Raw genomic sequence first — 72,089 nt, forward strand, 5'->3', positions numbered from 1 at the left:
TTCTTTTTTTAGGGCCTTTCTTGCAATGTTTTTATTCAAGAATGTTGCCATTATGCATAAAAAGCCATAGTAATAATTTAAGTTGTTTAGTTCTACTCTGGCTAAGAATCTTAATTAGCCACCTTTTCTAGGTATGCACCAAAATGATGTAAACCAAACCTGGTTCTGCCCTCTAAGAATATTCTAGTGAAGTTTCATACAAATAACTATAAGTTGATTTAGACAACCTGAGCATTCTGAAGTATAAGCAACCAGGTAATGAATATATTGAAAGAGAAGTGAAACTTCTAGGTCAAGGTGACAGGTGGATATACATGTTTACCTTCTTCCTCAAATCTCATTGAGATTACAGAATTCACGGAAGAGAATAAGTCTATAACATAGATGAGAAGGCAGGAGTGGGAATCAGCACAGAGATTTTGAAGATTTTTTTTGAAGATTGAAAGCACATGGGATTCTACTGATGGATAAACCAGAATGAAGGGACCATACTCTTTATTTATTTTTTTATAAATTTATTTATATTTTTGGCTGCGTTGGGTCTTCACTGCTGCGCGCAGGCTTTCTCTAGCTGTGGCGAGCGGGGGCTACTCTTTGTTGCAGCGCGCAGGCTTCTCATCGCGGTTGCTTCTCTTGTTGCAGAGCATGGGCTCTAGGCACATGGGCTTCAGTAGTTGTGGCACGCCGGCTCAGTAGTTGTGGCACACGGGCTTAGTTGCTCCGCGGCATGTGGGATCTTCCCGGACCAGGGCTTGAACCCGTGTCCCCTGCATTGGCCGGCGGATTCTTAACCACTACGCCACCAGGGAAGCCCAACAATACCCTTTAAAACATGTAGAAAAGAAGGTGGAATCAGAGGTAAGAGCCATTCTTCTTGGGGTGGGGAGGTCCCGCCCAGCACAAACAAGATGAATTTTTTAAATCCCCACCCCTAGAGACAAACTTGTGAAATTTAAAATCAAGGATAAAGAGTAGACTAAAACCTTCCAGAGAGGGAAAAACAGATTACCTACAAAGGAACAAGAATCCCCATGAGAGACCGCAGTCTTCTCATCAGCATCAGTGGATACTTGAAGTCTAATAGAGCAGGGGTCCCCAACCCCGGGTATCGGTCCGCAGCCTGTTAGGAACAGTGCCGCACAGCAGGAGGCGAGCGAGGCCTCAGCTGCTGCTCCCCGTCGCTCCCCATAGCTCGCATTACTGCCTGAACCATCCCCCACCACACCCAACCCCGTCCGTAGAAAAATTGTCTTCCACGAAACCAGTCCCTGGTCCCAAGATGTTGGGGACCGCTGTCATAGAGTAAAGCCTCCAAGTTCTGGGTGAGAATAATTTCGAAACTAGCATTTCTATGTAAGTCAAGCTACTAATGAAGTGTGAAGGCAAGATTCAGCCTTTCAGGGGTATACAGTTCAGAAGCCTCGTGAGACGGTCCTAAATAGGGTATTTTTTTTTTTCAATTAAACATGGCAGGTTGAACATATATTTACTTCCTTTACCTTCAAATAAAATTACAGTTAAAGGATTTTTTTTAAAGATAAAAAATATAATGATAAGGAGATTGAGAGAAAAAGGCTGAAAAGAGATGGTCACAAAATTTCAGGACCGGTAAAGCAGAAGATAGGAGAAAGCCAAATGTCTACAGGAGGGAATTTCAGCAGGCAAGGTCATTTACAGCACCCTGGAAAGGCTCAGGAACTTAAGGATCCAGATGCTTCCGTCAGTGGAATGGTTGACAGTTGGTATAAGAAACAGTCAGAGGCTTAGATGGCTCTGCAGCCAGGCAACAACTCTCTGCAGGGGGCTCCAGATCGGAAACACCGGCGACAACTGAGAACGGAGACTAAGTATCTATGCTGAATGGTGACCGCCCCTCCCCAGGTCCCTCGTCCACGTGCGCTGAGAAAACTACTCTCACCCGCTCAGAACAGTTTGCTAGATTCCTCTCTGAGGAAATAGATCATCCAAGAAAATGGCTGCAGGTACCAGCAGCTGCGATAGCCAAGTCCCTGTCCAATCACTACCTTGACCTGTGAGTGCCCATCAGTGCTCACAGAGCTTCCAACCAGCTTCTTCATACTCACTCATAAATAGAAATGGACAGCCCAGTTCAACCAAACATTTGAGGAAAACCATTGACAAAGCAAGAGGGAAACCAGAATTAAACAGAAACAAGCAACATAACAAAACTCAGGCAATAAACACTGCCAGGGTCAGAAGAGATGCAATGATATCAATCATGAAATAAGAACACAATATCCTAAAAAAGAACATTCAGAGAATTAAAAGCTCTTGTAAATTAAAAAGTTTGATAGTAGATATATGGTATGAAAACTTGGAAGGTAAAGTTTTGTGTCATTTTCCCCAGAAAGTAAATAAAAAAATTAAAGATACAGAAATTTGGAGACAAAAGATAGGAAATTAGAGGATCAGTCAAAGAGATCCAACATCTGAGTAATGGGAGTTCCAGAAAGAAAGTGCAAAAAGAAAAACCAGAAGGGAGAAAATAAGCAAAGAAATAACACGTTAAAATTTTTGAACTTAGCGCAGGGATTTCAGAAGTCACTGAGTGCCTGGCTCATTAGTTGAAAAAGAAAAGAAGACTCACAACAAAGCATGATACCATGAAATTCTAGATCACTGAATACATGGACGAATCTACAAGCTTCCAGAGAGGAAAAACAAAAAAAAGTAGGTGACATGAAAAGTCTCCGTAATCAGAATGGTATCAGACTACCTAAAGCAACATCTTGACACTGATGATGACAGAGCAATGCCTTTGAAATCCTGAGACAAAACGTTTTCCAAATGAAAATTCTATATCCAATAAAATTATTAATCAAATGTGAGGCTAGAAAAAGGATATTTTCAGACATGCATGATATAAACATTTTTCACTCTTTGCATATTTTCTCAGGAGGTATAGGATGAGATGCTCTAGATAAACGAGAGTTAAAACCAAGAGAGAGGATCCAGGAAACGGGGAATTCAAACCAGGAGAGAGATGACTGGGATGGCCAGAGCCAAGATAAGGGAGATGTAAGCTTGACAGCTGCGCAGCAAGCCTGGAGGGCAAGGAGTAGGAGGCCTGTCACCAAAACAAAACAACCAAAGGAAAAAAAAAAAAACAATGAAATTGGAAATTCCCTGGCGGTCCAGTGGTGAGGACGCAGCGCTCTCACTGCCGTGGCCCAGGGTTCGATCCCTGGTCGGGGAACTAAGATTCCTCAAGCTGCACAGCGTGGCCAGAAAAAAGAATGTCAATAGAATGACATATTTCAATGTATTCAGAGGTCTTCAAATTGGTCAGAGAGTTTGGAGATAAATAAGTGATGAGCACACACAGCTCAGGTGTAAAAACAGTTACAGAGTTATAATACAAACCCTGAATATTGGTTTAACCAAAAACCGATGCAAATACGCTGGAAGAACCGGGGAGAAGCATCTGTATGGGTGCAAGTTGTGTACTTATGGAGGGTGGAGGGGGAACGTGCAAGAGACCTAAAATGTCATCCTATATAGTGGGGGATCACTAATATAATACCTCACACTGAAAAATAACAAACAGCAGCATAAGCATATTTTAAGTAAGTATAAAAATCAGTACTCGAGAAAAGAGATGAGAATCGCCTTTAGGGAGCAGTGTAATAATATTATTCCTAATTTTACACTTCATGTAAATTGGAAAAGCCTTGCAGCCATTCACTGGAAACAACTCAGGGACTGAATATAAAAACTGACAATGGGCAGACCTTATAGGACAACTCCAAGCCACAACCTCTGCAGCAATGAGTTTAGAACACCGAACTAAATCCCCGCAGTTATCTACCCAGAATGGGTAGGACTTGGTCGATGATTGCCAACATCCCTATTTTTGGTCCCTACTTCCAACTCAGGACCAACCAGAGAAAGCCAAATATGTTCCCCCAAACAATCACATAAGATGCCCGCTGCTGGGCTTCCCTGGTGGCGCAGTGGTTAAGAATCCGTCTGCCAATGCAGGGGACACAGGTTCGAGCCCTGGTCCGGGAAGATCCCACATGCCACGGAGCAGCTAAGCCGGTGCACCAGTGCTACTGAGCCTGCGCTCTAGAGCCCACGAGCCACAACTACCGAAGCCAGCACGCCTGGAGCCCGTGCTCTGCAACAAGAGAAGCCACCGCAATGAGAAGCCAGCGAACCGCAACGAAGAGTAGCCCCCGCTTGCCGCAACTAGAGAAAGCCCGCGCGCAGCAGCGAAGACCCAATGCGGCCAAAAATTAAATGAATAAATTTATTTTAAAAAAAAAGGATGCCTGCTGCTAGTTGGCCAGCCTCAGCTTCCTCATGCCAACAATGTCCAATCAGAGAGCACCTGAAGCCTTATTTTTTCACTAGAAAGCTTTCCCACTATGAACGTCTGCCTGCACCTCTGCCAGACACAAGTGATGGTGGCTGACTCCCTTGCTATAGCAAGCGCTGAATAAACAGCCTGTTTGTTTTTCTCTTTTGAGTGGTCTTCGTTCATTTCCACAACAACAGCACAATGAATGGCTGTGATAGAATTATACATTACTGTATAGAAACGCAAATGAACAAGTACAGCTACGTACACAAACACGTTGAAAGAAAAAATGGCAAAGAATACAGAGTATTTCATTTAATTTCCTTAAATCAAACAGAAAGATATGCTCCCAGCATTGGCAGATTGGCTCTGAGTTGGGGCACTCGTTCAACGCCACCTACAACTCTGCCTCAGCCTCCACCTCCTGCACTTATGAAGCCTAAAGGTCACTGAGCGTACAGGCCTAGGGTACCCCCAGGTCTTTGCTGAGACCGCGTCTAGTCCTGGGCATGCGCCTGGCCTTCTTGATTCCCTGGTTTACTCCAGAGTCCTTCAAAGCCTTAACCCGCCATGTACCTTCCTCTCCAGGCTTTTCAGTCTGTCTGCTGTCCCTGACCCCAGGCAGACGTAGGTAATGTTTTTAAAGCCCTTAAGAGTTCAGAAGGGGCAAAACAAAGGCAATCCCTGAACTGAACCCTCAGGGAACTGCCAGACAGGTCAAAACACACCACCCATGATCCCGAGCACTGTATTGGCACTTGCCGAAGCATCAAGCCACAGCAAGAGCACAAGTCACTTGTGGCCTTAAGCCGGGTAAGCAAAAACACCAAAATCCTCCTACCAAAATTTAGTAGCCTCTTTCTTCATTAAGCGTGCCCCAGTTGTTTTAAGTTTTATTAGATTTGTTTCAAAAAGTTGATTCTAACAGTTTTTCTCAGCTTACTACTTGCCTCAGAAGAGGGATGGCTCTTTGCATCTCCCTACTCTGCCATTTGTCACTCTCTATGTAACCTTTTGAATTAAATCTTAGAAATGGAGGGCAGATTAGTGGTTGCCAGGGGTTGGAGGAATGATGGAGAGTTGAGTGGCAGCAGAAGGGCTCTTCGGTGTTGGAGTATCTTGCCTGTGGTAGACATACGCCCCTACACAAATGATAAGCTTTTTGGAATTAAATACACACATGGTACAAGACTGGGGAAATCTGGATAAAATTGGTGAATTATATCAATGGCAATATCCTGATGGTGATATACTATAGTTTTACAAATTGACATTGGGGTAAGCTGGAACAAGTGTACAAGGGACCTCTCTTATTATTTCTTACAACTATATATGAATCTATAGTTATCTCAACAAATTTCAATTTAAAAATTCAAAAGATTCAGATTAAAATGAGGAAGTACAAGGAATACAATTAATTACCCAATTTATTTTGCTTTTCTTTTTTATGCACCCACAAGTTATACGATAAAAATCTATGCTTACATAAATCTATAACAGCTTTTAATTAAAGTAAAATAAAATTCTAATTAAGAAAAAACCATATTATAGTATAACTGATAGTGATGTTTTTAGTGGCACATAAAATAACTAGGCATCTTACAGTTAATATCAACGTAGATTTGATGACTTAGGGTATGTTTGGAATGAGGTTGACCAACTGACTGGTCTGTTTTGGCTCATGCCGTCGGCTTTGGCACTAACCATCAAAATGTCTGCAATACACACGGTTACAGTAACTAGTGGTGTAACAGGACAGACCGAGTCAGGAAACATTATCCACATTTCTATTTATTATACGTATAGGACAACAACTTCAGGAACAATGAGAAAGTAATGTATAAAACTTTCATAAAGAAATACAGGTTACAAAATAATCATTTAACTTTTTAAGCAAATGCTTAAGCATTTTCATGCATTTGTTAAATAAAGCATACATAACTCAAAATGCTAAATAATTCTAGTTTTCGACTAAATCCTCTAAAGAATATGTTGGTGAAAACTCAAAACTGTCTAATAAGGTATGCATGATCTTGTTTATTTAGTATTTATCACAGTCGTCAAAATGATCATGGTTAAAGTGGCAGGTGTGGTGGTGGTGGGATGAACTGGGAGACTGGGACTGACATGCATACACTAATACATATAAAATGGATAACTAATGAGAACCTGCTGTATAAAAAAATAAATAAAATAAAATTTAAAAATTCAAAAAAAAATGATCATGGTTAAAATCCATTTAAGCATTTACAGAATACCATTTAGGCCCAATATTTATCTAACTAAATGAAAATATCAGAGAAATGGATATTTATGGCACCAGGTTATAAAGAAGCTTTATTTAAAACCATCTTTGTCAAAGTTTTAACACTAGAACAAAAATCCAATGTACCTAAATGAGACATAAGCTATTCTTAGTAGTAGTATAAACTCTGTCCTATGGGTATTACTATTTTCAAGTTTTTTCCTTTATATGAAAGTACCAAAAGAAAAATTTAAGTATAACTCACAGATTACTTTGTATATTTATCATTCTATAAGCAAATATCTTAGTAATTAATATTTTAAGGCCATAAATCAAATCATTACCCCTTATGTCAAAGGCCTATTCACTGATTTAGAAACTTCACTTTTATGTGTGTCATGGGGTTGAAATCAGCCCACAGACACAGAATAGGTTAACAGCAATATATTTTTTCTCTTACCAGGCTTTCACCTTTTTATTGGAACAGGGTTTGGAGGTAGGAGTTTTGAAAGCACTAGGGTTCAAAAAATTAATTTTTTTATCAGAGTGAAAAGATTCTTAAAGAATACAATGATGGTATATAATCTTGCTCTTACAGCACAAATCCTCATATTAAATGACTGTGCCGCAGAAAAATACTGTAATGCTTTAAACAAAATTTTAAGCTACATTAATGACCACGAAGTTTCACGCAAAATGCAGGAATCAAAATGTTTAACTGCCGTCTTATCGGGCTCCACAAACACACTCAGTCTTCATCGTCCGAGTATATCAGCTTCAGCTTCTTCATAGTCCTCCATCTGTCTTTCAACATGACGCTTGTTCGGTTGTTGAATTTATAATGTGATAGTATTTTAGACCAATTTCCCTCTCCGTATTTCTTCACGCCAGATCTCAGATTCTTGTCTTCTTCCCAAAGCCATGCCTTTTGATGAAAAGTAAGACAGTTATTCACAGAAACAATTATGTTTTTTTCAATTGAGGTATAAATGACAAATAACATTTTATTAGTTTCAGGTGTACAACATAATGATCCAGTATTCATATATATTGTGAAATGATCACCACAATAAGTCTAGTTAACATCCGTCAAAAGCAGATAAAACGTAGAACAGTTATTCACAGAAACAATTCCTTAAATAACATATCTACTATAAATACAACTTTTTTTATCAGTATCATGTTACAATTTCTTAACGGTGGAAGAAATTCTGTAAACATATCTTAGATTTCTGTAAGGTCTTATTGTGGTGATGTTGTCAAGGGTCCTGACTGTGTTACTGTTCATTTTATGTGAACACACTATGGCTCAGCTGCCCAAGATCAGACAGCTACAAAACGACGGGGCTAAACACAAACCCAATTCATCTGACTTTAAGCCCACACTGTCTCTTAAGATGCTTTTCTACAACTGTTAATAGATTAGAGATATGTAGGATTCACAAATACCGAGAACTTATGAATATTTAATTCTTCCCTAATGAACTCAGTGAAAAACCCTGTTCTGTCTATGTTGGGCAAAGTACACACACACATAAAACTCAAATCTTCTCTAAAACAGATTTTTGAGAACTAACACAAACTAGTTAAAAAAACACGATTTTGTTTTTGGAGGAAATGACTGAAGAATTTTAAAAGTCAGATTCATTATTATACACAGAAAAAGACTGCTGACACCTGGCATTTGCTATAGGTGACCAACTAGCCACCCCTTCTGCCGACACGCTGAGGAGCAACACGATCGCCTGAGTGATTATTTACTGTTTCTGAACGATGAATAATCTCCCCGGCTGACTCACGTCTGCTTTAAAAATCCACTCTTCATCAGTCACAAGGAGCCAAATACCGTAAGACCTCACTTGCCCGAGATACCTAGAGTAGTCAAATTCCCAGAAAGAGAAAGTAGAATGGTGGCTGCCAGGGAGTGGGAGGAAGGGGGAAATGTCTTCTGAGTGGAGTGTTTCAGTTTCGCAAGGTGAAAAAGTTCCAGAAGTTGTTGCACAACAACGTGAATGCATTTAATGCCAGTGAATCATACACTTAAAAATGATTAAGGTGATAAGTTTTATGCTACGTTTTACTACAAATAAATAAAATTTTTTAAATGAGCAAAGGACTTGAGTAGACAATTCTCCAAAACAGATATACAAATGGCCAATAAGCACTTGAAAAAAATGCTCAACGTCACTAATCATTAGGGAAGTGCAAATCCAAACCACCAGGAAATGTCACCTCAAACCCATTAGGATGTCCACCATCAAAAAAACTAGAAAATAATAGGTGGTGGCGAGGATGAGAAACTGGAACTCACGTGCTGTTAATGGGAATGAAAAACTGTGTGACTGCTAGGGAAAATACTATGGTGGTTCCTCAAAAATTAAAAGTACCACGTGACCCAATTCTACTTGTGGGTATATATCCAAAAGAACTGAAAGCAGAGACTTGAAGAGAAATTTGTACACCCTTGTTGATAGCAGTATTACATGTAATAGCCAAAAGGTGGAAGCAACCTAAGTGTCCACTGATGGAGAACTGCATAAGCAAAATGTGGTATATAAATACGAGACATTATTCAGCCTTAAAAAAGGAAGAAAACGCTGACACGTACTACAATGTAAATGAATCTTGAGGACATTATGCTAAGTGAAACAAGTCAAACACAAAAGAACAAATACTGTAGGATTCCACTTATATGAGGTACCTAAAACAGTCAAATTCAGAGACAGAAAGTAGAAAAGTTGGTTGCCAGAGGCTTGGGGGGAGGGGTGAAGGAGGAGTTATTGTTTAATGGGTACAGAGTTTTAGTTTTGCAAGATAAAAAGAGCTCTGTAGGGCTTCCCTCGTGGCGCAGTGGTTGAGAGTCCACCTGCCATGCAGGGGACACGGGTTCGTGCCCCGGTCCGGGAAGATCTCACATGCCGTGGAGTGGCTGGGCCCGTGAGCCATGGCCGCTGAGCCTGCACGTCCGGAGCCTGTGCTCCGCAGCGGGAGAGGCCACAACAGTGAGAGAGGCCCGCGTACCGCAAAAAAAAAAAAAAGAGCTCCGTGGATAGATGGTGGTAATGGTAGCACAAGATGTGTTTAATGATGCTGAACGATACATTTTAAAATGGCTAGGATGGCAAATTTTGTTTTGTGTATTTTATTACAATTAAAGAAAAAAAGAATCCAGCTCAGCTGTCTGATACACTATCAGAGAGAACCTCCAGATGCTTGTAGACAAACGTGAGATGAAAACTATCTTGTGTATGGCTCAGGGCCATAAGATTGGCAGTGTCCATCATTATACCTCTTGTGGGTCTGAGCCGCCACCTATCAGCAACTGTGCTGCCTACAAGGACACGGCTGATCAACCTCTAGACAAAGGCATTTTTTTGCGGTATGGAAAAAAAAAAAAAGATAATGTATTTCAGGACACAAGCAAAAACTGTGCCCTTAGTACTATTCTCTTTTGTCTTTTGCTTTACTTGAAAAATAAAAAATAAAGTCAATTAAGAGAATCATAACAACCCTAGCCATGCCCACAACTCAAGATACAAACAGCATACAACAAATTAAAATGCACCAATCTTTTCTTTCCGTAAGGTTAAAAAGTTTATATTACTTATACTTCAAAAATTGTGTATCATTTCCAGTGCCTTTTAGAGGAAAAAACAATGCTTCAATAATGCTTTAAAAATGGTATTTACTTACACCAATGGAATCCTTGGGTTTAGTGCTATGTCAGTAAATGGCAGAAGCATTTTACAGTTTCTGATCTGTTGAAATGTACACATTCCAGCCTAGTTTGGTCTATTTTTAAAGCCTGATTTGGTGTGAATAATCAAGTAGAAAATCTAAACTTGGATAATATGTAGTGAGCAACTACCTTTCACTGGTCCAGATAAATCATTTCAAAGACCTCTATTTAAAAAAAAAAAAAAAAAGACCTCTATTTTAGATCATAAATAGTAAAGTCTATACTTTTGTTTTTTAATTTTTGGCTGCACCCCACGGCATGTGGAACCTTAGTTCCCAACCAGGGATTGAACCTGTGCCCCCTGCATTGGAAGGCAGAGTCTTAACCACTGCACTGCCAGGGAAGTCCCAGTAAGTCTATACTTTGGAGAAGGAATTGTTTCTCACAAGGCCACCGGGTAAGCTCTATGCTTGCTCTACTGCTTTCGCCATCGATGACTTGGTGACTCAAAGGTGTGCCCCTACTTGCCCCCTTCACTTTCCTCAGATGACGGGGAGCCAGAGCTAAGGGCTCCTCGCTTTCCCATGATGCAAGACCTTCAGACTGGCTCCTTTGTTCAGGAATATGGAGATCTTAGCCTGTGATGCTGAGGAGGCTGCTGCAGGCCCAATGGTGCCAGAGACTGAAGTGTTCCAGAAACCAGGAACCATAGTGGTGCCCAAACAGAAAGAAACCCTGTGTGTGTCTCTGAGACTAGAACCCGCCAGTTTTCTAACATTTACTTTCTGCCTCAGAGGAAAGATATAGGAGGCAAACATAATCACATAAAATACTAATTTTAAAAAAGCAGCTGCATTTAGAGACCCGATTCCCAGTCTTCACTGTAAACCACATATTTCTGTGGGCTCATAACTGAATATTATATATTGGCACCATCCAACTCAGGACATTTCTTCCCACAGGCCAACTGGATTCTTTCCCCTAAACAAAAAGTTTTTATACTGAGCAGACGCTGTGTCACGACTGTGGTTGTGCAGTTCTTATATCCTCTAAACTTCACAGGTTCATAAAACAGGAAAAAGTAAACTACCAGTCTGAAAGCACAGCCCATTCTCCCCATTGTTTGCAGTAATGTGTGGAAGTTATTTTAAACAGTGTGCCCTTGTGTTGCTCAACTCTAGCTGGCCCACCAACCCAGGTTCCATGTTTAAACATCAACTGATTGTGAGAAGGGACTTTGGAAGAGCTTTATAAACTGAAATATCCTTCCATTTCATCACTCAGATTCCTGAACAGGAGTTGGGAACAATGCTTTTTCATCTTTCTTATCCTCTCTTTTTTCTCTTACTGTGAAAAATAACAGGCAACCTCAAGTCACACATTGGACCCACTGCCTGCTGAGACAGGATTGTGGGTTTCTTGGTCACACCTGTGTAGGTGCTCAATGTAGTGTAGACATGTTTTAAAATAAAACATGATGTATATTAAAAAATGATATCATTTGTAATTTAAAAATTACTGTATCGTGGGCTTCCCTGGTGGCGCAGTGGTTGAGAGTCCGCCTGCCGATGCAGGGAACACGGGTTTGTGCCCCGGTCCGGGAAGATCCCACATGCCGCGGAGCGGCTGGGCCCGTGAGCCATGGCCACTGAGCCTGCGCGTCCGGAGCCTGTGCTCCACAATGGGAGAGGCCACAACAGTGAGAGGCCCGCGTACCACAAAAAACAAACAAACAAACAAAATATTGTATCGTAATTCCCATTATATACCATCTACGGGAAAAACGTCTTTATTGTAGAAAGGCTCTTACTTTTCTTCTTGAATAAAGTTACAAAAGGAAGGCCTCTTTTCAAACTGTGATGAGCCAGGCAAAAATATCTTTGTCTGTTTAACATACAAATGCAGCGAGAAGAAACTGTCCAGGAAGAAACTGTGCAAGACTACTGCAATAAAAAATTTTAAAGAACCAAAATCTCAACACAAAGTAAGATAAAATCATTTACTCGTCTGAAACAAATTATCCCACCAAAAAGCCAACAGTGGAAAGCTAAAAATAAAACCAGACACAGAATTGTTTTTTGACATAGTAAATAGTGATAGATGATATCACCTGTATTCTATGTTATGTAGTTGATATTCCATATTTTGTTTCAAATACAAAAAAGACAGAACCTTTTCTTGATATATACCTATAAATAACACCTATAATCCCATTTAGAATTGTTGCCAGAAGAACAACAGGGAAAGATAAAATGTATGAGGCAGAGACTTCTGGATTTTAGACCAACCTGGAGAGCTTGGAAATATCACCCCAGTCGTCATAACAAGAAAAATGGTGAACAAACTGTAAAGTCAATAACTCTTCCTAGATCCATCAGAAAATTAATGTCACAGGGCAAACAGAAAGGTGGATACAGAGAATCATAGATTACTGGAAGCAGAAGGCCAGGAGAAGCAGCTCACAGCTGGGGCCAGTACTGGGAGGAACATTTAACTGTGATGGACAAATTGAGGGAGGCTCATTGTGAACAAGCTTGAGTTAAAAACTCCAGGGGCCCAATCTTAGGGGGCCCACAAACTTGTGAGTTTTCTCTCCAAAATCCCCACCAGGTTCTCATGGTGAAGATGACAGAATAATCTCCTCCTGCTTCGAGCAGGCAGAAGAGGAAAATACCCATTTCAAAATACATCCAGAGCATTCTGTTCTCATTAACAAAGCCTGCCCTTGGACTTACCTGGTGGCGCAGTGGTTAAGAATCCACCTGCCAACACAGGTTTGAGCCCTGGTCCGGAAAGATCCCACATGCCGCGGAGCAACTAAGCCCGTGTGCCACAGCTACTGAGCCTGCGCTCTAGAGCCCGCGAGCCACAACTACTGAAGCCTGCGTGCCTAGAGCTCGGCTCCGCAACAAGGGAAGTACCTGCAATGAGAAGGCCGCGCACTGCAATGAAGAGTAGCCCCCGCTCGCCACAACTAGAGAAAGCCCGCACGCAGCAACAAAGACCCAATGCAGCCAAAAATAAATAAATAAATTTATTAAAAAAACAAAACAGGTGCAGGAAGCTCAGAGAACACAAAGAAAGATAAATACCAAAAAATCTACATCTTGGCACATCATATTCAAAGTGGGAAAAAAATCAAAGACAAAAAATAAATATGACTTTTGGTTGCATATAGTAGCATAAGGTCAACCTTTCCTCATTCTCCTTTGGGAATTCACCCAACAGCAACAAGGAAAGAAATGAAATCCCAAACTCGTAAAATTAAGAGAACCCTTTGGCCTGAACCATAACATAGGTGAATGGGGTCCATTATTGGTGGAAACTGACAAAAGGTATGTGAAGAAGTGGGGCACAGCCACTCTACCTATAGATCACAGAAAGCCCGTGGCATACACTTTTCCAAAGTAAGGAACATATCCTGAGGTGTACACCTTAAATCCCTGGTCTGCAACAGCAGGAGCCTCTCTCAACCAGCATTACCTCCAAAAAGTAGAGGTGGTGGACCTAAATTAGGAATCATGCAGACAAGCAATAGTTGCAGGAAGCAAACCAAAAACTGGAGTTGACTGCTATGTTCCCTGCGGGAGAAGGCATGGTCAAAATAAACTTGAGTCACAGGAGATATCCCTAGTAACCTAGAACTTGACCCTAGCCTAGCACCTCAACAACGAACCATTTGCAAATAGCGTATCAAAAAAAAAAAAAAAGCATCTTAAATAAAGAAGAGTAAGAAGAAAAGTATAGGATGATCTTCCACTGCCAACATGATCAAACAAGGACCAGATTTACTCACCTGCTGTGAACAACTAGAAAACCAGATAAAATACAGTAAACAATGGTTTCAGAAACTGGACAGATGGCACAGGACTATAATCACTGAGAGGGCAAACAAATGAAATGAATCCTAAAAGGAACCCATTTTAGCTTTCTGAATAGAAAAATTCTTTACCAAATGATATTTTTTCTTTCTTTTTTTTTTTTTAAAGCACAGAAAAATCTTATTTAAATTGAATCTATGGAGGCTTCCCTGGGGGTGCAGTGGTTAAGAATCCACCTGCCAATGCAGGGGACATGGGTTCGAGCCCTGGTCCGGGAAGATCACACATGTTGTGGAGCAACTAAGCCCGTGCGCCACAACTACTGAGCCTGTGCTCTAGAGCCCATGAGCCACAACTACTGAACCCGTGCGCCTAGAGCCTGTGCTCCGCAACAAGAGAAGCCACCACAATAAGAAGCCTGTGCACCTCAACGAAGAGTAGCCCCTGCTCGCTGCAACTAGAGAAAGCCCGTGTGCAGCAACGAAGACCCAACACAGCCAAAAATAAATGAATTAAATAAGTAAATAAATAAATAGAATCTATGTTAGGAAGATACAAATATAAAAACTTATCAAGTAGATTTAAGTTCCACCCTACATCTGATGAACTGATTTTATGATGACAGTAATACAATAATTCTAAATAAATGTCACTAACATCCAGCTTAAGAAAATCTTTAAAATGTGGGTGAACTTTGAATAGGCAAATTGGTCAACAAATCTAAGATGGCAAAATTAAAGATGGCAAAGAGAAAACATTTTATCCTCCAGATTTTTTAGGGTTGAACAGAAATAATGTGAAATAATCACAATTATTCAAGTTATGACTTTAATATCCATTAAGTATTATTTAATTATAATAAACATACCTGTTTTTTTCTAGGTTGATGTTTTTCAGGAGTTAGACGCTGACTATTTAAAACACGTATTCTCTCGCTTTCAGTGGCTTGCCTACTCTTCTCTTTTTTCTTTCTTCCACCTAAAAGTAGAAATGCTGTCATCAAAAATTGTCTCACATTAAAAGAATTACATAATTTTTTTTTTTGGCCACACTGTGCAGCATGTGCGATCTTAGTTCCCTGACCAGGGATTGAACCCATGCCCCCTGCAGTGGAAGCATGGAGTCTTAACCACTGGACCACCAGGGAAGTCCCAGAAGAATATTTTTAAAGGTTACCATGAAATTCCTATCTACTGGTTAGCTATTTTTTTAAAAAAAGAACTCTGTGTAGTTTTTTTCCTTTGAATCTGGAAGCAGCGTGATATAGTGCAAAGATCAGTCTTTGAAAATCAGGGGTGTGTGTGTTTCCTTTCCAACCTGGACCTGGCAGAACCGTTCCTGCAAAGGGTGTCAAGAAGAAGGGCCATTCTAGGATAGAAAGCCCAGAGATAAACCCACGCACCTATGGTCAACTAATCTATGACAAAGGAGGCAAGGATACACAATGGAGAAAAAAGACAGTCTCTTCAATAAGTGGTGCAGGGAAAACTGGACAGCTACATGTAAAAGAATGAAATTAGAACACTCCCTAACACCATACACAAAAATAAACTCAGAATGGATTAGAGACCTACATGTAAGACCGGACACTATAAAACTCTTAGAGAAAAACACAGGAAGAACACTCTTTGACATAAATAACAGCAAGATCTTTTTTGATCCACTTCCTAGAGTAATGGAAATAAAAGCAAAAATAAACAAATGGGACCTAATGAAACTTAAAAGCTTTTGCAAAGCAAACTACAAACAAGACAAAAAGACAACCCTCAGAATGGGAGAAAATATTTGCAAACGAATCAATGGACAGAGGATTAATATCCAAAATATATAAACAGCTCATGCAGCACAATATTAAAAAAACAACCCAATCAAAAAATGGGCAGGGCTTCCCTGGTGGTGCAATGGTTGGGAATCCGCCTGCCGATGCAGGGGACACAGGTTCATGTCCCAGTCCGGGAAGATCCCACATGCCGCGGAGTGGCTGGGCCCGTGAGCCATGGCCACTGAGCCTGTGCATCTGGAGCCTGTGCTCCACAATGGGAGAGGCCGCAACAGTGAGAGGCCCGCGTACCGCAGGAAAAAAAAAAAAAAAATGGGCAGAGAGAATGGACTTGAGGACACGGGGAGGGGGAAGGGTAAGCTGGGATGAAGTGAGAGAGTGGCATGGACTTATGAATATTACCAAATGTAAAATAGATAGCTACTGGGAAGCAGCCGCATAGCACAGGGAGATCAGCTCGGTGCTTTGTGACCACCACCTAGAGGGGTGGGATAGGGAGGGTGGGAGGAAGACGCAAGAGGGAGGAGATATGGGGATATATGTATAGCTGATTCATTTTGTTATAAAGCAGAAACTAACACAACACACCCATTGTGAAGCAATTATACTCCAATAAAGATGTTAAAAAAATTAAATTAATTAACATAAAAAAGATGTACAATATTGTAAACCTTGACAATGTAAAAGTAGGGTATAGAGGACAGCAGTGAGAAGGCAGAAAACGTGCGTAGAAGAAAAGTGAGGTGAAGGAGTGGTAATTTCCTCCTTTCACATTATAGGGAGTCAGGAGGTATTATCTAAAATAAAATAAAATATAGCAGTATATTATTTCGAGTTATAAAGACAACCAATAGTAGATTTAAAACTAATAAAACTCTGGAAGTGAGTTTTAAAGTTCCTAGTTTAAGAGCAATTGTTGAAAGAAATGCAAATACAAACATATTATTTAGAATTTATAGTAGTACCAACCAGAAGTAAAAAATAAACTTTTAAAACAGTTATATCTGCTATAATAGGGCAACACAAGGTATCCTTGCGGTGATGCAACTGCTTTATATCTTGGTTGAATCAATGTGAATACACTACTTGTGATACTGTACTACAGAATTGCAAGGTGTTGCCCAGTTATACTCTTAATTCTACCAAAGACTCTACCAAGCTAATATATTTACTTTTTTTTCCCCCTTTCCTGAGGTATGAGTGACAAATAAAATCGTAAGATGTTTAAAGTGTAAAAGAAAAAAAAGGGCAGAAGACCCAAACAGACATTTCTCCAAAAAAGACATACAGATGGCCAAGAAGCACATGAAAAGATGCTCAACATCACTAATTATTAGAGAAATGCAAATCAAAACTACAATGAGGTATCACCACGTCACATCAGTTAGAATGGGCATCATCAGAAGAAAATCTACAAACAGCAAATGCTGGAGAGGGTGTGGAGAAAAGGAAACCCTCTTGCACTGTTGGTGGGAATGTAAACTGATACAGCCACTATGGAGAACAGTATGGAGGTTCCTTAAAAAACTAAAAATAGAACTACCATATGACCCAGCAATCCCACTACTGGACATATACCCAAAGAAAACCGTAATTCAAAAAAACACATGCACCCCAATGTTCACTGCAGCACTATTTACAATAGCCAGGTCATAGAAGCAACTTAAATGCCCATCGACAGACGAATGGATAAAGAAGATGTGGTACATATATACAATGGAATATTACTCAGCCATAAAAAGGAACGAAATTGGGTCATTTGTAGAGACGTGGATGGATCTAGAGACAGTCATACGGAGTGAAGTAAGTCAGAAAGAGAAAAACAAATATCGTATATTAACGCATATATGTGGAACCTAGAAAAATGGTACAGATGCGCCAGTTTGCAGGGCAGAAATTGAGACACAGATGTAGAGAACAAACATAGGGACACCAAGGGGGGAAAGTGGGGCAGGGGGTGGTGGGATGAATTGGGAGATAGGGATTGACATATATACACTAATATGTATAAAATAGATAACTAATAAGAAAAAAAAATATGTGTTTAACTAAACTGAAGTACAATTCTGACAAACTTTTTGACAGCAGCAGTAATTAGGTTCTGTAATAGGTCAGCTTAAATATAATTCCCAAGATCCTTAGTTAACTTTAAAATCTAGTATAAACGGTAAGTATAATTTTGGATATCTGGGTAATTTCTAAGTAAGACAGGATGCTCAAACATATCATGAGGTATAGTCTGTATCTAGCTTTGCTTCTTTTTTTTTTTTTTTTTTTTTTTTGCGGTACGCGGGCCTCTCACTGTTGTGGCCTCTCCCACCGCGGAGCGCAGGCTCAGCGGCCATGGCTCACGGGCCCAGCCGCTCCGCGGCATGTGGGATCTTCCCGGACCGGGGCACGAACCCGTGTCCCCTGCATCGGCAGGCGGACTCTCAACCACTGCACCACCAGGGAAGCCCTCTTGATTCTTTTATGCCTTTAAACGTCATCTCACCTCCTAGTGCCTGCCTTTTCATTATCTGTTTAAAAAAGGAATAATATTTACCTTATAGAATTGTTGTAATTTCTTAATATAATGTTTAAGGAGTATTTGACACAGTGTAAGAAGTAAACCCTTCCCTCTTTCCCTCTTATTCACAGTTTAGTAAGACAAGAAATAAATGTATATGCAACTCAAAAGAAACAGAATGGTAATTATTGAAAGAAAATTGTGTGTACAGTTGACCCTTGAATAACATGGGTTTGAACTATATGGGCCCACTTATACACGGATTTTTTTTTTCAATAAACATAGTACCTGTATTTTCATTTTACAGATCTTTAAGTGTGGGGAAGAGTTTATGTTCGATTAGCGATCACAATATGTGGAATCAAAAGAACTAGGGTTTGAGTTCTGATTCTGCTGTTTCAGCTTCCTGCCCTCAGGTGAATCACTTATCAATTCTTTTGTTTTTGAGGCAGAGATAGCAGGATGCATTGACTGCACAGGAGTCGGTGCCCCTGATCCCCATGCTGTTTAAGGGTCAACTGTATAGAAAACCTAAAAGAATATACACATAGAATTAAAAAGGGTTTAGCAAGGTGGTTGCATATAAGATCAATAAACAAAACTCAACAGTGTTTCTGTACATTAGCAACAGTTAAAATATTTAACTAAAATAGTCAAAAGATAATATTTACAATAGTAATAAAATATTTAACATTCTTAGGGATAAATCCAGCAAATACAGTCAAGATCTGTATGTAGTAAATTATAAGCTTTACTATATATATGCGTGTGTGCATGCACATATACAAGTTATAAGAATATATATATGTAAGACAATCTAAATAAATAAATATGCTTTTTGTTCATGTAGAGGAAGACAATATAATTGTGTCAGCTGTCTCCAAAATTGTCTACTAGGACTTCCCCAGTGGCGCAGTGGTTAAGAATCCGCCTGCCAATGCAGGTGACAGGGGTTTGAGCCCTGGTGCTGCAGAACAACTAAGCCCATGCGCCACAACTACTGAGCCTGCACTCTAGAGCCCACGAGCCACAACTACTGAGCCTGCATGCTTCAACTACTGAAGCCTGTGAACCTAGAGCCCACGCTCCGCAACAAGAGAAGCCACCGCAGTGAGAAGCCCGCGCACCGCAACGAAGAGTAGCCCCTGCTCGCCGCAACCAGAGAAAGCCTGTGCACGACAACGAAGACCCAACACAGCCAAAAATAAAACTAATTAATTTAAAAAAACAAAAAAAGAAAACTGTCTACTATTACAATGTAATTTTAAATCAAAATTTCAACAGGGTTCTTTGTAGAATTTAACAAGATTAATCTAAAATTATGTATTAGAAGAGTTAGTCCATCATGGGCCCTGAGCATCCCTTCAGTTCTTGCTGAATGTACAACAAGGCTTACTCATTCCCTGATACTAAACAGTTTCTACAGTTAGTCAGGAACCTAAATAGGTCAAGGGAACCACGGTCTGACCACCATGTAACTAACTCTCTCCAGGGGGAGGCAACTGGATTATTTGCTACGTTTTGCTTGCTGCTTACTCTAAAAGTGCCCTTGGCCCCAGGTTCCTCCTTGCAGTACAACCTACTGCCTGCAGAGCATCTACCTGGGCCCACTACACTGTCTTTGGGACCTGGCGAGGGGAACCAGCACAACTACGCTGATGCCATATGCTGTTGCTATCTGTTGTGCTGTAATAAACCGTCTTGTTCTGACCCAAGTCTTGTTGTCTACTTTTGGCACCTATGGAGTGGTAGCAGCTTCACTGCTTGCAATCTTCTATAAAGTGGTTTTCTTCCCCCTGACAATATGGAAGACCAAAACACCAAGAATACTCAAGATACTCCTAAAGAATAACAAAAAGATGAAAGAAATTGCCCTATCACACACTGAGTTATTACTAAACTACAGTAATTGAGACAATATGGTATCAGTGCAGGAACAGATCATATGTGTTGGTGAGGTTAATGGAAACCACACCAGTTATTTTGAACAGAGATTTTCATATTGGGAACTGTTCTAACAGGTGCTAGAGGACCAAAAAGGCAAAAATAAATTAACGGAGATTAATAATTAAGAGAAATTCATATATAGGTGGAGATTTCAATACTTCTCTCTCAGTAATTAGTGAAGACAAAAAATAAGCATGCATACAGAACACCTGAGAAGCACTATGAATCAATTTGATCTAATCGACATTTTATAACACTCCACTCAACAATAGCAAAATTCACATTCTTCTTAAGTGCACATCAACAGTCACCAAGACAGACCATATTCTGGGCCATAAAGCAAATCTTAAATTAAAAAAGAAAAAGAAAGAAATCCTCAAAGCATATTCTCAGGTTGGAACCGAATTAATTGGAAATCATTAATAGACAGGTATCTAGAATATCCTAAAATTTTTGGAAATTAAACAAAGAGCTGCTTCTTTTTTTTAAAAATAAATTTATTTATTTATTTTTATTTTTGGCTGCGTTGCATCTTTGTTGCTGCACGCGGGCTTTTCTCTAGCTGCGGCGAGAGGGGGCTACTCTTCGTCGCAGTGCACGGGCTTCTCATTAGGTGGCTTCTCTTGTTGCAGAGCACGGGCTCTAGGAGCACGGGCTTCAGTGGTTGTGGCACTCAGGCTCAGTAGTTGTGGCTCGTGGGCTCTAAACCGCAGGCTCAGTAGCTGTGGCGCACGGGCTTAGTTACTCCGCGGCATGTGGCATCTCCCCAGACCAGGGCTCGAACCTGTGTCCCCTGCATTGGCAGGCGGATTCTTAACCACTGTGCCACCAGGGAAGCCCAAATGAAGAGCTTCTTAATAGCCCGGAAGATCAAAGAAAAACGTCTCAAGGGAAATAAAAAAATATATTTTGATGAAAATGGAAATATAACATATAAAAATTTGTGGGATGCAACTAAGGCAGTAATTAAAGGAAAATTTATAGCATTAAATGCACATATTAGAAAAACTTGGGCAACTATGAAGAAAAAGCAACTCATATACAAAGGGGGAAAAAGTCAGGTTGATGTCAGATTGTCCACAGCAGCGCTCATAAAGTGAGAAAATAATGGAGCAAAATCTGCAAAGTTGTAAGGAAAAGTATTTCCAAAGAATACTACATTTAGCCAAAATTTTTGTGCTAATCTCACCCATTACAGCTGAAATCAATCAGTAGTCTAAAGTTGAAATTTAGTTATAGAGGCAAACTGACCCAACCTATCAAAGCAATTCATATTATTTATTCTTCATTTTGGAGGAATCATATGGCTTACTGATATATTTCTTACGAAACAGCATTTATGTGAAGTTCATTGAATCCTTCAGTTTCACCTTCAAAAAATTAAATGTAAATATATTTTAAAGTACATATGTAACCTCATCACATTTTTATAAATTTTTATTTGCTTTGATTCTATCTATTCTTCCATTGAGGCAGTCTATCTATCTCAGTATTTAAGGACATGGGCTCTGAAGTCAGAAATGTCTGATTTCAAATTCTGGCTCTGGTTCTGTTCATGACCTGTGTGACCAAGGGCTTTTTACACTTAACCTCTTTTTGTCTCAGCTTCCTCATCTGTAAAATGGGAGTGATTAAAAAAAAAAAAAGTACTGATCCAGATTGTTTTGAGGATTGAGTTTATAGATAAAAAGCTTTTAACTCAAATATTAATCATTTCACTGAATGCTGGTGAGACTTTTCTGCATAGAAAGCATTTAAGTGATTTTTTTTCAATTTTTCTGAATTACTTGATTTTTTAAAAGTACATAGCAATTTTACAAAACTGAAAAAAATTGTTTTTAAAAGATGTCTAAAAAAATTTTTTTTTAAATGTTTAGCATGAACGAAATAAATATCCTCTATTAGGAAAAAGAGGATACCTAGGTAACATTTAAGCAACTTGGACTTTTTTGGAAGGTATATGTATATATTACTAACATCTAACAGAAAGTCAAGAAATGTACTAAAACTCACAGGATCTTCTAGGTTCAATATCCATAGTCACTGTCAAGCCACTCTACAATGTGACAATGGTCTTCATTGGTACAATTACTGATCAGCTAGAGTGTAAAAAAGTGTATGCTTCCATTTCTTTGAACTTTGTATTATGAAATTAAAAGTCCAGGAAAATCCCCAAATTATTTTACTCTAGAATTATGATTCCTAGTCATTTTGCAGCTAGGAACTCCACCAACATGAAGCAAATATTTCTTTGAGTTTAACTTTACCATCTTTAAAGTGAGGACGATGATAATATCTACAGATGTAAATGTTTTAGAGCTGTAATTTACAAATACTAGCTAACAGTGGCCCTATCATCAGCCATCAGCTAAGAATAAATTTATTCAATTAATATTTACTTCAGGCATACTATGTACCTGGAATCAAGTTGGTACATCTATTATTTTTATACTGATCAGTAAGTATTTAGATTTGGATCAATAAAGTTTAAAAATCCTTGCATTAGAACATAGTACGGGTTCAATAAACATTTTTTGAATGAATATATACCAAGGAGGAACTTACAATTATATTATAATCGAAAATAATTACAGACTGCTTTTAAGATTTTTTTTTTTTGGTTATTGTTGCTTGTTTTTTAAATCTAGCAATGCCTTTTATAAGGATAATAAATTCTAAATGCAATGAGGAATAAATTCTAAATGCAATCTGCTAAGGTAGATAGCTAGGGGGAAGCAGCCGCAAGGCACAGGGATATTAGCTCGGTGCTTTGTGACAGCCTGGAGGGGTGGGATAGGGAGAGTGGGAGGGGGGGAGACGCAAGAGGGAAGACATATGGGAACATATGTATATGTATAACTGATTCACTTTGTTATAGGGCAGAAACTAACACACAATTGTGGAGCAATTATACCCCAATAAAGATGTTTAAAAAAATAAAAAAAATAAAAAAAAAATAAAAAAAAATAAAAAATAAAAAAATAAATGCAATCTGCAATGCCAGAGTCTATACATAGTCAATCCTCATTATATTCATGGATTCTGGTATTTGAAAATTCACCTACCTGCTGAAAGTTGTAACAAAAATCAAAACTTGCAGTGCTTTTGTGGACACTGGTGGACACGCACAGAGTGGCAAAATATTTGAGTTCATGTTCCCAGCTGAGGTTAAACAAGGTGAAGCTCTGCTTTCTTATTTTAGCTTCCAGGCTAGAAATAATTGTTCTTTTTACGGTCTATTTAGTGCCATATTTTTGTGCTTTTTTGGGGGTAATTCTGCTGTTTAAAATTTTCCCCAAGTGTATTGTGGAAGTGCTGTCTAGTGTTCTTGAGTGCAAGAAGGCTATGTATGATGTTCCTTACAGAGAAAAATATGTGGTTAGGTAAGCTTCATTCAGGCGTGAGTTACAGTGTTGTTGGCCTGGGTTCAATGTTAATGAATCAACAATGTATATTAAATAAGGTTTCTTTAAACAGAAACAGGGACTTCCGTGGCGGTCCAGTGGTTAAGACTCCGTGCTTCCACTGTGGGGGGCACGGGTTCCATTCCTGGTCGGGGAACTAAGATCCCGCATGCCACATGGTGCGGCCTAAATAAATAAACAGAAACACATAAAACAAGGTTATGTATTGAATAGTTGACCAAAATGTTGTAACCATAGGCTCAAAAGAACCTAACCCTGTATTCCCCTGTAATCATTCAGTATTCACTAAGTGTTCACAATGACCTTATAGAACATTACTGTAAATAACAAGAACCAACTTTAACTTTCTAAATTAAGCACCACCTCTAACTATCTCTTTGAAGTCATGACATTTAATCCCTTCGTGCTTTAGTTTTCTGATGTGTGTTTGTGTGTTGTGGGGTGTGGTCAAGGGCTGGATCGCTTTCAAGTATCGATTCTCCACTCTGAAAACTGTAATAAATGTACTTACTTTGAAGAGTTTCCGCTCTTTCCTCTTTCTTATCAACATCTTGTTGTCGGCTTCCATGTTTCAACTTAGATAAGAAGAGATTTTTGTGAGACCTAAATGAAACACAAAAGCTTGTGACTTGTTCTGCAAAGACTAGAAAAGCTATAGAAAAAGGTAGATGATTTGTCTCAATCTCTATCCAGGACCTGCCTCTACTTTGGTCTGTTTCCCTTTGGTGCTCTCCTTGCACTAATGCCCCATCTTTTTTTTTTTTTTTTGCGGTACGCGGGCCTCTCACTGCCGTGGCCTCTACCGTCACGGAGCACAGGCTCCGGACGCGCAGGCCCAGCGGCCACGGCCCACAGGCCCAGCCACTCCGCTGCACATGGGATCCTCCCGGACCGGGGCACGAACCCACGTTCCCTGCCTCGGCAGACGGACTCCCAACCACTGCGCCACCAGGGAAGTCCTAATGCCCCATCTTAATCTTTAGCCTCTTAAGATTTTTCTTCTTCAGACTTCCCTCTCTCCCATTTATTTTCTCCATCTCATCTACTCAGAAATCAAGATTCTTTTGGCATTCCAATTAGAGAAATTCCAAAATTCCTTTATACATGATGGTAGTTATCACTTATCTTCATAGATTCCAGAAAGGGCTTTCTGGAAAGGTAAGACTGTTTGGAAATACAGGATGTGACAGAATTTTTTGACAACCTGCAATGTTCGTATTATTCAAACTTACAAAGGAACAGACTAAAATGGAAAAAAAAAAGTTCAGCTAAGCTTAGGCAGCTATTTTATCACCACCTAAAATCTATACTTTGACCCCTGTAAGCGCTCTATGCAACCTACTAATGCTTTCCCGCCATCCCCAAACTTTCAACTGTGCTCTCTGGAATGCCAGTCTCAACTTCGTCGTCTGTCTAAAGTCTAGCTCTCCCCTGGGAACAATATTTCTCTCCTTTGTGGCCTCCTTAAGTAGAGATTAGCTTCATCTTCCGCAAACCACAGGCTCCGAGAGGTGGGTCTTTATACTTTCCATTTCCTAATGGATGCCACCTTCAGGATCCTGCTTCCACAGAAATCTTAGCCTTTGAGGATTCATGCCACTGAGGTGTATCGCTATCTACCATGCTCCATAATCTTTCACTATCCTTCCAAGCACCTCCCATGATTCGCAGATCTTTCTCTATCCCCGAGTGCCACCATCACCATGAATTATTTCCGTGTTTCCATGGATAACCCAGATAACAAACTGGCCCCTCAACTCCTCATCTCCAGTGACCTCCTCCACACCAAGTCAGCCACCCCCGCCCCACAGTTCCATTTAGCATCCCAACTGCTCTACACTATGAAATCATTCATGCAGACGTTCTGCTCTCTGAACATGTTACATTGTCTGTTATAGCATTTCTAATAGATTAAACAGCTTTTTAAGTAATTTCATAAAATCGCAATTTGGGGCATTCATCAGAAATGTAAGCTCCATCCCCTTCCTGCCCCAGCATCACACCCTTGTTTCTGACAGAATAAGAGTTTACTAATTATTTGCTTTAAGTCCAGGTACTCCCTCCACGTGCACTCCTTGTAGAAATAATGTGAAACAACCCAGGATCCCAAGACGCAGGTCTCCATAGTTTGGCTTTTCAAGACCCATCAGGGTCTTAAATATTTGTGGAGGTAAGTAGGACCCTGCGATAATTCTTCAAACCATACCATTTGCATGGCAGTTATTATAACCTACCTAGGTTTGCATGAATTGTTTCAAAGATTTTAAACACAGAGAAGAAAAATGTCAATTTACTTCACCTCAATAAGGATACTGTATCCCCTGAGGATTCAGTTACCGCAGACTGTTTGTCACTAACACTTTAAAAGAAGAAAACATTTGTAAGAATGTAAACAAGAGAAACTTTTCATCAGGACTGTACTTTCCACATAATCAAGCCATTTTTCAACTTATAAAACGTATCTCTGGAAAGAAACTCTGGTAAAATTAAGACCTTTACCGTCTATTACAACATGGATAATTTTTGCCCAGATGTGCTTACCAGAGACATTAAATCAATGTCTTCCCCAAACATAAGTTCAGCAGAATTGAACTGTAACTGAGCATTCACAATGTCACTCTTTCAAAAACTCTCTCATGGATCTTTATTTCTATGAATTCAAGTTTAATTTCTTATCCTCCCCAGCAGTCTCCAACCAGCCTTTTTAATAAAATTCCTCCCCTCTTCTATAGTTAAAATTAGCTCCGACAAACACAGCATGACCATCTACAGCTCGATGCCTTCACTGGAACTCTTCCTCTCTCCTGAAATGACATTTCTTCTTCCATCCACCTGTAAAAACCTTAACCATCCTTCAAGGTCTGGCTCCATGTTCACACTTTCTTGAAGCTGTCCCTCAAACTCCTTCAGCATTTAAGTCTATCTTTAAACTTTAACGACAAATTATGTAATGTCTGCTACTGTTTCTGTTTCAAGTCTGTAATTCTTATTGCCTCAAATAGTTTATAAGCTTTACCAGAACAAAATATTTCATCTAGTATTAACAGCACGAGGGTTTCATCTTTCCCGGCATTTGTCGGACCTTGAAATCACACTTCTGTTTCTATCCTTGCTTTACTTACGTCTTATTCATTCTTGCCTTGAAACTGGTGAATTTGACTCCCAGGATGGTTTTGATATTTGCTTGATTCTTATCTTTACCATGTCTCTAGTTTTTGGTTTTTCTCCCTGTGTCTAGTGCACTACAAGATGTAATGCATGCCTGGTAATGAACTACGCACCAAGGATTCAAAGCTATTTAAGAACCTCCAAAAAACTCTCCATCTAGTGAGATAGATAGGTAAACAGATATGTTATTCTCGAAGATAAGTCCTCCTATAGAGGTATGACTTGGTGCTGTGGGAGCACACAAGTGACAACTCTGCTCAGAGCTCAACAAGACTTCTTATAGGTGAAGTTTGAGCTAGAACTTGAATGGCAAATAAGAGCTTACCTTGAAGAGAAAGAAGGAAATCCAAAATTGAAGCAAGAGTCAAGGCATGAAAGAACTTGTAATATTTGAAGATCAAGTTGTATAGCTAGAAAGTGCCATGGATGTGGGCAGGGAGGGGCTAATGCTTAGGGGCAAGGTGTATATGAGGGGGAAAAAAAAAAAAACCACCCAGAAAGGGGCTATATACGGCTTTGAAAGCCATGCAATAAAATCTAATTCATCGGGCTTCCCTGGTGGTGCAGTGGTTGAGAGTCCGCCTGCCGATGCAGGGGACATGGGTTTGTGCCCCGGTCCGGGAAGATCCCACATGCCGCGGAGCGGCTGGGCCCGTGAGCCATGGCCACTGAGCCTGCGCTCCGCAACGGGAGAGGCCGCAACAGTGAGAGGCCTGCGTATCGCAAAAAAAAAAAAAAACCAAAATCTAATTCATCAAGTAGGAAACAGAAAGCCAACAGAGGTTATTAAGCTGGGAAGTGAGTTAAACAGATTTATTTTTATGGGAAGGTAACCCTGGAAGTCACATCAAGAATGGATTTGTGTGGCACAAAGCTAAGTAATAATCTAGGATATAAATGGCAAGAATGGATTAGAGGGGCATTTCTGATATGGAATTCGTAACACTTGGGGAGATAACCAACTGGATGTGTGAGGTAAAGGAGGAGAGTTAGGGTAGAGAGACAGATGAGAACATCTAGAGCTCTGTTTTACACACTGAACTGTGTTTGTGTCTAGGAAGGCATTTGAAATAAGTGGGTAGTACTACATTAGGAGAATACATAGGAAACATGTTCATTATATGCAAGAATCACGGTAAGTTCTAATCTTATTTTACTTTAAGGCAGTATTACAGTAGGCAGGAAGCCTGGGCCATAGAATGCATTGGGTCTTGGTACTACTAAACTTTGATTTCCTAAACAAAATGAAATAACTGAGCCAATAAAAATGAAATCCCTACTTCTCAAAATGGGTCTTAGGAAAAACCCAATGAGCAATAAGACTGCAATAGAGCCCTTGGGGAGATGAAGCAGTGAGGAACAGATCATGCTCTGATAGGCAGGGACAAAAAGAACTGTAAGACTGAGCTCAGTCCTGAAGTGTGACCAATGCCATGTCTATCCAACTCTGACTCCAATCCCCACCTCTCAATAAGTAGTTAAGATGGGGACTTACAGCGCTTACGTCATGGTCCCAAGAAAAGAGTAATATTACATCCACTGCCAAATACATCCATCCAGAGACCAGAAGGATTTGACTATTTGGCCTTGGTTTAAGGGTGGATGAAGAGGAGGAATGGACCACAGGTTCAGTAGAAAAGATCATTATAATGGTAGAGTTTATCTTCTTCAGTAGGGTTAGTTTCTAAAGCAAAAGGTAAAAGCCAATTCTGTAAAAATTACCCTTGAAAATCCCTAAAGAAGAAATAATTTTAGAAACTGAACTCTCGTCTCTCAACTTGTAGGACTGACACAGGTTTGTTTCCCTCCCGCGCTGGAGCAAATCACTGTTTCTGCACTTGCGCACCAGATGAAGCAGTTAGCCTACCCTTAGAGAAGATGAACAATATTTTAACATATTAGAATAACCCTCAGTACCACAGTCACATGAGGGCATGTAGGATTTGAGAACTAAGGGGCACAGATGACTCAGGCTTTCAACATCAACACTGTTCTAGAGCTCATGTTCCCTGAGAATGATAAATGATGTCACTCACACTAGCTACACAGTGCTATTTTCTCTCTACTTTTGCTTAGCATATGTAACAGAATATGCGTAAGCCCTAACTCTACAGCACTCCCAAACATCCAAATGTTAGCCATCAGTAACGCAATATACCCACTACTCGATAATCATTTTTATTAACAATGGTTCGCTAGCATCACTTTTACATAGATATTACATTCATAAGACAAAAAATATACTAATGAATTTACAAACCTTTCTCCTATATCCAAATTAGCTTCCGTTTCCAATTCAATATCATTACTATTAGGTTTATCTTGAGAAGCTGCTGTTCTTGCTCTTTTACTTTCCACTACTTTTGCTGCTGCCTTAAAAAGGGGGTTGCAGGAGACGAAGGGATGCATTAAGACATTTAAAACAAGTAACATTTAATTAAGCCTTCTTGTTCTTTGACAGTCATAACCCAAGTGTCTTGTCACAGGTCAATAAAGGGCAGTGCATTGTTATTTTCCTCAGTAACTATGATATCACCATCAGCAACCTGCTTGGTTAATAAGAATTATGGAGAAGGGCTTTCCTTGCAAAGGTACTTGATACAGACAATGCTCTCTAGTCAGTGTTAAGATAAAAGGTTACTCTAAAAAAATTTTTTTAAAGATTCTATGTATTTTAAAATAAAACTATCTCAAATTAATGCTCTCGTATAACATATTAAGTTAAAACTTTTTGAGGCTAACACAGGATAAGGTGTAAAAAGAAAAATTTTAATGACCCTTCTTCAGTCCAATTTGACTTTTCCCAAAAATATGCTAAAAATTTCATTTAAATTTAATTAAACTATTTATTTTCACTTATTTCTTAATTCATTTTGATAACTTTCCCCTCAACTTTCTATTTTGAAAAATTTCCCCAACTTTTACTTTGAAAAGTTGTAAAAATACTACAAAGATAACCAATAAACCCTTTAGATCCACTAATTATAACATTTCACCACATTCTTCTACAAAATCACTAAATAAAATTCTGATTAGTTTTGAAGAATTTCTATTTCAAGTATTCTCCTTTATTGTAACAATTACTCTTAAGTCTGTTTAGAATCTCTCTGAAATATGCATACCTTCATTAGAAAGGTTGACGATTTTTCATTTAGCACATAATTCACGTAACTCTTAATTTTCTCCATCATGTGGTTGTAGCTGAAGTGTTGAAAAATGGAATGGAATGTATCTTTCTGAGAGATTATCATAAGCAATTTCCTTTTTAAAGGCTAAAGAAAACAGAAGAAACTTACTAGCACATAAAGCACAAATAAAATACTAGAAATTTTGTCATATTATTTAATTGAAAAAAATCACTTTATAAACAAAAACTCAAGAGGTTTTAAAAATGCTCCCGTTTTAAATGCCCACCAAATATATTTTTTGACTTAAAAAAATTTAATATTTTACACATATGCAAAAGAATTAAAAAACCTTATGAACCTAAATATCCATTACCAAGTTTTATTTCTTAAGAAATAAATAATTATCTGTATAATAGAAGCCTTATTTACTACCATAATCTGATGGCACCCTCCCCCACCCTGGTCTTCCTCTTCTCAAGGTAACCATTATGCTGAATTTAGAACTTTAGCACATCCACGCATTCCTTTACACTTGCACTACATATGTATGCATCCATAAACAATATATATAGCATTGTTTAGCATGGTTTTAACTTCATACCAATGGTGTAAAGCCCTAAATGGTATTTTTGATAAAAGCCCTAAGTGGTATTTTTGATCAATGGAATACTGTACAACAGTGAAAGTAACTAGTAATTCTATAAATATCAAATCAACATGGATGTCAGAGAGTTGAGCAAAATATAGAAAGTTTCGGGCTTCCCTGGTGGCGCAGTGGTTGAGAGTTCGCCTGCCGATGCAGGGGACACGCGTTCGTGCCCCGGTCCGGGACGATCCCACATGCCGCGGAGCGGCTGGGCCCGTGAGCCATGGCCACTGAGCCTGCGCCACCAGAGCCTGTGTTCCGCAACGGGAGAGGCCACAACGGTGAGAGGGCCCCATACCGCAAAAAAAAACAAAAACAAAAACAAAAGCAAAAAAAAACATTTAGGGGCTTCCCTGGTGGCACAGTGGTTAAAAATCCGCCTGTCAGTCCAGGGGACACGGGTTCAAACCCTGGTCCGGGAAGATCCCACGTGCCGCGGAGCCACTAAGCCCGTGCGCCACAACTACTGAGCCTGCGCTCCAGAGCCCGCGAGCCACAACAACTGAGTCCGTGTGCCACAACTACTGAAGCCCACACGCCTAGAGCCCGGGATCCGCAACAGGAGAAGCCACCGCAATGAGAAGCCCGCGCACCGTGACAAAGAGTGCCCCCCCCACCCATCGCCGCAACTGGAGAGAGCCTGCGCACAGCAATGAAGACCCAACGCAGTCAAAAATAAATAAATAAATAAATAAAAGTAAAATTTAAAAAATATATACCATTTATTCACCTTTCTCTCCAGCCTGTTGAAAGCATGTAGGCTATTTTCTATTACCACAATGCTATTAAACATTTTCCTACATGTCTTCTTGGGCACAGTACAAGTTTTTCTTAGACAACAGTTCTTTCAATGCTGGTTGCACAATAAGGCTATAAAGCTTTAAAAAAATTCCACTTCTCAAGCTCTATCCCAGAACAATTGTCACAGTACAGCCTAGTTTTCTTTTTTCAGTTTTTATTTTTTTAATAAAGCTTCATGGTTTTAAAAGTATGCAGTGAAAGTAAAAACAGTTACTCTAGGGTATTTATCTAGAAGTGGCATTGCTGGAATGCATGCTTACTGATTTTGTTAAAATGCTCTCCAAAGCTTAAGTACCAATTTACCCTTCTGAGAGGAAGGTATGGCACTTTTATCATTTCTCCACATTTTGAGCCAACTGTTGGTATGCTAAGACATTTTTAATCATTGCCAATCAGAAGTATAGGAAATGCTATTTCAATATATTACTTGGTATTAACCTGATTATGAATATTAGTGAGGTTAACACTTTCTCTCTTAGGCTTACTGGCCATAAAGTTTCCTCTTCTGTGACGTACAAGTACAGTGGAATTTTCAGTAGTCTCACAGTACTAAGGCAAAAAAGTAAGGGCAGGGAACCCAATAAACATACCAGGCTTCCACTTGAAATCTCAGGAGGGTTACACTGTAGGAACAGGGGCAAATTAGAGATAGAATAAGCCTTACTAAAGGCTCAGTCCTTCAGTGAATTAAGGTGATTCCCTCTCCCCCAAACCACCATGTGAAAAGGTACTCAACTTCATTAATCATCAAAGAAACAGAAATTAAAACCCAATGTGATAGCACTACATATTTGCCTGAATGACTATAATGAAAACCACATATAAGGTCTGTGAAGCAACTGGAACTCTCCCACACTACTGCAGGAATTGATAATAACTACTTTGGAAAATTCTGGCAGTATCTACTAAAACTGAGTATGTGCATATCCTACAACTCACCAATTCTATTCCGAAGTATATACCCAATAGAAACACATATATTTTTTCTACAAAAGACATGTAAAGGAATGTAATGGACAAAATAAGGAAATAACTCAAATGTCCATCCACAGTAGAATGGATAAATTGTAGTATATTCCTACAGTGGAGCAATGAGAATGAACAAACGATTGTTATAAGCAACACCATGTATCTCTCTTACAAATATAAACTTGCTATATGATTCCGTTATATAAAGTTCAGAAATAAGAAAGACTAATCTTGGATGTTACAAGTCAGGATAGCGGTTACCCTTGAGAAGGTGGTTGGGATAGTGCCTGGAGGGTGCTGATGATGTTCTGTTTCTTGATCTAGGAGGTCACCACACAAGTGTGTTCCTTTTGTGAAAATACACCTACTTATACACTTATGATACATGTACTCTACTAAAGGTATGCTATTGTTCAATAAAGAATTCACTAAAAACTGTATAAAACTACATTTCTTTGAATAAGCTTAATTTGCTCTCATAACTTTGTTTTTAATACTGAAAAATTAACTTCTATTGACCTTAACATTACACATACACACAAAAACTAGTGATAACATAAGAAACCTCCAGAAAAATAAGCAAGTTATAATGCATTTCCCTACACCTGCACTGCTCAATATGGTAGCCACTAGCCACACAAGGCTACTCAGCCCTTGAAAGGCGTAAGCCTGAATTTAGCCTTAAGTATAAAATACACCCTAGATTTCAAAGACTTACTACAGTTGTACCTTGGTATCCACATGGGATTGGCTCCAGGACTCCCCTCGGGTACCAAAATCCAAGGATGCTCAAGTCCCTTATATAAAATGGTGTAGTATTTGCATATAACCTACACATTTCCTCACATATATTTTAAATCATATCTAGATAACCTATAATACCTAATACAATGTAAATGCTATGTAAATAGTTGCCAGTGTGTGACAAATTCAAGTTTTGCTTTTTGAAACTTTCTGGAATTTTTTCCCCCTTAATATTTTCAATCTGCAGTTGGTTGAATCCCCAGATATGGAACCCAGGATACAGAGGCTGACTGTACAAAAAAGGGAGTGCAAAATATCTCACCAATATTTTTTACATTGATTGTTAAAAAGAATAATGTTTTTGGATATACTGGGTTAAAATAAAGTGTTACTAAAATTAGTTTTACTTGTTTCTTTTTACTTTTTTAATGTGGCTACTAGGAATTTTTTTTTTTTTTTTTTTTTGCTGTACGCGGGCCTCTCACTGTTGTGGCCTCTCCCGTTGCGGAGCACAGGCTCTGGACGCGCAGGCTCAGCAGCCATGGCTCACGGACCCAGCCGCTCTGCGGCATGTGGGATCTTCCCGGACTGGGGCACGAACTCGCATCCCCTGCATCGGCAGGCGGACTCTCAACCACTGCGCCACCAGGGAAGCCAGGCTACTAGAAAATTTAAAATCACATATGGGACTGGCATTATATTTCTGTTGGACTATACTGTTTAAAAGAGAAAACGTTTCTTTTCTCCTCCAATGTTCTTTCAATTTTCCTTATTCCATATAAACGGCTCCAAACTTCTGATTCTAATTTAAATAATTACCGTATAAGAATTTGGGTCACCAAATATTCTTTCAAAGACTTCTTCTGCTTCCTTAAAATTTCCATTTTCCATGCAAACAGCTATAGCCTAAAAGACAGGATGACAAATACAAACCTTAGATTGCTTTTTAAAATATCTAATTGTTGTTTAATATTGAAATAACTCAGGTAAGTCTAAACTGCTTCATTTAAAATATTCTTATGTAGCTTAATAATTTTGATTTGATAAATGATATTAAAGGCAAGAATTAATAAATAAATCAGGAGCTACATTATATATATTGAGGACCCACCTAAACAGTCATTTTGAGCAAAAGGGAAGAGAGAGAAGGGGTAGATGGATGGTGTTTGTGATGATTAGGATATATAAAAGTTGCTACTTAGGACCCCAGGAAAATCTCTAACAGAAACTCAGGAAGCCAGATGCTTTTGAATAATCATTTTATAAACTGGCCTTTTTTGATACCATATGTGGTAAGATATAGTACCACCATTACCATCTGGGTAGGTTTGTAAACTTGGGAAAGCTATTTAACCTCTTGGCGCCTCCGTTTCTTTACACCAATGTAAAATGGTGAAAATAATAGTACCTATTTCACAGGGCAGTTGTGAGGATTAAAGAGTTATATATAAAAGTGCTTAGAACAGTATCTGGCAAACAGTAAGCAATATATTATTACACGTTTGCTATGTATTTTATGTAACCCGTTCAACTTTACTGGTATATTTAGCAAAGGCCTGCTTCCCCTAGAACTCCAAAAGATTGGGATAACATGACAAATCCCTTTGCCCTGGGTTGAAATTCTTAAAAGCAGCAGTCATTTTTCTGCCGATTCTCTTCAGGTCTTAATTCTAATTGCCAGTCACCACACCGTCAATAATTAATTCCTGAGAAGGTGGGACACCACCTGGATTTTCTCCTACCCAACCATGAAAACTTTTTTAAAAACTAGGAAAAGTTTATTTAACTATGAAATTCCTGAGCACATACTTTGCCTGTAAACAAAACATTTTCCCTGCTATTATATCTTTGAATGACTTTCTTTGGTTTCTCACTCTTTAATAGGCTACTCCTACTAACATTTTCTCTACATAGTTAAAATTTTACATTCTCTTAATTGCAAAAACCCATTCATTTCTTATTATTTGATAATCTTTAGGGACTTCTCTAGTGGTCCAGTGGTTAAGACTCTGCGTGTCCACTGCAGGGGGAGTGGGTTCAACCCCTGGTCACGGAACTAAGATCCCGCATGCCATGTGGTGTGGGCAAAAAAAATATTAAAAAAAAATATAATAAAAGGTAATCTTTAAATGGGAGAGCATAAACCACTGGTTTTTGAAAGTTGTTTAGTAATCTTTAAATAGATTTGGCATATTTTCCAACGTGGGGGCAATATGCACTTAGGTAGAAAACATTAAGTCCCAACAACTCTTAGTCCTCATGTCAAGACAATAAATCATAGGTCAAATTTCTAAAGAGAATGATTATATTATATTTTACTACAGGTTTACCATCCAACTTCTATTAGGTGGCTCTTAGTTTCTTTAGATGTTGTTTTTATTTTCTAGCAAAATAATAATAATAAACACAAAGTAACACTCATACCTGAATTTTAATTAAATTCTGTATTTCTTCATGAAGCTTGTCATGTTCCTTTTCAATTGACGCCCAAATCATCAGGGCTGATTCCAAGGGTGTAATCTGTTCATCACTTTCAAACTGTGCATCTTTTAAAACCAAAATAAAAATAAGTAACTTAGAAAGCCATGAAGAACTTTACTTTGTTAATTTTTTTATAAATTCATTTCTTTAAACATTGACTGAGTGTATACTATGTGCCAGGCACTGCTCTCGTATATACCAGTTTAGGGAAGATTTTTCAAGTTAATTTCCTCATTAAAATCAACTTAAAAAAAATAAAAAATAAAAAACAGAAAAGGCTATATATGAGTTCACAAAACATCTGAAGATTTTCTCTACTAAAATACTGATTTTAAGACCTGAAATAAATTATATTTTATATAAGGTGTCACAATAACAGAATTCTTAAATGGTTTGTAAGTCTAACTGCAGTATAACAAACTTCATTGAGATAGAGCATGAAATTAGTTTATTGTGAAATTTGATTTTCGCATATACTACTTTAAATCCTTGTTATATATTTTGTAGATATTTGAAACAGGATCAATCAAGAACTTATCTCTCTACCAACATTATTCCAATCACCAAAGCTTAAAAACCTAAGGAGTGACTTCCCTGGTGGCGCAGTGGTTAAGAATCCGCCTGCCAACGCAGGGGACACGGGTTCGAGCCCTGGTCTGGGAAGATCCCACATGCCGCGGAGCAACTAAGCCTGTGCACCACAACTACTGAGCCTGTGCTCTAGAGCCTGCAAGCCACAACTACTGAGCCCACATGCCACAACTACTGAGCCCGCGTGCCACAACTGAGCCTGCGTGCCACACTACTGAAGCCCACGCGCCTAGAGCCCAAGCCCAGCAATGAGAAGCCCACACGCCACAACGAAGAGTAGCCCCCGCTCGCCGCAACTAGAGAAAGCCCGCGCACAGCAACGAAGACCCAACACAGCCAAAATAAATAAATAAATTTATTTTAAAAAAACCTAAGGAGTCACCGTTTTACTCCTTCCTCTTTTTCATCACCATATACCATTTGTTGCGATACTGTATAGTGGTTTTTAAAACTTTGGAGTTTATTCCAGACTCTATCATGTACTACCTGTGTGGTGTTGAAAAAGTTATTTTGCCTTTCTAAGCCTCAGTTTCCTCACCTATAAAATGCTGTAAATGTGGGCTTCCCTGGTGGCGCAGTGGTTGAGAGTCCGCCTGCCGATGCAGGGGACACGGGTTCGTGCCCCAGTCTGGGAAGATCCCACGTGCCGCAGAGCGGCTGGGCCCGTGAGCCATGGCCACTGAGCCTGCGTCCGGAGCCTGTGCTCCGCAACGGGAGAGGCCACAACAGTGAGAGGCCCGCATACCGCAAACAAAACAAAACAAACAAAAAAATGCTGTAAATAAATACAATGTGAATACTTAATGAGATAATATTTGTACTACTGTTAAACTTTCTTAAAATAGAATTTATCAGCTTATTCTTATCAAAGACTCGCAGTGGCTGGTAACTACTTAGCAAATTACACACAAACATCTCCATTTGAAATTCAGGGTCACGTGTAGTTGAAAATCCAATACATAAACTAAAATTAAGTTTTAAATGCTGCCTCTCTTGAAATATAGTGATTCTTGATCACTGACCCCAGCCTATTATATCTAAGATGCACCCTGGTGAATTTCAAGATTAAACCATGGGGTCACACACAAAACAGGGATTTTTTTTGCACCCTTGTTTTGAGAGAAAAAGTTGTTGGAAGGGAAAATAAGAATATAATGAACAACTGCTATATGTGAAGCCCAGCCAGGCACTTCTAGAACATTCTGTCACATTTAATTTACCATACAGCTCTATGAACCATGTTAGCTTATGGTCTACATCGGCCCGTTTTCTTCCTCTGCCACCAGCCCAGCCAGCCTACCTACCTACCGTCTTCCGCACGTCTGCTTTGTCTCTAGCCCTAATCCACTGACTGTCCGGGTCCAACTCACCCCCACAACACAGCACACCACATGAGCCAGAGCTGGATGAGTGTGGGCTCCCAGAGCGGTCCTAATAGGGTGGGAATTCCTGCCACCCAGTCTGTTTATAAGTGAACAGTTCCGTGCGATTACGGCCCACCACTGGAGACTGCCAGGAAAGCATTTTGTAAATTGTAAAACCCAATATAAATATGGAATTATTTGCATCAAAAGGTCCTTTACAACCTGGAAGAAATGGACAAATTCTTAGAAATGCACAGCCTGCCAAGACTGAATAAGGAAGAAATAGAAAATATGAACAGACCAATCACAAGCACTGAAAGTGAAACTGTGATTAAAAATCTTCCAACAAACAAAAGCCCAGGACCAGATGGCTTCACAGGCGAATTCTATCAAACATTTAGAGAAGAGCTAACACCTATCCTTCTCAAACACTTCCAAAATATAGCAGGGGGAGGAAGACTCCCAAACTCATTCTACGAGGCCACCATCACCCTGATACCAAAACCAGACAAGGACATCACAAAGAAAGAAAACTACAGGCCAATATCACTGATGAACATAGATGCAAAAATCCTCAACAAAATACTAGCAAACAGAATCCAACAGCACATTAAAAGGATCATCACACACCATGATCAAGTGGGGTTTATTCCAGGAATGCAAGGATTCTTCAATATACGCAAATCAATCAACATGATACACCATATTAACAAACTGAAGGAGAAAAACCATACGATCATCTCAACAGCCGCAGAGAAAGCTTTAGACAAAATTCAACACCATTTATGATAAAAACCCTGCAGAAAGCAGGCATAGAGGGAACTTTCCTCAACATAATAAAGGCCATATATGACAAACCCACAGCCAACATCGTCCTCAATGGTGAAAAACTGAAAGCATTTCCACTAAGATCAGGAACAAGACAAGGTTGCCCACTCTCACCACTCTTATTCAACATAGTTTTGGAAGTTTTAGCCACAGCAATCATAGAAGAAAAGGAAATAAAAGGAATCCAAATCGGAAAAGAAGAAGTAAAGCTGTCACTGTTTGCAGATGACATGATACTATACATAGAGAATCCTAAAGATGCTACCAGAAAACTACTAGAGCTAATCAGTGAATTTGGTAAAGTAGCAGGATACAAAATTAATGCACAGAAATCTCTGGCATTCCTATACACTAATGATGAAAAATCCAAAAGTGAAATCAAGAAAACACTCCCATTTACCACTGCAGCAAAAAGAATAAAATATCTAGAAATAAACCTACCTAAGGAGACAAAAGACCTGTATGCAGAAAATTATAAGACACTGATGAAAGAAATTAAAGATGATACAAATAGATGGAGAGATATACCATGTTCTTGGATTGGAAGAATCAATATTGTGAAAATGACTCTACCACCCAAAGCAATCTACAGATTCAATGCAATCCCTATCAAACTACCACTGGCATTTTTCACAGAAGTAGAACAAAAAAGTTCACAATTTGTATGGAAACACAAAAGACCCCGAATAGCCAAAGCAATCTTGAGAACAAAAAACGGAGCTGGAGGAATCAGGCTCCCTGACTTCAGACTATACTACAAAGCTACAGTAATCAAGACAGTATGGTACTGGCACAAAAACAGAAAGACAGATCAATGGAACAGGATAGAAAGCCCAGAGATAAACCCACACACATATGGTCACCTTATCTTTGATAAAGGAGGCAGGAATGTACAGTGGAGAAAGGACAGCCTCTTCAATAAGTGGTGCTGGGAAAACTGGACAGGTACATGTAAAAGTATGAGATTAGATCACTCCCTAACACCATACACAAAAATAAGCTCAAAATGGATTAAAGACCTAAATGTAAGGCCAGAAACTATCAAACTCTTAGAGGAAAACATAGGCAGAACACTCTATGACATAAATCACAGCAAGATCCTTTTTGACCCACCTCCTAGAGAAATGGAAATAAAAACAAAAATAAACAAATGGGACCTAATGAAACTTCAAAGCTTTTACACAGCAAAGGAAACCATAAACAAGACCAAAAGACAACCCTCAGAATGGGAGAAAATATTTGCAAATGAAACAACTGACAAAGGATTAATCTCCAAAATTTATAAGCAGCTCATGCAGCTCAATAACAAAAAAACAAACAACCCAATCCAAAAATGGGCAGAAGACCTAAACAGACATTTCTCCAAAGAAGATATACAGACTGCCAACAAACACATGAAAGAATGCTCAACATCATTAATCATTAGAGAAATGCAAATCAAAACTACAATGAGATATCATCTCACACCAGTCAGAATGGCCATCAGCAAAAAATCTAGAAACAATAAATGCTGGAGAGGGTGTGGAGAAAAGGGAACACTCTTGCACTGCTGGTGGGAATGTGAATTGGTACAGCCACTATGGAGAACAGTATGGAGGTTCCTTAAAAACTACAAATAGAACTACCATATGACCCGGCAATCCCACTACGGGGCATATACCCTGAGAAAACCATAATTCAAAAAGAGTCATGTACCAAAATGTTCATTGCAGCTCTATTTACAATAGCCAGGAGACGGAAACAACCTAAGTGTCCATCATCAGATGAATGGATAAAGGAGATGTGGCACATATATATAATGGAATATTACTCAGCCATAAAAAGAAACGAAATTGAGCTATCTGTAATGAGATGGATGGACCTAGAGTCTGTCATACAGAGTGAAGTAAGTCAGAAAGAGAAAGACAAATACTGTATGCTAACACATATATATGGAATTTAAGAAAAAAAATGTCATGAAGAACCTAGGGGTAAGACAGGAATAAAGACACAGACCTACTAGAGAATGGACTTGAGGATATGGTGAGGGGGAAGGGTAAGCTGTGACAAAGTGAGAGAGTGGCATGGACATATATATACTACCAAATGTAAAACAGCTAGCTATTGGGAAGCAGCCGTATAGCACAGGGAGATCAGCTCAGTGCTTTGTGACCACCTAGAGGGGTGGGATAGGGAGGGTGGGAGGGAGGGAGACGCAAGAGGGAAGAGATATGGGAACATAGGTATACGTACAACTGATTCACTTTGTTATAAAGCAGAAACTAACACACCATTGTAAAGCAATTATACTCCAATAAAGATGTAAAAAAAAAAAAAAAGGTCCTTTAAATAACCATGCTGTAAATATTAGCCATTACTGATAAACTGAACCCAGCCTGGCCATTACAACCTAAAATAAACTATGAGGGGCTTCCCTAGTGGCGCAGTGGTTGAGAATCTGCCTGCCAATGCAGGGGACACGGGTTCGAGCCCCCGTCTGGGAAGATCCCACATGCCGCGGAGCAACTAGGCCCGTGAGCCACAATTACCGAGCCTGTGCATCTGGAGCCTGTGCTCCACAACAAGAGAGGCCGCAATAGTGAGAGGCCCGCACACCGCGATGAAGAGTGGCCCCCACTTGCCGCAACTAGAGAAAGCCCTGGCACAGAAATGAAGACACAACACAGACATAAATAAATAAAAGAAAAAAAAAAAGAATGATCCATGCTTTAAAAAATAAAAATAAATAAACTATGAGGACAAGGGAGAGAGAGAATTATAGTTATAAAATCATATTCCCTTATTAAGTAAGTGCTAAAATCAAGCTCAAATAAGAGGTTTCAAATATCATTGTTGCCAGTTAGAAAAAGAGTATGCATGATAGCAATAGGAGTCACCACAAAGTTACCATAGCCCCATTTAGTGACATCTTTAAGACAGAGTACACATGGGCTTCCCTGGTGGCGCAGTGGTTGAGAGTCCGCCTGCCAATGCAGGGGACACGGGTTCCTGCCCCGGTCTGGGAAGATACCACATGCCGCGGAGCGGCTGGGCCCGTGAGCCATGGCCGCTGGGCCTGCGCGTCCAGAGCCTGTGCTCCACAACGGGAGAGGCCACAATGGTGAGAGGCCCGCGTACCGCAAAAAAAAAAAGACAGAGTACACGGAGCATGGTCCCCCAACAGCAACATCAGAATCACCTGGGAACTTAATAGAAATGTAAACTCCAGGGCCCCTCACTCACCCTACTAAATCAGAAACTCACAATGGAGAAGGGGACTCACCATTCTGTTCCTTAACAAGTTCTCTAATAATTCGGAAGCAAGCTAAAATTTGAGAACCATCACTCTAAGAAGATAGGGATTATATTTCCTTTACTAGCTTTAAGTATGTCTGTGTACAGATGTACATGCCAAATACACGTGAGCAAACTCGCAAAAACAAAGGACTACTCCCATCTCTTTCTTCTCATTGTCTCCCCTTAGACATAGATTGAAATATGTCCAATATAAGATAAAAACATATTTACCAAGGGTTTTTCCAGCTGCAATTCTTGTCAAAAATTGACATATGTATATAGTTCTCAGTTGGTAAGCTGTTAGACTGGACAATCCATGAATAATAGCTGAAAGTGAAGAAAGTGAATCTTATTAAAACATCAAAACAAAACTCCAAACTTGACCCAGCAGTGCCTCTGCGTGGTTTGCGGAGAAATAAGTTACAAATATCACCCAAAGATTATCATAAATTTAGAGTGTATGCTTTATTTATAGACAATTTTTAGGAAATCAGAACAAAAAAGAATAACAATGAAGACTTTTCCTTCAAAATAAAACTGATGTTTCACAGGCAGAATAATAAATCTTGAAAACTACGTACTTTCACAGGTAGCAGTCTAAACTAAATGAAAAGGGAGATTTAGATCCAAACTGTAAAATGTGTCAAACCATTACCTGGAATCTTACTTTATACCTTAAAATGCCTAATATTATAGGAAATATATTATTTCTGTCAAGGTTTCAGTTAAGCGAGAGTCTGTTCAGTTTACGAAGCTTTATTTTAAAAACATTTATTAATGTTAATCTCCCCAATATTTGAACACCCACCCAGATGTTATGCTAGGTAGTAAGTATATACAACACTGAGTAAACCATAATCCTGGTTTTCACTGAATTTACCATGTAGCAATAAAAGACAAAGACTAAATTAACCAGCAAACAAAAGAACAGTCCTGCAGCTGCTAAGCAGATGAAACAAATAAATACATTTATTTGTATTTATTTCCTCAATTTTAATATGCCATAACCTTACGCTACACCAGAGATTATCTGGACCAAATATAGTCATAATATAATTAAATAGGATTCAAAAAGAGCACAAAATTTATATAAAATTTAAACACAACTTATTCAACATGGACTGAACATCTACTGCTGGCCAGTGGTAGGGACTGATGTCTGAATAATAAGATAGCCAGTCCCTGCTGCTCAGAAGGTTTTAGTCTGAGAAGGCAGGAATTAAACAAAAAATTATGCAAGAGACTAATTAAAATTTTAATGTGTCATAAAGGGTAAGTATGGTATAGGAGCAAAACAGAAGAAAGACCTATTCTAGGGAAGAAAGTCAGATTCTTTCTGTCTTCACTTCCCTCCATATTTAGTCTACGTATGCAATAACTACAGATACCCTACATACCACTGCCCTTCTGCTCTTTGTACCTGTTAGGCATAAAACAAAACAAAAACAATGAAAACCTACCCTGATTGAACCTGGCTATCTGCTTTTTCCTCACCTGTAACCAAACACTACATTAGGGAGGATCTAATGACCAGCAACAGTAACAACTATATTTAAGCACTTAACTATAATACCAGGCACTACTCTAAGCGCTTAGCAGTGGTTCTCAACTAGGGGTGATTTTGTCCCCTAGGAGACATTTGGCAATGTCTGGAGACAATGTTTTTTTTTTTTTTTTTTTGCGGTACGCGGGCCTCTCACCGTTGTGGCCTCTCCCGTTGCAGAGCACAGGCTCCGGACGCGCAGGCTCCGCGGCATGTGGGATCTTCCCGGACCGGGGCACGAACCCGTGTCCCCTGCATCGGCAGGCGGACTGCCAACCACTGCGCCACCAGGGAAGCCCCTGGAGCTATTTTTGATTGTCACGAGTGGGAGGGGTGCTACTGGCACCTAGTGGCTGAGGTCAAGGATCCTACAATGCACGGGAGAACCTCCACCTCATTCCCCCTCCACCCTCAAGCATACACAGAATAAAGAATCATGTGGTGCAAAATGTCAACAGGCTGAGGCTGGGGAACCTTGCTTTATACATATCAGTTCATCTGCTTCTCTCAACAGCCCTTTGAGGTAGATGCCATTATTACTACCATTTTACAGATGAGGAAATTGTAGTACCACGGGAACTGGTGATACCAAGTCATTGCTTCAAGTCTTATGGCTATAAACCAGCAGAGCCCGGAATCAAACTCAGACAATTTACTATGGAGCCCATGCTCTTAATTACAATTCTACACTGCTTCCCACGGTGGAGACAGGTTAGGAATATCAGTCTGGAAAAGGCATTATCTGAGATAAGTGAGGTGGGAGAATAATTCTGAGTTGGAATGAAAGAGCTAAGAATTTTCTAGGAAGCATCAGAGTTGTATATGTTTACAATCTTGAAAAGCGTAGTAAATGAAATTCTATAAGAGATAAAAGGGAGTCCTTTTAGTCAAAAATGGAATACTGAGACAATATTATGTTCACAGTTTGCATATCTGTTTTAGCAATGCAACCTGAAAAAGTTTACTCTTTCTGGGTTTCTGTGCCTTTAACCTTCAAATAATGGAGATGACCTAGATTACTCCTTGGGTCTTGGGCTAGAGCCTTACAAGGTCCTTTTTTTTTTTTTTTAAATAAACTTTACTTTTTAGAATGGTTTTAAATATACATAATGTAGTGAAGAAAGATAGTAAAGAGGTCCCATATACCCTCTACCCAGTTTACCCTGTTATTAGCATCTTGCATTAATTAGTATTCCATGTTACATTAATTAACCAATATTGATACATTAGTAACTAAAGTCCATGCTTTATTCAGATTTCCTTAGTGTTTACTTAATGTCCTTTTTCTGCTGCAAGACCCCAACCAGGGCACCACATAACATTTAGTCATCATGTCTCTTTGGGCATCTCTTGGCTATAACAGTTTCTCAGACGTTCCCTGGTTTTGATGACCTTGACAATTTTGAGGTATTTTGTACAATGTACCTCTCTATTGGGATTTGTCTGATATTCTTCTCATGATTAGACTAGAGTTATGGGGTTTGGGGAGGAGGGTCACAGAGGTAAAGTTCCATTTTCATCACACTGTATCTAGCGTACATGCTACTAGCTATCACTGCTGACGCTGACCTTGATTACCTAGGTGGGCCAGTGTCTGTCAGCTTTCTCTACTTTCTCCCCCTTTGTATTCTGTGCTCTTCGCAGCCCACACTTAAGGAGTGGGGAGTTACGCTCCACCTCGAGGACAGAGTAGCTACACGAATTACCTGGAATTCTTCTGCGTCGGAGATTTGTCTCTTCTTCCATTTGTATATTTATTCCACCATTTATTTACATCAGTATGAACTTTATGGATATTTATTTTATATGTTGGGTTATAATCCAACACTACAGTTGACCTTTGAACAATGCCAGGGTTAGGGGCGCTGACCCTCTGAGCAGTTGAAAAATCCCAGTGTCGGCTCTCTGTATTCCCAGTTTAACCAACCACAGATTGCGTAGTACTGTCTTATTTACTACTGAGAAAAAAACTGGCTTGTAAGTGGACAGGTGCAGTTCACACCTGTGTTGTTTAAGGGTCAACTGTATTTTCTTGCTCGAGTTATTTCCGCTTTGGCCATTGGGAGCCCTTGCGGTTGGCTCCCGTGTCCCTTTGTACTACTCCCATAATTGTGGGATTTTTTTTTGTTTCTTTGGGGGTTTTGTTTTGCTTTGTTTTTAGCACTTTTTTACTTTCTGTTACAAGATGCTCCAGGCTCAACTTGTATATTTCCTGTCCCAGTCCCAGAATCAGGCCATTTGTCTGGAGAATGGTATTGGAAACCAAGACGTGAGTGCTAAGTGTACCCCTTCCTGCTAGGGTTACATTGCTTCTACACCCTTTCATCTGACAGAACAAGGAAATATATGAGTATATGCTGCTAGGGTTACATTGCTTCTACACCCTTTCATCTGACAGAACAAGGAAATATATGAGTATATCCTAACCTGTGTCTATATATGTATAATATGCATTGATATTTCTATATGTTATGAACAGGAGCTCATACTGATATTTCCAATTCAAATTCATTAACACATAGATAATTTTAGCCTCCTCCCCAAAGAGGCCTTTATAATAATTCGAATTATTAAATGAACTGGCTTCATTCCAGGATTTAACTTCCTAATTAATGTTAATTAACCATGGCTCTAGTGTTATCTGTGACACGGAGGAAAGCTTCTTGAATTGGAAGATAAGGCATGCGTCTGGAACAACCCTTTAACCTATCAATGCTTTAGGTTGTTTTAACTAGTTCACTCCTCTATAAACTGAGATTACTTGCCTAACTCAACGGGATAACCGTGAAGCTGAAATGTACCAATACGGTTTTCTGAGGTATTTGATTTCCTACTAAATAGTATCTTGGGGTTGCGTTCGGCTGCAATAAGTTGACGGCCAACTCATATAAATACCAGAGCATCTTTCGGTTATCATTCAAAAAGCCAGCTAGCCTTCTCTAGGCGTCAAGGTCTCTGTCCATCGCTTACAGGCTGTCTTGCGTAGGCGGTCGATTTCATTGTCAGTTACTTTTATTCTGAAGCCTATACGGAGCCAGCGGGCTAAACCAGGTTTAGATAGCTCCCGAAGTAACAGAAAACACTGATGCCTAGGTCACAGTGACTTGTTAAATAAATGCCATTACAGGAGTATCTCTGCCGAAAAAAGCAAGAAACACAAGCGCCACAGGCGACAAAAGGAACTGGACACTGGATTCGGTGCAGTTTTGTTCATTTTAACTCACTTAACCCTCTTTCAACTCTAATGAATCTGAGCAAAACTGAGGAGCTGAGAGGAGGCGGATGCGGGACTGGAACCAACGATCAACTCTGAGCTGGGGGCCCTCCGCTCGGGCGCCGCAGCAGCCCGATCCCCGACCCCCTGGGGGACAGCGCCGCAAACCTGGCCTCGGCAGCCCGCCGCGGTCACCGCCCCCGGCCCGGGCGCGCCCCGCACTCACCCTCGGCGCTGTCGCGGGTGCGGTGGAAGTCGTCCGAGCGGCCGTCACGGAAGGCCCGGCAAAGAGACAGGCAGAGGAAATCGAGCATCCAGCCGGCAGCTACCGCCTCGGCCTCAGCCACCAGGCCCGCGTCCTCCTCCTCCTCAGGGGCCCCCAACTGCATCTGGCACTCGAGCAGTTCCTGGCACTCAAACTGCTCCTGACCATCTCTCGCCGTTTCCGCCATCCGCTCCTCCAGGGAACCTGCATCCTCCCCATCCGCAAGCCCTCGCGGGCTCGGAGCCGCTGAGGCGGTGTTCTCCGCCATATTACATCTCTCGCACTGCTTCTGTCTTTTCCTGCGCGGAGCGACGATTGGCTCGCGCCGCGCGGGGCGGAGCCTCGGAGGGTCTCTTCCGCCCGTGGGAAACCACCAATCACACACCACCGGGATGGGCGAGCGGCTCGAACCTGGCTTCTGATTGGCCGAAATCTGCTCCCGCCTCTGGATGTTGAATTCCCCGCCACCCAAGGGTGCAGTTTTGTTGGTAAACTAGACAAGTTCTGGCTGGATGCGGAGAGAGAACAGGAGGTCGGGGAGCGGGGGACTGCTTTATTCTCGTGCTAAAATGCAACACTGACTAGAACAACAACACGGTTAGTTAAAATGGAAAAACATTTTACCCTCAATGTGCTTCAAAAATGAGATAGGTGATTAAAACTTGTCACTATTTTCCGAGCGTAACACTTTAGATCCTGGTATTCACTTAACAGTTACTGTGCGATCACGAACCAAAACTCTTCCAACAGACTTAGATCCGTGCTTCTCCAACCTTAAGGGGCATCAGAATAAGCCCCTAGGCTTGTTAAAAACACGAATTGCCGGCCTCCACCCCCAGAGTTTTTGTTCTGTAGATCTGGCTTGGGATCCTTGAATTTGCAAGTGATAAGTTCGCAGGTCAGTGATACTGAGGCTGCTTGTCTGGGGACCAGATTTTCCGAATTATCGCTCTAGGAAGAGTATATTATTATGGGAATGAATTTTATTCAGGGCCTGAAATAGACTATAGCACTCAGCTTTACAACAATAAGTGAATACTTATTTTGAATTTTCAGACTTACCTTTGAGCACAAGAGGGCGTTGGGGGAAGGGGGTCTGGTTATGTTCTATTTCTCTATGCGGGTGATAGTTACATCAGTGTGGTCCTTTATGAAAATTCATTGAACATGATCTATGCACTTTTCAGTATGGGTTATAACTGAATAAAAAGTTTCTTTTAAAAACCTTCCTGTGGGCTTCCCTGGTGGCGCAGTGGTTGAGAGTCCGCCTGCCGATGCAGGGGATGCGAGTTCGTGTCCCAGTCCGAAAAGATCCCACATGCTGAGGAGCGGCTGGGCCCGTGAGCCATGGCCGCTGAGCCTGCGCGTCCGGAGCCTGTGCTCCGCAACGGGAGAGGCCAGAACAGTGAGAGGCCCGTGTACCGCAAAAAAAAAAAAAAAAACACCTTTCTGTTTATAGCACATCCAACATTATCAAAGCCTTTATGTTTTAATTTTACACATTTATTATTACCTTAAAGCCGGAGTTGAAACGTTGAGTCCTTAAAGCACCATATTATAGCCGTTAAGAATACCTAGGTTGGGGGACTTCCCTGGTGGCACAGTGGTTAAGGATCCACAGTGGTTAAAAAAAAAAGTAAGATTCATAAGGGAAGGCATTTTGTATCTCTTTTCTACTACTGTATTCCTAATGCCTAGAAAAGTGCCTGTCACATGGTAGACATTCAATCAATATTTATTGAATGAATGTATGTTACGCTTTTTAAGACATGCCTAGAGAAAAATTGATACTCAGAATAACAGGAAACTTTTTTTTTTTTTCAGGCAAGGCTTTATTGGGGCCCCTGCAGCAGCAGGGGGGAGAGATAACAGACAACAGGTTCCCTTGCTTGTGCGTTCCCTGAGGTGGGTGTCAAGCTTGTTCCTTAGATGGGGTGAGGGTAGAGGTGTGTCCAGGGGTCGGGCCACAGGGGTGGCTTAGGTGTTTTGTCCACCCTCTGGTGGTGTTGAGTTCAGGGGCTGTGCTCAGTACCCTGCTTTTGCTCTGGGCTCTTCAAAAGTGGCAGCTGGGTTTTCTGGTCTTTTTGTATCTTCTGCCCAGAATTTGCCCCAACTGGCCATGCACGCACTTATTTTTAGTCCCTTATAATTTCTTTGTATTTTGTTGTTCAAGGAGAGGTGCACTCAGCAGAGGGTCCCAGGTCCCAGCCTGTCTCATTCCCCCCGAGAGACTCTACACCCTTATTCTTAAGGGGTAAGGGGCTGAAGGTCTCTTCCCCTGAAGCTTCTTTCCTCTGGACAGGGGCCACAGACCCCAGCCTACCCTAGAGGCGTAGAAGTCCCTCGCTGACTGTTCTAAGGACCTGTAGGGACCTGGGCCACTTTCCGCTGGAATAGGCTGAATTTCTTGAGCCATCATGAGCCTTACTTCAAACTGTTGGGGCCTACATTCTTACCAGTAAAATTCTTTATAGAATTTGAAAACTTCAGCTATTAAGTACTAAATAGTACTTTAAGATTTGCTGTGTTGGGACTTCCCTGGTGGTGCAGTGGTTAAGGATCCGCCTGTCAACGGGGATATGGGTTCAAGCCCTGGTCCAGGAAGATCCCACATGCCGCGGAGCAACTAAGCCCGTGAGCCACAAATACTGAGGCTGCGTGCCACAACTACTGAAGCCCACGCGCCTAGAGCCCATGCTCTGCAACATGAGAAGCCCGCACACCACAACGAAGAGTAGCCCCTGCTTGCTGCAACTAGAGAAAGCCCGTGAGCAGCAACGAAGACGTAACACAGCCAAAAACAAATACATAAATTTAATTTTTTTAATGGTTTAAGATTTGCTGTGTTGATTCACAAAAACCAGATACCTCCATTTCTGTCTTTGCCCTCTTTCTCTATAGGAGGTCAGACCAAGTCCCTTTAGCCGGAAACTAATTATGATAATGATCATGATCATATCAACCACACTTAAAATTTATTGCATGTTTAATGGATGTCAAGAACTTTTCTACGTGCATTATATGAATTATTTCATTTAATCTTCACGGCTATTCTATTAGGTAGATACTATTATGATCCTATAGAGGATGAACCTGCAGCACAGAGAGGACTGTTAACTCACCCAAGACTGGTAAGTGAGTTAGCTAGTTAGTAAATTAGGGACCCAGGACCTGAAAGCAGGCACTCTGACTCTATACTATTCCCTCTTCTCCCTAGAAGCCCTCCCCAGGGGAGCAGACACCAGCCAGAGTTCATTTTCTTTGTAGTGGTTCCTGGATCCACAGAAGGTCCCCCTCCCCTTTCTTCTACTAAAGAATTAAAGCCCAGAGCTTCCATGCATATCAACTTTTACAAATAAGTGCATAGCCAGCTGTACGAAGGCAGTGCTGTGGGTCCTCCCATTTAATGACTGAGGTTATCACAGCACATTCAGTTATTCTCCCTCACAGCAAGATTATTTCAAGTGGAAAAGGATGATATATTACCTTGTTTTAGAGAAGGTTAGCGCCTTCTTTTTGGGAGGGAAGAGAAAAGCAAGGGTTTTATCATGCAGATATGCCTCTTCTTCCTCAGGGAGATTAGAGAGGGCCCACATGACAGATTAGTCATTGGGGTGGGCCAGAAAATTGTAGACTGGTTGATTAAGATTACATTTCTGGGGAAGGTCAAAACTGCAAGTCAGGTATTAAGCCTAGATTTGGCATCATGGGCTTTAGCACAAGTGGCATCATTTGGGGCCTGTGATTTTCTTTTTAACAGGTAAGTATGGTCAAATGTTAAGATTTGACAAGATTGAGTGGCAGGTATTTATTATATTATTTTCTATATTTCATAAGTTTGAAATATTTCACAAAATCTTTTTAAAAATAAAAATATTCAGAGTACAATTGGACCTTAATTCTAAATAACAGATTTGACCAGCACTGCCTTTCCAAATTAACCAATTCTTTGACCAAACAGACTGAATTGGCTACTTTTTTTTGTCAGCCCTGGTGATACATTTACTCTTCCCAGTAAAGGTCACTATGGAATGAAATCTTTGGTTAAACAATAGAATACATAGTATAATTCCCCTCATTCAATTAAAAAAAAGAAATCTATGAAATTCTTTCTTACTAGCTCACTTGTAAGCCCAATATGCAAAAAAGCCAAGCACAAGATGGGATGAGGGCCAGAGATCTAAGAAGCTGGTTTGAAAGCTACTGTACAAATACAAGTAACATGCATGAATGTGGCTTAGTGTGTTTGCTCTTTTGGCGTCAGGAATTTCTTCTGATTTCAAATCTAAGATTCTTCTCTCTGCTCTACACAGAGCACCAGTGTAGTACTTGCTGGGACTAAATCCATAAGAACCAGGAAGCCGAGGAGCCCCGTGCTGCTCAGTCAGAGGACGGTGTCTCCTCCAGAGCCTGTCTTCATGGCCTCTCTTGAGTAGGAGAGACTGGACTTCTTTCAATGACAGCTGTGCTTTAAAAGGGCAAAATCATGGGAATTCCCTGGCGCTTACACTGTTGTGGACCTGGGTTCAATCCCTGGTCGGGGAACTAAGATCCCGCAGGCTGTACGACCAAAAAAATAAATAAATAAAAATAAAAGAGCAAAAGCAAACGCTTTTAGGTCTCTGAAGGCCCAAGCCCAGACTAGCACAGTGTTACTTCTTCCATGCCCGTTCGGTCAAAGCAAGCCACAAGGCCATCCCAGATTCAGTAGTGGACAAGTAGACTTCACCTCTTGATTGGAGAAGGAAAATGCATGTACAGGGATGAGAGGAACTCACAGTTGAAGGCTATCTTTATGAACTATGTACCAGAGTGTTTGACTGCACGTGAATAAATGAGACACTGGGGTCAAAGGGTTAGTCCAGGCTGGTGGTTGCCCAAACAGGGTTGTATCTAATAGCCAAAATGACTCAATGTAATGATCTCAGAGAGGCAGCAGTAAGTGGTGGCATGGAGCGAGATCTTAATTCCCTGCCCAGGAACTGAACCTGGGTAGCCTGGATGAAAACCAGGAATCCTAGCCACCACAAAACCCCTGGCTCTCGCCTCCAGTGAAAAATGCATTTCTCAAGGAGGCAAAAACTGTAAAAACAGGTACAAAGTTTATTATTAGAGACACAGCACAAGTGGGAGAGCACACAGAGAAACAGTTTATTTAGTTAAGACAGAGGCAAGGCAGAGATGCACCCGGAGAGAAAGGGTGTGGTCGTCCTCCCTAATGAGGGGGGAGAGCAATAAAGAGATGGTGAAGTACAGTGCAGTTCTTCTGGGTCTTTGTTTACCTTTGCACAGTTATCTGGCTTCTTCTACACCTGACCTGCCCTAGGACCCTCCTCAATATGCGTGCGCAACTCTTTTTCCAAGATGGATTCCAGCCCAGAGGCCTATGGGGCAGCCTTAGCATCACATATTATGGGGTGGTGCCCTCTCCTTTTGACCCCCAAGGAGACTTTCTGCGCATGTGCAATGTTTCCCTTGCCCCAAGGATGGGAAATGTATGACCTCTTGATCTTTTAACAGGGTTTAGCCCCTCTCTGTCCCTGTCGTAAAAGTGTCCCATGTCCGGTTATCTACCCTATTCCTGTTGTTGTTTCTTATATCGAAGTGCAGATCTCGAAATACAGACTGGAGTCCCATCATAAATATGTAGTCCGGAGCCCATTTCTCTCTTGCCTCAGGAAATGTAAACAGGGGGCTGGTAATGAACGTCCGGCCTGGAGCCCATCTTCTTACCCCAGGAAGTGTGAACAGGAGGCCAGCTGTAAATGTGTAGCCTGGAGCCCATCTTTCTCCTGCCTCAGTAAGAGAGGGCAGCTATAGGTGGGGAGAATACAAAGGTTTCTGTCAAGTAGCAAATGAAGTAGAAAGAAACAACATAAGGACGGTGGCTGAGAGTATGTAGAATGCTCTGCATATGGCATTTTCCTGTTAGCTGGCTGTGAGATGCTCAGACAGGAACCCCCATGACCTTAGCAGCCAGGGGGAATGTTTAGCTGCTAAACGGAAAGCACCACGGGGAGCCTATGTGTCTCCCCCAAAGGTCTTTTGCCGTGAACAGACTAATGTAGAATTTATCCTCCCACTAAAAGGATGAGATCATAAAATACCCCTTCCATGACCACAACTTGGGCAGAACCCAGAAGCAGATGGCCAGACAATATGGAGGCTCTAATTAGGGAGAGAAAAGCTGCAGGGCCACCAAAATAGGAAACATTTTCCTCTGGTAGTAACTAAGCAGTTGTAGGCATTTTGCAGAGCGTTTTGGAGGAAAATAAAGGCTTATTTTTGTCTGAGTGTGCTATACAAGGTCCAGGTGAAATTCTACGGCTCCAAGTGCTCTTTTTTTTTTTTTTTTTTTTTTAAATTCCACAAGGGAGTATTTTTGGTTTTGATTTTTAAAGGCTTTGAACAACTTCTGGTATTCCGAACCCTGGAAGAACTGAAAGTGATAACCATTTCAGTTTTATGCATTTAATGTTCTGTGGTCCATACAGACTCTCTCTCCAACCCCAAGGGCTAGTGTTATTACGACAGCAGCAATGATAATAATAAGCAACTGACATTTAAGAGAGATGTTTCACCTTTTTTTAAAGGATGTTCACATTTATTATCTTGTTTTATCTCCCTAGTGGGTCTGGGTTTCCCATGGCTCATGGCACTCTAGATAGTCTGTAGGCATCAGAACCATGAAACAGAAAATGGTGCTCCTTTTGCATCCATTTCCTTTTAATTATTTGGGCATTTTATTATTTCCTTCTCCAGTTTGTAAGTTCATTATTTTTAGTGAAACGCAGAAAAGCATCATATTTGGAAGGCAACATTTAATTAGAACCTATAAATGCTAATTTTGTTCTTCCTCTAATGAGAGTCATTATTTTAGCAGTTCCTGTATGTGTCTCCATTAACACACAAAATGAAAAGTAGCAGTGTTATCGGCTGAGTGAGGCTTAACATTTAAAGTCTGTGTTCAGACATTAAGGTTTGTTCAGAGCTAATGAGTACAGCGCTCAGCAGTAGGTTGACTTAGAGGGAAGAGAAAAAGGATGGGTTAGCCCATTCCTAATTACTCCTCCCCCATAGGCCTGGGAGCTGCTGTGGGGTGTGGCTGAAAAGACCCCCCCAGCTATCCCCAGATTAAGGAATGTTCCTGTCCCATGAAATAAGCTCGGGGCAGAGCCAGATGGTGTAGGGCCTGAGGCTATTGCTCCTTCGAGGACTTGGAAAGGGCCTTGTAATGAGATGCTCTGAAGGTAGCACCTTACCTTTTCATAAGAATTGGTGGATCCTGCTGGGGCTGGAAGAGCTGTGAGGATTGGGCTCGGATGAGCAAAGAGAGGTGAATGGGAAGAAAGACTAGAGAGGACAGATGGGAGCCAATCTTCTAGGAAGATTGTTTTCCAAAATAAAGATGAATACTTTGTGTTTAATTTTCCAACTTTTAGTCATAGCACACGTCAGACGTTTAGAAAACAGCAATGTAGGCAACAATCGTAGGACACATTTCAAGCCTGGACACAAAACTAGAACAAAGTGAACAATGGCCTCTGGGTCTTTCTCTCTCTCTCTCTCTTTTTTTTTAAAAGCAGCACAGGGACTTCCCGGTGGCACAGTGGTTAAGACTCCGCGCTCCCAATGCAGGTGGACTGTATTCAATCCCTGGTCAGGGAACTAGATGCCACATGCATGCCGCAACTAAGAGTCTGCATACCGCAACTAAGAAGCCCACGTGCTGCCACTAAGGAGCCCATGAGCCACAACTAAGGAGCCCTCCTGTCTCAACTAAGACCCAGCACAACCAAGTAAATAAATAAATATTAAAGAATAAATAAATAAATAAAGCAACACACCAGGATTCTATTTATTTATTTATACATATTTATTTATTTGGCTGCGCTGGGTCTTAGTGGCGGCACGTGGGATCTAATTCCCTGACCAGGGACCGAACCCGGGCCCCTGCTTTGGGAGCATGGAGTCTTAACTTCTGGACCACCAGGGAAGTCTCTGGGTCTTTCTGGTACCTGAATTTTTTCTGCATATAATGTTGTTCTTTTTGAAAAAGAAACCGAAATCACAGTGAAATAGTATCAACTGAAATTTGACTCTATTCTGGACATTTTTTGTCTAAATTTAAAGGGAAAGAAATTGCAAACTCTAGATGAGGCAGAGTAAAAAATACAAAGCAGCACTCAGCCTCGTTGTCTTTTCTCAGCCTGAATCCAGCAGGGAAATTTCACAAGACTGTCCACAGCAGGAGGCCTCATGGAAGAGAGTGGGTTTGCTATTCAGGAAAGCAGTGACTCCTCAGGCCACCATGCTGCATGGGTTACAAGATGGTAGCTGGAGACAACGGTATAAATGACAACAAGCTCAAACGTCACATCCTCCAGAGACCTTCCCTGACCTTCCCAGGAACTGCTGAGTGCATATCCTCTGAACTCCCTGGTTCATATTTTTATTAGGCTACTCAAAACACTGCACTACTTATTCTTCCCTATCCCATGACTAGCTCGTTTAGCCTTTAATGTCATGAGGGATAAGGACTATGTTTTAAGCCCTCCTATCAACCTTCCTTCTCTTTTTTTAAAAATCCCTCAGGCCCTCACTTGCTAACCGGCTTATGGTAGACTTTAAACAACTTTATGGGGCTTCCCTGGTGGCGCAGTGGTCGAGAGTCCGCCTTCCGAAGCAGGGGACGCGGGTTCGTGCCCCGGTCCGGGAAGATCCCACATGCCGCGGAGCGGCTGGGCCCGTGAGTCATGGCCGCTGAGCCTGCGGGTCCGGACCCTGTGCTCCGCAACGGGAGAGGCCACAACAGTGAGAGGCCCGCAAAAAACTGTATGGAGGAATTATCATTTACACAAAATAAGATGCAGTCATTTTAAGGTACAGGTCCATGGATTTTTGATAAAAATGTATGTCTATGTAACCAATAATTGACTTTTCTTTTCAACATTTTAAATATTTCACTTCATTTTCTTCTTGCACATGTGATTTGTGATGAGAAGTCCACTCTAATTTTTATCCTTGTTCCTCTATAGGTAAGGTGATTTTATTCTGAGAGGTGATGCTTGCTTAGTAATGGGCAACACCTTTACTAACATAACAGTGTCAGACATTTTCATGTATAAGTTCTGTAGTGCTCACACAGCCCTATGAGGCAGGGTCTGTTATTAAATCTATAAAAAAAGGCAACAGAGAGGTTATGCAATTTGCTCAGTCACACAGCTGTAATGACCAGAAGCAGGGTTTGAACTAGGCACTCTGGATCCAGTCTCTGCCCACTAAATCAATGCACTCCAGTATCTGTTGCTTAGAGATGAACTCTGAAGAACCAGCCCAGATTAAAGGAAGACTTTCCCAGGGTTCATAGAATTGATGGTAACAAGCAAATTTTCTGTGTAATCATTGATATTTTTCTTCAAAATCACAGATGTTTAGAAGATACTTTAGAGATCACCCAAGCCAACCCTTTCATTTTTACAGACAAAGGAATTGAGAGCCAGAAAACCAAACACCCCAGAGTCAAATGTGGTAAGAACAAGTTTTCTTTTTGGAAATGACTCTTGACTCTCAGAGAAAATGAGTTTTAATTTCTCTTAAAGACTCAAAGTTAAACAAAAGAAGAAATTTCTTCATGTTCAGAGCTGTTAAGCATTGAATGGGGAATTCCCTGGCGGTCCAGTAATTAAGACTCAGCGCTTTCACTGCAGAGTTCCGGGTTCAATCCCTGGTCTGGGAACTAAAATCCTGCACACCAGTGAGGCACGGTCAAAAAAAAAAAAAAAAAAGAAAAGAAAAAAAGTATTGAATGGATAAAAGAAAAAAATTATGGAATCTCTTCAATTTCCCTAATAATAGGTTTATCCCTAATGACAGGTTAATCACCTAAAATAAAGGCAATTAACCTGGGATGGGTGGTCATTTGTTGTTTTCTTTGTCCAGTTTCCATTCACTCTTCCCTTTGGAATGATACCCTGATTTTTCTCAGGGAAACACACCCTCCCTCCCGCTCTGTCCATGTCCATACTTGGGTAGGGGTGTTTTTCCCCATCCTGGCTGACCTAGGCCAGGCCAATCAGAGCTTTGCCTTCCCTTGGGCACCATGGTTGGTTCATGGTTGGGCAGAGCATACAGGCAACCAGACTCCTCTCTGGGAATATTAAGGAGGCATGCATTCTCATTCAAGTTTCTGAGATAACATTGCTGATGGGAAGAGGCTGCCTGAGAATGAAGGCAACATAGAGAAGGCAGAGGAGACAAAAAGGTATCATTTAAGCCACTGGATCCAGCCCTGTCTAAATCCAGAAATCCCTGCATTTTTGGATGCTAGAGTCCATGTGATTGTAGTCACAGAGCGCATTTATGGAGTGCTTCTGAAGTGTCAGGCAATGCTGTAAGCATTATAGGTGAGTTATCGCATTTAGTTCTCATAACAGCCCTGTTAAACAGTTAATATTATTATTTCTATTATATAGACAGAAAACTGTGGTTTGGAAGCATTAAATTAGTTGCCTAAGGTACAAAGTTAATAAATGGTGGACAGGAATTTGAATTCAGGCCATTGAACTCTTGGATTTGAATTTTTAACCATTTACATTTTCATCAGAGTCTAAAAAACAGCTGTGACTCAAAAAAGATTAAAACCCACTACCATCCACTTCTAATGGAGAGGAAATAATTGCTCCAGATCGTTTTTACTTTTACAACTACAATTTTACATTGTGTTGCTTTTTTTTTTTTTTTTTGGTACGTGGGCCTCTCACTGTTGTGGCCTCTCCCGTTGCGGAGCACAGGCTCCGGACACGCAGGCTAAGCGGCCATGGCTCACGGGCCCAGCTGCTCCGCGGCATGTGGGATCTTCCCGGACCGGAGCACGAACCCGTGTCCCCTGTATTAGCAGGCGGACCCTCAACCACTGCGCCACCAGGGAAGCCCGCCAGTTTCTTTTATAGAACAGAGAGGGGGATGAGATGAGGAAGTAAAGTAAAAAGGCCGTAAGATTTGCAAATGTCCCTTGGAATGGCCAGCCTCGGGGAGGGGGTGTGTTAATTTCTTCTTTCTTGCAGCCATTCACAGGTGGACTGGGTCAGGATGTTTCCTTGAACAAAGGCACTTTGGTTTAACCTTCAGGCAGAGGAGCAGGGTTCCCTGAGGCCAGCAATTGTGTATAGAATCCTTTTAGCGAACAAAAGCAACAGGATGCAAAGGTTAAAGTAAAAGAAAGTGATCCCACAAGTCAGATTTGGCTCTTCACTGTTAGAAAGGGAAAATGAGCAGGGAAAGGTGAGGCGATGGATTTGGTACCTTCCGGTGCTGACTCTCAATTGGCTGTGCAGACTCCTAGCGCCTTCCTTTTTCCCACTCTGCCTGCTGAGAACTTTCTGCTCCCAGATGTGCCTCCAAAAGCACCTCCTGTGAACATTTTCTGGGACCTTGGATTTTTCTCTTAAACTTACTTGAAATTGCCCTGGGAATTTCCTAGATACTGAAGCACTCAAAGCAATTTCATAAAAACAGGCTAAAAATTCTTCTTTGTGCAAATGGAAAACTTTGCTCTTGCTGAACAAGTAATCAGCCATATTCTCCAAAGAGCCATTTCCTCTTTGTGAGAACAGAAGCCCATTTCAGAGACTTCATAAATGTAACTGTTTTACAAACCAGCCACCATCAGAAGGACCGCTCCACCATTAAAGATGGAAGTAGCAACCCAGGAAATAAGGGACTGGAAGTAGAGGGAATTCCTTTAACTCTGAGAAGTTTTCTACGCTGCCTTTTAGGCTGCAATATTTTTAAATGGGCCAAGCAATTCCAAAACCCAAAATATTATTAATCATTTAATCATCAACAGAAAAATCAGGCTGATTTAAATTTGTGAGGGAAAAGATTGCTTTAATAAGATCAAAGCACTCTTTTTTCAGATGAACCAGGATACAAAGAGTTAAAAGTCAGCCGTCATTTTTGCGAAATATAAAAGCAACACAGGGCTTCCCTGGTGGCGCAGTGGTTGAGAGTCCGCCTGCCAATGCAGGGGACACGGGTTCGTGCCCCGATCTGGGAAGATCCCACATGCTGCGGAGCAGCTGGGCCCATGAGCCATGGTCGCTGGTGCCTGTGCATCCGGAGCCTGCCCTCCGCAACGGGAGAGGCCACAACAGTGAGAGGCCCGCGTACAGCAAAAAGCAAAAAAAAAGATGGTTATTTTGAGGCGTTATTCTGCCATCTTCTCGGTCACAGGCTTTCCGAATAAAGTCGTCTTCCTTACCTAAACACCTCGTCTCTGATTTATTGGCCTGTCGTGTGGCAAGCAGAGCGAGCTTGTACTCGGTAACGCCTTCTTACTTTGTAAAGAAGCCTTATTCCCTGAGCCTTATTCTCCAACCCTGAGTCAGTGATAAGGAGCACGGTGGGCTGTGATCAGGATTAAAGAAAAGGGAGGGAAGATGAGCCCAGATGCTGCACTCCTACCTCCATTCCATGCATTTCTTAGTTTAGATTTCCTTTTATTCCTTTGCACTACAGCTGCAGGCTTTCCCGCTTTACTGAAACTTTTTCAACATTTTTTATTTGAAAAAAAAGTTACAAGCATGTGAAAAAAATCCAAATAGCACAAAAAATTTACAGCAAAAAGTACTACATCTCCTCCCCAGTCCAGCTCTCAATCACCCAGCCTCTTTCCCAGAGGCAACTATGGTTACCATTTTCTTTATTCAATTAGGAACTTGTCTTAAATTTTCTTTCTTTTTTTTAACAGCTTTATGGAACTCATTCTCTGTGCTGGGATTAGTGTAACCACCTGGGTATTAATGGTGCAGGGGAGGAAAGGCTTTCTCTCTACCCTCCTAGATTTGATAGCTGGGTGTATGAAATAAACTGACAACAGGCATAGGAGAAAATGTCTACACATTTATTAATTTTTAATATTACATGCACTGGGGCACCACAGGAAAAAAGAAAAAGTGAATATCCAAAAAAGCCATGAGATTTGAGTGCTTATATATCATTTTAATAGGGGAAGGGGAAGAGAGATATAGGTCTTTTAGGGGAGAATAAATGATTCTTAGGAACAATGGATGAATGGGCCCTAAAAAGGATAGATGGGAGGTATGACAGTTTGTGACAAAGTTTGTCTGGGTGTGGTGTCAATTTCTAATCTCCTCCCCTGTGATAAGAGTCAATCTCCCTTGGTTGATGAAGGGGGGAGCAGAGTGGAGGGAAGTGGGGGGAGGAGGGGTCTTACGACAGTTGAGTTCCTTTTGGAGAATCTGTCTTTAGGCAGATAAGGGGAGTTCAGAGAAAGGCTTACCCTGCATTTGCAATTCTTTAAGTGCCTTCAGCTAGAAATAAATGAATACACCAAAACAGCATATTTGGGGTGGCAAGTCCTGAGCTCCTTCAAAGGACATTTAGGTCTCTTCAGTGTTGCTCTTTTAAACTAGGCTGCAGTGAACTTCTTTGTACACATGTGTTTTTGCTCATATGGGAACATTTCTTTAAGATAAATTCCTAAAAGGATGCATTGCTAGGGCAAATAAGATGTTCATCTTTTAATAGATATTGCTAAATTTTCTTCCAAAGAATTTATACCAGTTAACACTCCCCCAGTGTATAAGAATGCCAGTTTCCTATGTTGACCTGAAACAAGACTGCCAGATATTTCTCCAGCAAAGATGGGTTTATTTGGGATCAGCAGAGAATTGCAGTTTGGGGTCTGCAACCATGGTCAACCACGGGCAAGTCCCCACAGGACAAGGGAAGGGGAAAGTTTTTATAGGGAGAACAAGGAACTTGGGAGGGCTAGAAAAACTAAAAGTCCCTGGCTTTTCATTGGCTGAGTCCTTGCCGGGAAAGGAGGGGAGTCTTTGTTCCTCCTGTTGGCCTCTGCTACCTCCACAGGGCATGAGAGCTCCCTCTGCTGGTCTCCCAACTGTGCTTGAGGTTTCTGTTTATTAATTTTTTAACACCTACATAATGGCCAAATACTTTGTATTGTTATTTAAAACAGGTCTTTCCTATTCTGATAGGAAAGAAAAATGATATCTAATTTTTGTTTTAATTTTCATTCCTTTTGAATGAGGTTGAGTACTTTCTAGGCATCCAAAAACCCTTCGGAGTTCTTTTTGTTGTTGTTAACTGCTTCTTTGGGGTCCTTTGCCCATTCTTCTATTGCACTGTTCTTTTTCTTACTGATTGGGAAGAGCTCTTTAGAAGTTAATTAGCTCTTTCATGGTTACGTGCAAATATATTTTTCCAGTTCTTTGTTTTCGTTCATGGTCTCTTTGCCATTTAAACATTTTTGTTGCCAGATTCATCAGCCTTTTTCTTATAGATTCTAGATTTTGTGGTCAGGAACCTCTGTTAATCCACAAATCCAATGAGCACTCCTCAGTCCCTATAGAGCATTTGACAGAGTTCACCATCTCTCCTCTTGCAAGTCCCTCCTTCCTCCTTCCTGGGTCTCTTTCTGACTCTTTTACTAATTGCAATTTCTTTTCTGCATCTTTCTGCTCTTTTCTTCTAATTGAATGTTCTCAGCTGCTCTCTTTGTTGGAAATCCCCACGAGCAGCCGGATCTGATCCTGGACATTTAAGCAAAAGTGCAGAGATGTTAGAAATCTACTTAAATGGGTCATTTCATATGCATGGGAAATAGAATTTGTTAATCTCAACTTTACCATTGTCCAATGACAAGGCTAAAACAGTTTAGTAATAGGTTTGATGTCCTTTATCTAGGGGAAAACAATCCATGGATTGGGGGACACAGTGCCTCACAAGCAGTGGAGCATTCTTCTTGAGGGATTTTGGGCAAGAACTTTATAAATGTTAGAAGAGGCAGATGGAAACAGGGCATGATTGGCTGGGATTTCTTTCTTTCTTTCTTTTTTTTTTTTTTGCGGTATGCGGGCCTCTCACTGTTGTGGCCTCTCCCGTTGTGGAGCACAGGCTCCGGACGCGCAGGCTCAGTGGCCATGGCTCACGGGCCCAGCTGCTCCGCGGCATGTGGGATCTTCCCAGACCGGGGCACAGACCCGCGTCCCCTGCATCGGCAGGCGGAATCTCAACCACTGCGCCACCAGGGAAGCCCGGGATTCCCATATTTATTAGTTATTTAGTTTATCGATTTATTTAAACCCTACCTGGTTCCAGAAAAGATTTCAGGCAAGAGGACAATTACATACAAATGTTGCTTAGTAAAATGAAACAGAAATACCCAAGAATAACGGGATAGTTAATTATTAATTAACCAGGAACGTAATCTTTATGAGTAATGTAGTGTTGGGGAAGAAAAATAATTTTCCCTTTATTCTTTTAGATTCTTAGCCGAGATTCCATTCCCCACCCTTACCCCATAATAAAGACAGATTCACAAGATAAAAACAAATGGAAGTTTAATAACGTATATACTTCCTGTATACATAGCAGATACTAGGAAAGCTAAGTAAAACTCCCCAAAGCAGCCCAAGCCACAATTTTGTTTTTTATTTTTAATTAATTAATTAATTTATTTATGGCTGCACCACATGGCATGCGGGATCTTAGTTCCTTCCATGGCCAGAGATCAAACCCGTGCCCCCTGCAGCGGCTCAGAGTCCTAACCACTGGATTGCCAGGGAATTTCCCCAAGCCACCACTTTATTTACTTATTTTTAAAATTAATTAATTTATTTATTTTTGGCTGCGTTGGGTCTTCGTTGCTGCGTGCGGGCTTTCTCTAGTTGGGTCGAGCGGGGGCTACTCTTTGTTGCGGTGCGCGGGCTTCTTATTGCGGTGGCTTCTCTTGTTGCGGAGCACGGGCTCTAGGTGCGCGGGCTTCAGTAGTTGTGGCATGCGGGCTTCAGTAGTTGTGGCATGCGGGCTTCAGTAGTTGTGGCTCGCGGACTCTAGAGCGCAGGCTCAGTAGTTGTGGCACATGGGCTTAGCTGCTCCGTGGCATGTGGGATATTCCCGGACCAGGGCTCGAACCCATATCCCCTGCATTGGCAGGCGGATTCTTAACCACTGCGCACCAGGGAAGCCCGTCACCACTTTAAAATACCGTCTTCAGCTAAAGACAAAGAAAGACGCTGGGGGATGGGGAGGCCAGTTATGGGAGGTTATCTACAAAAAAGCACAGCAAACAAGGGTAAGGTGGTTATTTTTCGGTTTCTAAGAGCTTCATCTTCTGTATCCCTGGTACAGAGAGGGAGACACCCTTACAAATGGAGATTTTCCTTATAAATATAAACCTCCCTTAAAGAAGGCAACTTCTAGTCGGTTTTCAGAGCTTCTCCTATGTTTGCTCTTTCTTAAAAATAATCAGCTCAAAATGATCTTTATGCTAAAGAGGCTTATTTTGGGGTGGCCTTACTGTCTGCCCTTCAGTAGTTGATTTAACTGATGGTTGATGGAATGTCAAGAAGAAAGCATTTAGTTGTAATCCCTGCCTGTTGAAAATCTTTCTGAAATATGTTAATTCCCTTGGTTAAGAATCTTGGTTAAGATTCTTCATACAGAGTGTTAAAAATAAGAGAACAGGACCAAAATGGAGCTGCTTATGCTAAACCCCCATCACCAAACTGAGACTCCCGGCTCTCCCAGAAATGGAATCTTCAACCAGTCAATCAGGAATCACCTGATCAGCACTAGTGAGGTCATCTGCCTGATAGACCTCGGCTGTCTGCCAAAGGAAAGTAACTTGGTAATCACCAACCCACTTTTTTTTTTTTTAAACCTAGTATACCTTCCTTGTTCCCACTCCCTTCTGCATATAAAAATCTTTCATTTTGTACAGCTCCTCGGAGCTCCTTTCTGCTAGATTGGATGCTGTCAGGTTCGAATGGAGTTTGCTCAGATAAACTCTTAAAATTTTTAACATGTCTTTTTATCTTTTAACAAGAGGAACATTATTTAAATTTTACCAAAGAAAGCAATTCGAGGTATAACAGAGATGCAGTGTCATCATTCAGAAGGGGAGCAGAAAAGGCCACCCCAAAACATGCCACTTTGGTACATGGACTACTTTAAGCTGAAGGTAATCAAGACCCAGCGAACTGAAGAAACACTTTTATGTCTCTCTTAACTGCCTAAAAGAATTTAGACAGGGGTCCTGGCCCAGAAAGAGAGCTGTTACCAGAGATAACTTCTTATCTGGAATACTTACCTGAATGGCAGGGCAGACATCTAATTACCAAACGTGTTTTTCTTATTGGCCTGTGAATTGCCCTTCTCCCACTTGAAGCCCCAGGTCCCATCCCACTCCTTAGCTCAGGATGGCATATAAGCCTCAGTTGCCTGACTGTCTTTGAAGTCTCATATTTTTATGGGGCTCCCATATGTACAAAATCAATTTTGTTTTCCTCCTGTTAATCTGTCTTATGTCAGTTTAATTATTAGACCAGCCAAAGAAGGGTAGAAGGAAAAATTTTCCTCCCTAATAGTTCTGAATCATACATATTATTGGTTGTTACTCTAGATAAGTTGTTCTCAACTATCTGGCAACATTTTTCTTTCCTTTTTTCTGAAGGGAGAATTGGCTTTATTAATTGATTCATGAATCAGGCAGCATCCCATCTAGCAAGTAGAACGACATTCAGAGGCATTGTACAAAACGGTAGGCATTTATAGGTAGGAATTCTGATGCACAGGAAGGCTATTAGCAAAAGAAAAGAAAGGATTGTTTCAGGACAGCTCATCTTCTTTTGGGGCAGAGAGAATGGCAGAAGTTTCATTGTACTGGAATCAGGAAATTCCAGACTGACTGGATTAAAATTGCACTCCTGAGAGAGGATGAAACTGCAGTTTGGTTAGGCATTAAGTCTAGGTGGGCCTTACCCACCTGGTGACTCCATTTTGGGTCAGTGTGTTTCTTTTTTAACAATTCTCCCCTTTTGATCAAACTTTCAATCTGAGAGATGTGATGCAAATGTGAGGCATTAGTGCCACCCTCAGCTACTGCTCTGTAGGCTCTGTAGTCTTCTCAGCTCTAGTGGTCTTCAGTGTGGTGTCCATCGGTCCTGGCATTTTTGCTTAATCCTTGTGACAGTCACAGTTTATGGTTCTAGGCTCACAGTCTTTAAGTCTGTCATTCTCTTTGTTCCCTTCTCGATGTTCTAGTTGCAGGGTGATCATTTGGTGGTCAGCAGCTTTGAAGAAACATTTAAAGCTTTTGAGAGAATACAACACATCAGGGAGATTATTATCATGACTGTAAGCAAGATAACTCCCAAGGTTTGAAGTGTACTTCAGAGCCACAGGCCACAAGACCCAAACCAAAGTTAGATAAGTCAGAGAAAGGCCTTGTTGAGGCAGTCACCTTTTTAAGCCAAGTGGTTTGCTCAGTGATCTTATGTAACTGAGTTCCAGCTTCTCCAGAAGTGTCAGTCCACGTACAGTAGGTGGTGTGGCTACAGCACAGACACCTCCTTGCGCGGCTGAAAGATTATCCAGGGCTATCCTGTTATCAAGAACAACTTTGGGGAATTCCCTGGCAGTCCAGTGGTTAGGACTCGGTGCTTTCACTGCCTGTGGCCTGGGTTCAATCCCCGGTCAGGGAGCTAAGATCCTACAAGCCTAGTGACCAAAACAGACAAACAAACAAACAAACAAACAAAACTTTGGCCAGAGAATTTAAGGGTCTTGCTGGGCAGCTAATGCAACACGATCTACAATGTCTCCAAGAGTTAAGGAGAGGCTTCTGAGTATATGCTCATTTGTAATTACTACTAACCAGGGAAATGCGGCCCTGCCAAAGGAAAGGATTTCTGAATCATGAATGCCTCTTGGTAGGTCCTTTCTAGAACAGTTAGAGGCACAGTTAGATAAGCCAAGAGGCATTGCCCAGATGTGCCATCTGGCAACATTTTTGATTGTTCCCACTGGGGAGCGCTACTGACATCTAGTGGCTGAACCTGGGGATGCTATTAAACGTTCTATAATCACAGGAAGCACCTCCACAGCAAACATGTCAGTGGCTGAGAATGTAAACAGGTTGAGAAACCCTTGTTTACATAGAGAAAAATAGGGCTGAATGGCTCCCAAACCTAGAACAGAAGTGAAAGATGCTTATTTCTGAATTCAGCACATTGTGGTTTGCTTCTTTTTCCTCAGAGTGTTGGGCAGAAATGCTCCCTTCGTTTGGAGACTCTCATTTGTTCAAAGTTAACCTAGGGCATTAGCCTACTGTGGGTCCATGTCTGCTGACGTGCAAACCCTTATTTCCCTCTTTTATAAACAACCAGATTATTATTATTATTTTTGGCCGTGCTGCGCGGCTTGTGGGATCTTGCTTCCCAGACGAGGGATTGAACCCGGGCCCTCGGCAGTGAAAGCGTGGAGTCCTAACCACTGGACTGCCAGGGAATTCCCAACAACCAGATTATTATCTCTCATTCACGTGAACCTTGCTCTTCTTTCCTGCTTTGGTATCCAGAGCATTTAAGAACTTTAAAGAATGTCTACTTCCTCTCCATTTAATCTAGTGGGTGGAATAACTTGGAGGGGAAAAAGTGAACACAATAGCTAATTTCCATTTTCACATTGCATCACAAAACCTGCTTCCCCTTCCCTCCTCCAGTGTCTATTAAAATGACCCTGGCCACGGGCTTCCCTGGTAGCACAGTAGTTGAGAGTCTGCCTGCCGATGCAGGGGACACGGGTTCGTGCCCCGGTCTGGGAAGATCCCACATGCCGCGGAGCGGCTGGGCCCGTGAGCCATGGCCGCTGAGCCTGTGCGTCCAGAGCCTGTGCACCGCAACGGGAGACGCCACAACAGTGAGAGGCCCGCGTAGCTAAAAAAAAAAAAATAAAAGACCCTGGCCAAGTCATATCTGCTGCTCAACACTTACACCTCAGAAGTGAAATCACTGTTTTGTACATGACCCCGCCATGCCTCATCAATTAAGATACTGTTATATCTACTTCATTTCAAGATTTTCTTCTATTTTCAATTCCTACATAACGAGAGAGTTGTTTGGGGACCCCTAAGTTTTCTTCTAGCTCTCCAAGTATCATTCTATATCATTTTCAGTATTTAATTATGTTTTGGCTTTTATTAACCTTTTTTCGTGTGTGTGTGTGTGTGTGTGTGTGTGTGTGTGTGTGTGTAAGTGGCATCATTAGATATGCTTAAGCTATGCTAAGAGTACACACTAAAATGTTTGGCTCATGAGCTCATTATTGGCAAGGGCCGAGAATCCCAGAGGCTCTTTTATCACAAAGTTCATGAAACTAAAACCTCAGGGTCCCTCACAGTTGGTATCAGTTCCTTCTTCCAAGGCTCATGTTCTCCTCCAGGGACTTGGGTAGGAAGTAGCAGACCCAGCTACATACAAAAGGCATGGCTTGCTGCTCTAGACTGGGGCTCACTTTCCGTGCTGGACGGGCTGTTTTCAACCACCTCTTCCAGGTCTACTCTACCAAGAACTGCACTTCCCAGAATCTTCTTCCCTGTGTGGTCCTGGGTTCGAACTTGCCAGTGAGAGGAACTTGTATGAGATTTAGCAGGTGGCGGGAGGAGAAGTCATCCTTTTTTTTTTTTTTTTTTTTTTTAGCAGCTGTACGTGGGCCTCTCGCTGTTGTGGCCTCTCCCGTTGCGGAGCACAGGCTCCGGATGTGCAGGCTCAGCGGCCATGGCTCACCGGCCCTGTGGGATCTTCCCGGACCGGGGCACGAACCCGTGTCCCCTGCATCAGCAGACGGACTCTCAACCACTGCGCCACCGGGGAAGCCCTGAGGTCATCCTTCTTGTGAGGTCTTTGTGGATGAGCACTGCAGCTTCTCACTCTTCTCAGGGATATAAATTTCACTGCTGCAGACTGAGAGAGTTGGTGGAAGCTTCTTCAGAGAAACCCAGGGGTTGTCACAGTTTTCTGGTGAAATGTGAGAACTGTTTGCTTTGGTGTCAGGTTGCAATCTTCTTGCCTTTCACTTCTCTTGCTCTTCCCACAGTGTGTGTGCTCTAATACCTCTATTAAATTGTTTGATTCCTGTGATACTTTCCAGTAGCATAATTTTCTTAACCAAACCAAGAGTGGTACATTTGTTGGTATCAGTATTAGGGTGCTGCCTTAACACTCTCTGTGGCACTGGCTATGAGGCCATGCTGTGAACAGCAAAGATAGGAGGTTGGAAAAATGGTAACGCATGTATATAGTGGAGAAACATTTGATAAAACTGTTGCACATGATAACGGGAAAGAAAAATGTATCAAATGAACTCATGGCACTGGGTAAGGTGTCAAGATAGAACACTGCTGTCAAGAACTGCTTATAACAGCCACATTTGAGAAGGTGCCACAAGAAAGAGATGAGCTCAGAAAAGAGCTAGCTAGTTTGCAAGCAGAATTGATAGAGCTATAGAGAACCCAGAAATTCTGAAATATGCAAAGTTGAAAAATGGAAATTCTTTTAATCTCCAAGAAATAAAAGATAAAATGGAAAAATTCTTTGAATTAGAAAGGCTTACAAGACTCCATCTCAGTGCAATAACCACATTAAAGTGTGGCCACCATACCCTCTGTTAAGATTTTTGAAAAGTCTTTTTGGCAGGACAAAAAATGGTTCTAGAAATAAGACCAAGGGCATGGTCCTGTGAAAGCTAGATATGCCCAAAGTACCTGAAATTATGGAGAGATGCATCTTTCAAAGAATATTCTTAGAGTTGACTGGAATTGAATACACTAAAACACACACACACACACACACACACACGACAAAATTTAGAGAGAGGTCTGCTGCTATATGTATCATTAGCCTAAAAGAGTCTGTGATTGTTCAAGATGTAAAATGATTCTTGGGGGCTGTTTCTGGGATGACAGTATAAGCAGTTCCATAGACCCATTCAAGGAAAGCTGGTGGAAACTATTTTAAAATAACCACTTAAAGTTTCTGGAAATTGTCCATACAGTCAATGAAGAAACATTTATTCAAGAAAATGTACTGAAACTTGCTAAGAATAAGGGCAGTCTCTGATGTGTCAACCATTACATGTTTCCTCCCTCCCTCCCCTGCCAGTTCAGCTTGAAGCTCCACTCCAGCCAAGAATGTAGGACTCCCTCTCTCCTGAGCTCCCAGTCAAGGGAAACAATATCTCACTAGGAGGGGCATGATACCAGCATTTCTCATCTTCAACTTGAGTCGAAGAGGCTAAATTCTTGGTGAGTATGGCTGAGAAGTCTGGGGTTCCTTCACCTAGCCCCTACCCATAGGATGGAGGCTCTACCGCAAGTGAGGCAGCCCTCACCCCAGGATACTTGGAGGGCAGAGATTCCACACCAGGATAGGTAAGCCAAGAAGACCAGAGGCTACCAGCTCACCAGTGCCCAGGGCAGTGGCTCAGAGAGTTTGCCCCAGGGAGGAGGAAGGCCAAAGGAAAGAGAGATCCAAAATTCTCCCTAAAAAAAACTGATTTCATTTGAAATGTAGAATAACGTTCATGGAAAACAGTAGACTGGAGAGCTGTAGAGAGGTATTCCCAGGGCGGAAGACCAGAACCTAATCAAACAGTATATCCTATCTCTACAGTACAGAACTTGCAAAAATTGTCCCAAAGGATTTCAAAATATCTTTGGACCAGCATTTGCTGTATGCCTATCATTCTTCCGCTTTCTGAATGGCAGTGTTTATTGCAGTTATCCTATCCCTGTTCTGCTACTCTACGATGGATGTGCAAGGGCACGTAACTTGCTTTCTAGTTCATAGTCTCCAGATCAAGTAGAGCTGCAGCTGGACCTGATGAATATCATGAGATTATGGACCTGATGCAATGATTGGATTAGAGTTTGGAGTGTCTTGGTGGAGAGTGAGGATATTTTCCCTGCCGGATAAGAATGAATCATTTGTGCCCAAGAGGGAAGAGTCTGGTAGATGGCGTTTGTGGTTCATGATTCTTCTCTGCCTCCCTGTGTTTGCCATGATTTTTCCTTGGACAGAATATATCTTCTTTCTCAAATGATTTTTGGCTTGGTCATACGACCACCTTCACCAATGATATAACAAATTTAATGTATGGCTTGTCCCACCTGAGGCTTTAAGCGCACTTGCATGGTTTGGCTAGCCCCCTTTCACTTCTGCCATCCGCCATGAGAATAATGAGCCCTGGGTATTCACTCAGCCCCAGAATGAGATAGATGTGGAATCAGTCTAAACCTAGAATCATTGCCTGAGTCATAGCCACCCCAATTCCTCTGTGGCCGCATGAGTGAAAAAACATAAATACTTGTAATTTTAGCCACTACGATTTTGGGGGTGTTTCATAACATTACTGCAGTGCTGGTGGTAGTCATGGGGCTGGTAATAACCACGTTCACGCAGGTCATGGTAGAACTTGTTGCACACGCAGACCCTAACTATGACACCAGGAAGAAGTTGCTGACCAAGAGGCTGCTCTACTCTCTACTTGGGTGTGTGAACCAAAGCTGGGGTGGCCGAGGACCAGCTGCTTCAGTACTGGCCAACGGAGGCCGTGACTAGCAGGGTCAAGGGACTGTGCTTTCTGTGGGATAGGAAGTGCTACCTACGCAAGAAACTATGGAGGAATTTGCAAAAAGGGCATTTCCAGAAAGAAGTTGTCAAGTGGTACGGAAGAAAAGTCTTTTATAAGCTGGAAATAATAATAATAAATTTAAAAAATTGATCCCAATAGGAGAAGGACTAAATTAATTTCTATATTCTCCACAGAAAATATTACAGGGTATTCCCCAGCAGTCCAGTGGTTAGGGCTCCGCACTCTCACTGCTGAGGGCCTGGGTTCGATCCCTGGTTGGGGAACTAAGATCCGTAGACCATGGGGTGCAGTCAAAAATAAAAAAAGAAAAGAAAATATTACAAAATCATCACATGCAGAGATGTTCAAAGATTACGTAGCCTAAAGTGTAGAAAGAAGATATCCTAAGCGTGTATCAGGCAGTTAACCAATAATAAAGTATGCTGCTAATTTTGTAATATTTTGGTATTTGTCAGCTTTTAACATTTGTAGTTTGTTGTGATTTCCTTTTGCAATCAAAAAGTATTCTCCTTTCCATGTAATTTTTCTTTTCTTTTTTTTTTCTTTTTTTGCAGTACGCGGGCCTCTCACTGTTGTGGCCTCTCCCGTTGCGGAGCACAGGTTCCGGACACGCAGGCTCAGCAGCCATGGCTCACGGGCCCAGACGCTCCGCGGCATGTGGGATCCTCCCGGACTGGGGCACGAACCCGTGTGCCCTGCATCGACAGGCGGACTCTCAACCACGGCGCCACCAGGGAAGCCCTGCTTTTCTTATTTTTCCTAAAGAGAGTCACAAAGTTGTTCAAGGACATGAAGCCTGAAACTGAGGCAGCTCTAATTTAGTGATGAGGGGAGAGCCTAGAGTTGCTAGAGCTTGGTGAGGTGATGAGGGATGAAGCTGTCCCCACCGATGGCAGAGCAGCAGTATGCAGAGCTTCTGGGCTGTGGTCACATGGCCTGAGTCACGGGACAGACCACACTTGAAGTTATTACTGGCACTGGAGTTTTCAAATTCTGAACCAATATGTTCCTTTTATTCTTTAAGCTAATGTGAACTTTTTTCCTTTTTTGTGATACAAAGTGTCCAAATGGAAACAACAGCACACAATGCATATGAAATGCAATTCTCTAAAGTACCATTTATTCTTTTCATTCCTTTTGAGTCTTGTTGGGTCGTATTTCAGGCCCTCATTCCTTATCTAAATTATTAAAATAGTATTCTTGCTTCCAAAGCTCAGTTTCTTTCTTTTTTTTTAAATTAAATTTATTTATAATGACTTGGGTGAAAACAATCTACAGGCACAATTAAACCAGTAACTGGAAATACCATACCACGACTTGAAACCTCAACTGTGTACCCTTGACCAAGACATATCATTACAATCACCTTTTTTTTTTTTTTAATTATTTTTGGCTGCGTTGGGTCTTTGTTGCTGCGTGTGGGCTTTCTCTAGTTGTGGTGAGCGGGGGCTACTCTTCATTGTGGTGCGTGGGCTTCTCATTGCAGTGGCTTCACTTGTTGCGGAGCACAGGCTCTAGGTGTGTGGGCTTCAGTAGTTGTGGTGCATGGGCTCAGTAGTTGTTGCTCTCAGGCTCTAGAGCGCAGGCTCAGTAGTTGCAGTGCATGGGCTTAGTTGCTCCGCGGCATGAGGGATCTTCCCGGATCAGGGCTCGAACCTGTGTCCCCTGAATCAGCAGGCAGATTCTTAACTACTGCGCCACCAAGGAAGTCCCCCTGGTGATTTTTCCAAAATGCCGTGCAAAAGGAAAAAGGAAGAAATAAAGAATGAAAATTCTATCAGTGAAAAGGCAGAAAACTCTATATCTTTTTTCCTGCTGTATTTCTTGATTTGATAATGATCTTGATAATTTGTAAACTGCTTT

General features: G+C 41.1%; 1 protein-coding gene across 5 annotated transcripts; it reads right to left on the bottom strand.

Moving 5' to 3' along the window:
- Positions 1 to 3,159: 3,159 nt before the first annotated feature.
- Positions 3,160 to 47,042, bottom strand: TERF1 (telomeric repeat binding factor 1). Of its 5 annotated transcripts, XM_022595349.2 has the most exons (10): positions 46,710 to 47,042; positions 41,958 to 42,053; positions 35,611 to 35,732; positions 34,006 to 34,092; positions 30,021 to 30,170; positions 29,159 to 29,271; positions 26,030 to 26,089; positions 24,242 to 24,333; positions 14,938 to 15,047; positions 3,160 to 7,494 (listed from the first exon to the last, which is right to left on the bottom strand). In XM_022595349.2, the coding sequence occupies exons 1-10, from the start codon at positions 47,014 to 47,016 to the stop codon at positions 7,318 to 7,320; spliced, it is 1,314 nt and encodes a 437-aa protein (XP_022451057.1). In that variant the 5' UTR covers positions 47,017 to 47,042; the 3' UTR covers positions 3,160 to 7,317. The 5 variants fall into 5 exon arrangements, with proteins under 5 accessions (XP_022451057.1, XP_022451059.1, XP_022451058.1 ...); XM_022595351.2 differs by lacking the exon at positions 41,958 to 42,053; XM_022595350.2 differs by lacking the exon at positions 26,030 to 26,089.
- Positions 47,043 to 72,089: the final 25,047 nt, after the last annotated feature.

The sequence above is a fragment of the Delphinapterus leucas genome, chromosome 17, assembly GCF_059928025.1.
Source record: "Delphinapterus leucas isolate spDelLeu-1000000601 "Yukka" chromosome 17, BTC_Dleu_Yukka2, whole genome shotgun sequence".
Classification (NCBI taxonomy): domain Eukaryota; kingdom Metazoa; phylum Chordata; class Mammalia; order Artiodactyla; family Monodontidae; genus Delphinapterus; species Delphinapterus leucas.

Bases quoted from the DNA above. Each gene is read 5' to 3' on its own strand.
- TERF1 (XM_022595349.2), bottom strand. From the start codon at position 47,016: ATGGCGGAGAACACCGCCTCAGCGGCTCCGAGCCCGCGAGGGCTTGCG. The intron at 42,054-46,709 runs GTGAGTGCGGGG...CTTCACTTTCAG, and splicing joins CACCCGCGACAGCGCCGAGG to CTATTATTCATGGATTGTCC. The intron at 7,495-14,937 runs GTATGTTTATTA...TTTCATCAAAAG, and splicing joins ATCAACCTAGAAAAAAACAG to GCATGGCTTTGGGAAGAAGA.